General features: G+C 39.4%; 2 protein-coding genes and 1 pseudogene across 2 annotated transcripts; 2 read left to right on the top strand and 1 right to left on the bottom strand.

Moving 5' to 3' along the window:
- Positions 1–3,316: 3,316 nt before the first annotated feature.
- LOC137260648 (uncharacterized) lies at positions 3,317–19,006 on the bottom strand (annotated as a pseudogene).
- Positions 19,007–29,525: 10,519 nt separating this feature from the next.
- LOC137260649 (uncharacterized) lies at positions 29,526–33,837 on the top strand. Its single transcript, XM_067798250.1, has 2 exons — positions 29,526–29,844; positions 33,575–33,837. The coding sequence occupies exons 1-2, from the start codon at positions 29,526–29,528 to the stop codon at positions 33,835–33,837; spliced, it is 582 nt and encodes a 193-aa protein (XP_067654351.1).
- An 8,971-nt stretch (positions 33,838–42,808) lies between these two features.
- LOC137261076 (uncharacterized) lies at positions 42,809–45,626 on the top strand. Its single transcript, XM_067798744.1, has 3 exons — positions 42,809–43,040; positions 43,408–43,554; positions 45,364–45,626. The coding sequence occupies exons 1-3, from the start codon at positions 42,809–42,811 to the stop codon at positions 45,624–45,626; spliced, it is 642 nt and encodes a 213-aa protein (XP_067654845.1).
- Positions 45,627–72,089: the final 26,463 nt, after the last annotated feature.

Raw genomic sequence — 72,089 nt, forward strand, 5'->3', positions numbered from 1 at the left:
GTCCTGCTTGTTTTATGATTATGGGCTATTAGGCTATGTCTGTGCCAAATTTCAGCTTTCCTGCCACAAGTGAACATAAATTTCACCAAGCAGCTCCACTATAACTTTCTACAGGCCAACGGGCGTAACCACTCCAAAAGCAGAAAATCCAGTCACAGGGGTGTTTACTGTAACTATGGACTATCGTATATCAGCGAAACATCCAGGCCAATCAACACCAGAGTGAAAGAGCACCAGGCATCAACAAACAAATCCGACAACAAATCAGCCATATCAGAACACATTCAGTCAAACCCCAATCACCAAATCAACTGGACAGAATACACACTACTGTCCACTAACCAACCCGACTTCACCAAACGGAAATTAACAGAGGTCATCCACATCAAACGACACCGACCCCGGATCAACATGGATGAAGGCTATTTCATCCCGTCAGCATATGATTTACTCATCAACCAACGCTAAGTGATTGTAACATGTCACACTGTTCAGCTCCGTACCACCTACTGGCCTCTGTATGCCACCTAGTGTCACTGGCCTCGGTATGCCACCTATTGTCACTGGCCTCTACATGTAATCCCTTGTCATCACATTGCTCCTGTACTTCCATACTACCTATCAATCATCATAAGAACTTGTACAAACATGTTCATACTCTCCTGCCTTGTACATCCCTGTTGCCTTCTGTATGCAATCTGTTGATATGGTTTCTACATGTAAATACTGTGCTGCACAGTTAGCTCCTGTTGTTTTTGTTAATTATTTACTGTATATATAAATGCCTCTCACTGAAACAATATGTCAACGCTGAAATCAGACCTAAGGTCGGGCCTTTCTGAACACATTGTTAAACAATCCCTCACACTCCACTGATTGAAACAACAACCATCACAGCATCCACCACTCATAATGTTTGCTCATTCAGATTCCATATATATTACGAAACTGAATGTACATAGTCGTTCGATTGAATTACACGTGAAATATTTCAGTGCATGAATGAGACCTTATTGCTGGAAAAGCATTTTCACTGGTCGGGTATTTCAGTCTATTATCTTAGTATAATCCTACTTCTTTCGAGCAGGGTGTTATCTTTAACTGAATCGTTAAATGTGAATGTAAATATGATACTTTTTAAACACTGGAAAGTAAATTTGGAAACAGACAAGTGCTCAAATAAGCATGCAGCCCATCCTTTTCAGAAACGTCAGTATGTGCGTTTCATGTCTGAAAGATTCTTGCGGGTGAAGATACAGTGAACAGGATCAGTTTACCTGGGCTTGATTCATAATGTAGGAAAAATGATGATTCGTAGCTGTTAATACAATTTATTCATATCTTGAGTGTACAGTCACAATGTATTTCGACAGCAGACACCATTACGTCAATAGGAATGACATTTTACAACACAGGGAAATACACGAGTAAGCAGTGTCATCTGCTGTATGATTCAGAGACAATTTATAGATGTACACATTAACATGCTACACGGTAATATTGAAAAGTTCGAAACAGCAGTGCATACAACAATATGTTTTTTATACTTTACATTACAGGGTAACATAGTTGTCATAGGAAATCACCGAGAGTGATAACACTAAAGAAATATAAGTTAAACAAGAAAGACGTGTTTGAACAACTTCTTAATTTACCGAACCTAATTAGATGTTTCTAACAAATGCCGTTAGTATTGTGTTCCAACGTTCTGAAGAAAAACTGTCATGATGGTTTTAACACACTTTTTAAGAATTATTGTGTTTTTAAACTCAGTGGTTGCTGTGATGAGCAATAAAACGCATAAAAATATATAGTATACTAACCATGATTGTTGGTGTCGACAGACAACTATACCCTACATTTATGGGTTATAGCCTCCCAGAAGCCGTGTCACTGAATTCTCTTGAAATGGGCATCTAATGATGAAGCTGACTAACTGTTCTGTTTCCTGCAATTATTTGCTATTGGAGCGTCTCAGATGCTTACCTGATCTACGAGAGGATGTCAATAAGTTTTGAGCCTTGAGCATTTTTCATTTTTCCTACTCTCAGAAGTTATTGAACAGCTCACATTGACCGAAATTGAGTATAGAGCAGTAATTAAGCTTTTAGTTCTTGAAGGAAACTCGGCGAAGAACATTGAGGAAAGGCTTTCAGCAGTTTATGGGAAGCCTTCCCTTCATCTGCTACCATTAAACGATGGGTCAATGAATTTAAGCATGGTAGAGAGAGTTTTGAAGATGACCACCGTCCAGGTCGCCCAACAACAAGTACTAGTCAGGAAAACATTGACAGAGAGCATAGACTTGAATCACACTCCACGAGTTAGAAGAGACCACAGGTATTTCACACGGATCCATCGAGACAATTGTTCATGAACATCTCGTCATGTCTAAGGTGTGCACAATATGGGTGCCAAGAATGCTTACAGATGAAATGAAGCAAACAAGGGTCATTATAAGCAACTCCATGCTAACCAGATACAACAAGAATCCAGAAGATTTTCACTTTAGGCTAGTAACCTGTGATGAAACCTGGATCCACCACTATGATCCTGAGAGCAAACAAGAATCCATGGAATGAAAACATGTCACTTCTCCCAGGACCAAAACGTTCAAAGCCTCCAGATCAGTGCAGAAGGTAGTGGCGACAGTCTTCTGGGATAGCAAAGGCCTCATCCACATAGATTACGTACCAAAAGGAAGAACAATGAATGGGGAATATTACGCTAACTTGTTGAGGCAAGTGCGACAGTCAGTCAAGGAGAAGCGCCGGGGCAAGATCAGACGTGGTATTCTTCTACACCAAGACAATGTTCCAGTACACACCTCTCGCTTTGAAGCCGCTGCTGTCCAGGAATGCGGGTACGAAATGTTGCCGCATCCCCCCTACTCTCCAGACCTGGCATCTGTTCCCAAATCTACAGAGATGGCATCAGCGACTGGCAGAAAAGATGGAGCGAGTGTCTTGACTCACAAGGGGACTAGTTTGAAAAATAAATGTGGTTCATACCAATATTTTTTGTTTTTCTATGCAAGGCTCAAAACGTATTGACATCCCCTCGTACCTGACATTCCACCTTAACATCACAAGAACCATTCGACGGATGCACAGTAACAATAGCACTGTGTACGAAGAACAATCATGAGCGCCATTCACATGATAATTACTTACATATCATCAGAAGGAGTCTGATGAAACCTGACGGCAAGAACTGGAACTAAAATATAATAACGTTTGAACAAAATTATGAACAGAACATCAACCGTTGATGTACAATTCATAAGCGTATCAGGTACATTTTGTCCATGTGCAGATCAACCTGAAACATCATAAGAAAGTATTACGCAAACAGGTACTGGTAACTTTTCATGTGATGCTTTTTAAGCACAATTGCGGATAATCTGGTGATAGACGGTGCTACTGACAGTTTTTCCGAAAGGTGCATTATACCAAGGTGTTTTGCTGAGGTAACATGTTTTTGATTGATGCTGATAGTCAGCAGTCACACAAGTGAAGCCTGATTCTGACTGGCACAGACTCATGCAAGCCTCTGCTGTTTGAATCGACTCAACAGCTTTGTCGTTGTCACCAATAATGACTTTGTGGTGAAAGAGGGTGAACCCTGATCCATATCCAACTGAACCGCAACCTAAAATAAGAAGTAAATAATTTGATGAGACTGAGGTATATCCAGTTCTTGTCGAGAATGCGGGCTTCACACTTTTACAAAGGTTTGATGATGGCCACCGTTCTCTGTCTGCCTGCACATCTAATATTTTTCAACCAGCATTACATCATACCTGAACAAATCTGATCAAAACCGACGAGAACTGTATATTTCGTCTGTGATTGCACCTGTACACATTCTTTGACATTCACGACTTAGAGAACTCTAGAGACAATAATGAGACGTGCATCTGCATTGGTCTGAACCTAGGACTGGCTATATTAATCTGAAATATGTAAAGATATTAGTGAGTGTCGATAAAAAAATTGTATTTAACGCTTATGATAGAATTCTCACATTATATGCAAATGTCCGACTTTATCCACGGTCTGCCTCTGACTTATGTGCAGGACACATTACTATATAGGTCATGCAAAAACATGTCAACTCACCAGTGATGTCAAATGACATTTTGTGGCAAGTTACGTTTCGGATACATATCGATATTCGATCGATATTGTGTTAACTATTACCGGTCTTGATGATCTATATGCATACCCAGACTTACGCCTATGGTTTCTATTAATGCACCTTCGGTGGACCATTTGTTACACGACTTAAGGTTATTTGTTCCAAATACTTACCCTGGACACAACTGCTGCCAAGTTTTATGTACATGATGTCACAGACACAATATCCGATATTGCAGACAACGTTTGTCCCAGAACAGGAGGAGATGCAGGTGCCACAGTTTGGTGGTATTCCTATAAAACACGATAATAATCGGTTTAACCGAGATACGAAGACGTTCTGTTTGATTAGACATTTTATATTTCGCCCATTTCATTCATTTCATCGGGATCAGTCAGTTGGATCATCGAATTTCGAACGGTTCCACAACGTCTTTTTTAAGAAGACGGGAAAAAAACAAAATCTTGGGGTTGAAGATGACTTTTAAGCTACCTTTCATTTAAAAAAAATCCTTAATTCTGCATAATACAAACGACACATATGTGATAGCTGAATTTAGAGGTTGCATCAAAACAAAGACAAACTGAATGCTAATAAAAAAAACGTATTTTAATGTAACTACACCTTACGGAATTGTGATGTCTTCAGCAACCCATGTAAATATATATGTCGTAAGAGGCGACTAACGGGGTCTGGTGGTCAGACTGGATGGCTTGGCTGACACTTGTAATCGGTTCCCAATTTACTGATGCTGTTGATCACTGGATTGTCTGGTGCAGACTCGATTATTTACAGACCCCCGCCATATGGTTTGAAGTAATGTTTCCAACAAACGTGTTTTGTTTAGCAGGTATCTAGTATGAGTGAATTAGTTTGATTTTCCTATTAGATTAAACTAAACATTCGTGCACTATATCATGTGAAATATTAAGTGATTGAGGAGTTTAATTGTGACGTCACCTCAGCAATATTTCAGCCAAATAGTGACGAGACAACTTGTGCACACAAGACAAAATACATGTACAAGTAAAAAATCCACTCATCACAGTATTGTAGAGTATCAAAGATGGTTTATAAAACTAACGTGTAAATCTAAAACAATTTTACTATCGAAGACATACAGACAATAGGTCGGCAATAGCTGAAGGAACCATGAGGTAAGTGAGTGAGTTAATATTTAACGTCGGCAATATTTCAACCATATCGACGAGAACATTTAATACTGAAATGACATATATATCTTGTTACGAGTGTCTATTTTCTGTATATTTTGTTATTAATTCAGAAATAATTATTATTGGGTCATAATGTTTAGTGTTTGGAACAATAATTATAATGGGTCACATTTCGTATAACAGATGATCCGCATTTTTAGAATTTTGACAGCAGGCTTGTCCGGGAATGATCTGCCCTTGACTTCCTGTTTGTTTACTTACGGGAGATTGTTTCGAGGGCCGTAGGTGCTCGTACTTTCGAGAAATGACTGAAAATGTATATAAATGCTAGCGGCCGCGTTGTGAGCGACACAGATTCACAATCATTCAGGAGTTACATTGCCAACGCTTTATGTTTATCTGCCAACGCCTGAGACTGCTGTCAGACCGCTCGCCGTGTTACATTCTGCTCGACTGTTTCTCTCTCACAGTAAGACTTTGGTGAGTTTGCTTTACTATATATATTGTGACCCATTGCCTTAGATTTTGTCTCACTTGTATTGTATTTGCAACCGATATTGTGACTATTGAATTGTGACTTTGAATACCTTGCTCTCGTTACATAATAATGCATAATTTAAATGTTTCAAACGTGTCTTTGTTCTGTTTTGCTGGTTCACAGGGGACTTCTTACATTGTTGGTCATGGTCAATTCTTAACCGTAACAATCTACTGTAAAAACCTGTCGACGAAGGACAGTAAAAACTAAAATATCTCAATTATCATTAAAACTAGTGAGGAAAGTTAAAACTAATATCACTATGTGGACAATACAATATGAAAACAGGCTATAGATCGTCAAGGAGGTTGATCACAACACTAGGGACCATGGGGACTTACAGTACCTTTGCTACCTACATGGACCCCAGTTGGATTTACACTATCCCTTCAGCTGCTAGCTATTGTAGGAAAAGTTAGCGAAAATTAAAACAACAACAGTTCTACGTTTAAAACGCCTGGAAAGTTCACATAGACCTGAACGTTTTTGGACTTACGTACCCTCCCAGGAGGACAATGATTTTACAATACTTCAACCCCCTTTGAGGGTACAGCCACCAACAATTCAAGTTACTAATCCAAAGCGACTATTCTTGTCAAAGTGTTATGTTTTGGTATGAAGGAGTTATTCTTGTGATCCGTGAAGGTCCCGGGGTAGAATAGGCCTTCAGCAACCCATGCTTGCTATAGGAGGGGACTGTGCTTCGCGAAAGAGGCGACTAACGGGATCGGGTCGTCAGGCTCGCTGACTTGGTTGACACATGTCATCGGTTCCCAGTTTCGCTGATCGATGCTCATGTTGTTTTGTCACTAGATTGTGTGGTCCAGACTCGATTATTTACTGACCGCCGCCATATAGCTGGAATATTGCTGAGCACGGCGTAAAACTAAACTCACTCACTACTAATCCAAACTACAAATCATTAAAATACATCTATTTACACAACATATTATTCAAAATGCAACCAAAAAATCAATTTCTTTTTAAAAAAAACAATAATTAAACGAGATCTAACGCTGGTAAAAAGATCCTTAATTGTTTTAACTGTATAATACTTATCCCTTGTGATGGAGAATTCAACACAATCAAGCAGGATATGCTTGACCGTGACTCACTCACCACAAGGGATATAAAATGGAGGATCCTCACCTTTTAAACGGTATAAATAAGTATATCTAGTATGGCCAATATGACATCGTCGTAAAATAACCCCTTCAAATCTGGTCTGACAGCCCAAATAGGTGTAACCAATATACGGTTTTATTTCATGTAATTTATTTATACCTACTTGGGTGCCCCACTTCTTTTGCATCAGATCACGGATGTAAGTTCTAATGCTAGCTTTGTAATCAGTGTGTGGAATAAGAAGTGGTGTCACAGATTTGTTGAGTGCTGCCTTAGCAGCAAGATCGGCCATTGCGTTACCGAAAATGCCTACGTGGCTGGGTAACCAACAGAAGACGATGTCGTATTGGCCAGTAGCAAGATTATTATACAATGCAATAATTTCAATTAAAAGTGGATGTTTACAAGAAATATTTTTAATAGCCTGAAGGCAAGAAAGAGAGTCAGAATAGATTATGTACTGTTTGTGTTTAGGGTGTCTTTGAATATATTTAAGAGCTGTTAATATGGCGTTAGCTTCTGCTGTAAAAATAGAACTATTATCTGGTAATCTAGATGATATTGTTCTGGATCCAATGACAGTGGCAAAAGCCGATGCGCCACCGTCCTTGGACCCATCTGTAAATAAGGATTTATAATGGCTATATTTATGTTTCAGTTGATTAAATTCTTGTTTATACTGTAATTCATTCGTTTCTGATTTTTTAAATGAAGTTAATGTTAGGTCAACTTGTGGCCTAACCAACTGCATAATTCTGAGCCCAAGAGGCGGAACAAGGGAAGACTTTTTACCATACAAATCCTCATAGAGAGGATAAAAGACAATGAAATGCGTTATTAGACTCATTAGAAGCTAATTTTGTACTGTATTGTAAACATAGTTTTATACGGCGTAGTTTGAGAGAAGGCTCATCAGCTTCGACGTATAGACTGTCGAATGGAGAGGTTCTAACAGAACCGAGACAAAGTCTTAGGCCTTGGTGGTGAACAGGATCAAGTAGTTTTAGGTTACTTTGACAAGCTCCACCATATACGATGGAACGTACGAGTGATCTATATAAGTGAAGAAGGGTAGTTTGATCCCTCCCCATTTTGAATTTGAAATAACCTTTAATAAATCGAGTGCCTTCAGGCATTTGGCTTTAAGGTATTTAATATGCGGCAAAAAGGTGAGTCGAAAATAAGTCCCAAGAACTTGGCCTCCTTGACCACTTTGATTGGGGTACCACTGAGAAATAGTTCTGGGTCTTTATGGGGCTTGTATTTACGACAGAAGTGTATGCAATTGGTTTTTTATTTAGAAAATTTGAAGCCGTTTTCAAGACACCATTTATCTGTTTTGTTTAACACAGCTGCAGTTGTCATTCAATAGTATATATATTTTTACCACGGCAAGAAATATTAAATCATCCACAAATAACGATCCATCAACTGAATCGCTTAAAACTTTTATTTTTATACTAAAACGTGTGACAGACAAAATACTGCCTTGTGGAACACCCTGATCCTGATTGTAATGATCAGACAGGGTAGAACCCACTCGGACTTGAAATTGTCTGTTATTTAAAAAGTTGGCTATGAATTCAGGCAAACGACCTTGCAAACCGAAATCATGTAAATCTCTTAAAATGCCATATTTCCAGGTTGTGTCATATGCTATTTAAAGATAAAAAAGATAGACACATCGTGTTGTTTATTAATCAGCGCGTTTTTTACGAATGATTCCAAACGCACAAAATGATCGACAGTACATCTGTTTTTACGGAAACCCCATTGTATATCTGTTATAAGGTTATTTGTTTCCAAGTACCAAACAAATCGATTGTTTATCATGCGTTCCATGGTCTTGCAAACAGTTTACAGACCATATAGCTGGAATATTGCGTCGTAAAACTCAACTCACTCACTCACTCTCACTCTTGAAAACACAGCTAGTTAGTGAAACAGGTCGATAACTGGACGGATCCGTATGATCACGTCCAGGTTTAGGTATTTGTACATCTATAAACATTTAATAAAATCAGGAACAGTAATAAAACGTTCGGGATTAAGTTTGCCAGTACAGAGAGATTCATATAGAGTCCAGTTGGCCTTTCTAAAATTCCATCGTGTTGAGGTACATCAGATGGGTTCATAGGCTTTAGTATTGTAGGGAAATGGTCACTCCCACACAGGTCATCGTGAACCAGCCATTCAAATTCATTTAAAAGATTAGAGTCCGTAACTGATAAATCAAGAGCTCAATATGTCCCTGTGCCAGGATGTAAATATGTATGTGACCCGTCATCGTAAATACAGAGATCATTATTTGAAAGAAAATCCTGAAGTATTTTACCTTTGGTGTTCACAGTGTTCATAGTAGTACCATTCCAGAGTGGGTTGTGGTCATTTAAATCGCCCGTGATTATACAGGGTTTAGGATGTTCATTGTAAAGAGCTTGTAGATCAGTTAACTGGACAGTGGATGAAGGTGGAATATACAAAGCACAAAGCGTAAATGCAACTTGTAATGTAAGTCGCACAGCTACGGCTTGAAGATTTGTTTCAAGCGCTATTGAACTATGTATAACATTTTGCCGTACCACGATTGATGATCCTCCACTTGCCCTGGAGGTAAAAATAATGCTACGCATTGAAATGACGGAGGTCACGTTTCCTGTCGACAGACTGCTGACGATGTAAAATCCTGGATTAAAAGCTGCAATTCATTAAAATTAGTCCTTAGTCCTCTGCAATTCCACTGAATATTATTATTATGATAACCTATTTTTGGGGGGACAAGTTGTGTGCCGTAGAGCGGACGTTTTCGGATGTCTTCGAGTGATCCATATTTGTTGAATATTTGGATTTTATTCTCTGAAGCTTTTGGGGCTCTGCCGCTCAGCTTTTTCAAAGAATCTGGCTTTTTAGTTTCTGTTTTACTGGGTTGAGACCTTGTTGATGACTGAGAAGATATATCATGGACAGGGGATGTTGCTGATTGAATTTGAGATGTACTAGGAAGTGATTCTGCAGTTTGAGTAGATATGGCCGGTGACAGAGGTTTAGGGGAGTCCGTGTTCATTTCATTATTGTGGATGCTGCTTCCGGGTTTGGTCTGTCAACGGAAGCATAGTTTTCTGTTTGTATTGAGCTCTGGACCATTCTTATTTTTGCATCTGCAAAACTGTTGTTTTGTGTAAGCTTTATTCTAATAATAGCCATTTGTTGTTTCCAGACAGGACATTCTTTAGATGGGTGATCCCCTGCGCAGTTTATGCACCTTTAAACATGACTGTCACATTCTTCTGTTGCGTGTGTTTTTTTTCACTACAATGAGCACACACAACAGACAATGTGCACGTATTTACACCATGACCGAATGTTTGGCACTTGAAGCACCTCAGCGGATTCGGAATGTATGTATCAACATTGAGATTACAGTACCCTGCCTTAACTGACTTTGGAGCAGTAGGTGAAGTGAAGGTAAAATAGATAAGTGTTGGTGTTTATGGTTGTGTTGTTTTTACGGGTTGAGAAGCATTTGACATATAGCACACCCTGATCTCTCATCTCGGAAACGATATCTAGGTCAGACATGTCTACTAGCAATCGATCACGATCTCGCACTATTCCCTTACTGGTGTTAAGTGTTTTGTGGGCCACAGTAACCGGAGTACCAACCAACGTGTCAATATTCAAAAGGTTGGTTGACTGTTGCTTTCTGGCGCACTCAATCAACAGCGCACCAGAACGTAATCTTCTAATGTTCTTTAGTTGGATACCCTTAGACACAACAAACGGGCACAGCTTCAAAGGTGTGCTATCTTTGGTTTCAATGAAAAGGAAACGTTGCCAGTAATCAATTCGTCTGGACGGTCTGAGGTCGTCAACGGGATCATTTTCGAGAGGACGTTTGCTCTTCTTAGTGGGGGTTAGTTATTTAGATGTCACCATCCGAGTATCGCAAGGACAATGCTAAAAAGAAGTGGGTCTCCAGCTTGCAGCACCAAGGATACTCAGATGATATACTCCAGCAGAAGAATTATAAATAATTAATCCACCAGATCGCCAGGGGTGCCGGAACCATGAGGAGTTGCAGTACTTTTGCTACCTCTGCAAAACCCTTGCTAGATTTATATCGTCCTATCAGATTTAGCAAGAAAACATAAAATGAAGACACATTCGACTAGTAAAGATGTTGCAGACGTGACGACACACAGACATTGTCTTATGTACTCTCTAAGGAGGACAGAATTATTACGGCACTTTAACCTCTCTTGAGCATACCAACACTAACGATCTCTGTTGCCAATTTACAATGATTACTATTCATAAAATACCATTTATCTATTTACAAAACATATTTTTCCACGTTTGTCTAATAATTCAATTTCCCTTAAGGAAACAATTAGTAAATGATAATTAGCATAGTAAAAAGACCATTTATTGTTTCGACTTTGAAAGTGGAATTTTAACACTGTTATTCAGCTTATTAAAGTCACAATAAACTCGGTGCGCCTAGGGGCAGCTCCCAAAGTTTTATGATCCCAAAGAAGTTGAGATTGATAATACGATGTGTCGTTTAGATTGACATCCAATAGCGGAGGGAAACAAACACCAGCGCCTTGAGCAAGCATTGATTGCATGGATACGTGTGCTGTATAAATATCCTATTATACAATCATCTAATTACCTGTATATTTTATATACCAAAGTTATTTTGTAGTTAATATTTTCGTCTTCTTTTCCAGATTTGTTACTGTCACAAGTTTCAGTTTCAAGTCTTTAGCCCAATAAATATAAGCTTGATAGTCGCATTACAATCTGTTGTTACTGACTAGAAAAATGGTCTTAATAGATTTGCCGAAATATATTTAATACTGAAATGAGTATTAGCTGTCAATCTATTCATTTCCAAATCCATGTATAAATACAGGCTCGATATGTCTGATATATGGGATACGCTTTCTTCAATTTTGCAATGAATAATGGTTGTTCCACAACTAATGTTACATCCAAATCTGCGTCCTGGTAAGTGACTCGAATGGTGTCTGTGTGCGACAGAGGAACATCTCAAGGGGAAAGGTCGTCTTCAGTTTTGAAATATTTATCAACCGTTCGTGCCAGCAATACTCACCTATTAGTGGCTATACAAACATACTTCGTGGTATTATTCCATGTAGGTTGCATGTATTATATAGAAACGTACATTGTACGTGGGGAATTCAATATTTCTTGGTCATATAATGTCAAGTGTATAGAGACGTGTCAGAAGCAGCTCAGAATCAGAAACTGAAACGAAATTAGTATCTTGGGCGGTTGGATAGTCTAGTGACCGCTCGTCACGCATAAGATCCGGGTTCGATTCCCTGCGTAGATACGATGTATGAAGCTCATTTCTGGTATCCCCGGCAGCGATGTTGCTGGAATATTGAGTGTTGGTAGCTATCCATTTGTATTAATAATAATAGCAAATTTGTGCAAAGCGCTACAATGTTCATAGTGTTATAAGGTGAAAATTGCATTCGTATACAAGAAACGAATTATACATCCATCATTGAGATTTGCGGTTAGTTTGGCATAGCACCAATGCTGCTACTACTGGATAATAGATTAATGGATGGAAAAGGGAATAAATGTCAAACAACAGAACAGAATAGGTTCGTCAAGTAGCAATTAAAGTTAAGTCACTGATTAGAATTAAGAGAGATTGTAGAGGGTCATGTGATATGGGTGGAGCAGGCTCGAACACACGATATATCGCGCCTCGAATTAACACTGATGTTTTATTTTTGACCAATCAGAGAGCAGCTCGTCGTTGGTGCAAGCCTATTGAGGATGAAGGCCAAACATGGTTGACGCGATCTCTAGATATCGCTAATTTCCCAATTACGTCGTGTATTGCAGGTAAACAAATAACCTATTTCATTTCAAAGGTTGCAGAACGAAAGCGGAATATCTGGCGATTACGGAAAGGTTTTTTCGCCGATTGGATGTTTTTAAAGTGAAATATGCAGTATTTCTTCTCCGAGAGGCGATGATTTTCGTAGGCAGGTTTTTGGCGTACAAATGAAAAAGTTGTCTTTTCCTGAGTTCCAAGAAAAGTTACTCGGTACATAGAACACCAATTTTTGATAATTTTGGATTTATTTGAAAGGGAATTTATCTGTCTTTATTTCAGTAAGCACTGCGGCTGTATATTCCATAACTTCCCACCTAGAATTCACCCATAACAGAGTGGGATGTTTGACAACTTTGTGCGCGTTGCATTCCTTTCCTTCTTTATATGAAGGCCGGGCGGGACAACTTAGGAATGGCCAGCGAGTCCTAACTTGACATACAGAAGGGAGCAAGCTACAAAGACATATTTTATATCATTGGAAAGATCTCGAAGAGATGAACACGAAACGTTCATTTGCCAGTGTGTTCACGTGTTAATAAGCTCACAAATTGGCTCTGAAAATGCATTTCTGCAGAAATTTCTGGCAGAAAATTTTTTTCCGCAGAAATTTCTGGCAGAAATTGTTTATTTCACTACCAGAATTATCTTAATTTAACAAAATTAGAGAGTATAAGTAATGATACTGCTGCATGAGTGGTAGTTTCATGTTTATTCCAAGTAATAAGCACTTAGCGTGATCAACGGATCTGATATTTTTGTTTCGATACTAGAATTATCTTAGTTGAATAAGATTAAACACAATCGTTAAATAATTTAATATAGACTTTCTTTAAATGGTGTTGTTTTCCCTGTTTAAAGCCTATTAGTACCAGACAACCGAGAATTTTACAGTCTGAATTTAACCGTATTTCATTATAGCTTTTACAATTTAAAAGGCTTATGCATTATTCCCATCCGTTTCATCATAACACAGTTGTAACTTCTTAGTGGATTCACGTCGTGCAAGATTAATTTAACAGTATCGGGGTGCATTTTCTAATCCCAATAAGCCTACATTGTTTTGTATGCGACATGGGTTGAAGGCGAATAGAGACGAAACCGGACATATACTACATACATACAATGTAATAACAATGTAAGACGTGTGAGCCATAATTTGAATTCATCAACATGCCCGTAAAGACCAGCGTACCAGATGAGATGATAAACAATGCATCAGTGTTCAAAGTGACAATGCCCGCGAAAATGTAATTGCCTCGTTGAAACAATAATTTATGCCGGAGTGGCCACCGAGTATTCACACCTGTTAACATGGTTTATCAGGTTGTCTCTATAAGCGGTCATCGTTCCGGTTCGGTTGGCCTTGAGTGGACACCGCGGTTAATAATTGCGCAAGCCAGAGAGCGGCCACTGGGGAAATACAGTGAAACAATGCCAGTTGGTGCTGCATGGACAATAGACGTTTTATAGAGTATATCCAGTACGTCTTGTCGGTTCAAGGTCACATGCAACACAAAACAGTTCTTTGCAGATTCTGAATCGGTTCGGTAACAAATTATCAAAAATGCAAAATAAAGTTATGAAGTTGAAAATAACGCGATTGAAAAAACGCTTCCCCAGCGCAGGGGGAAAAAAGTGGTTTCACCACCCATAGCACATGTGCAGTGATTATTTTGAACCGGAAAGCCAACTTGAACTCGTATAAACAGAAGTGATGTGTGCAAGATTATCGTTGCGGTCGAAGTGGGAGAACAAGAGATGTTTCTTGTGGTTACAAGCACCCTGGTTCGGCAATAATAACAATACACTGGTACAGTACCTGCATATTTGCAACCAATGCTTTTGAAAAAAAATGTATAGTATTAGAAATGCTAATTTCATAGTTCAGTTTGAAAACTGAAATGTTTTAAATCATGTATATGGAAACAAAGAATACATTGATTGTGACAAGCAGTCTATGTCATAGACAAAGCGCAACGTCTGTTTATTGTCACCTGTCACTCTGCTTGTCTGCTAATGACAATATGCAGTACTCAACTTCAATCATTTACCAACTTAACACCTTACCAACTTAAACTACACTGCTTTATGGCTCGTGCACCTGGGGTCTGTCTCTGTCACATTATGTAATTAGACAGACAGGTGCGATTCCTGTACACATGACATGTTATTACGTCTGTGGGTTGCAAACAAACTACCTCCATTTTCCCGGATGACTGGGTCGGACGGAACTGAGTGCAAACTCAGATTGTCAGTTTCAAGGTCTGTATGTACAAAACCCAACATTTCAATATATAATATTTATGGATAACAAGTTCTTCTATTGTGTGTGCTTAGAAGTGGATGGATGAATCATAATGATTGGAATATTTTCAAACTGTTTAACGCTGTATTTTGCACGAATCCACGAGTGACCAGCATAGTTCTTACTATTCCTGTTTAAAAACATGTAACTGATAATATGCCGACGGTACACCAGAACAGTGATATAAACTGCCATCATCACAGACACATTTATACAATTTAACATTTCAACCACTGGCCTTTGTTGCGAAAACACGCCAATCAAGTTATCTCACTAGCTTCTGTCATGATGGGACGATAATTCACTCACTAGGGTCTTGGTTAAAAAAAGGTAGGAATAACAAATATAAAGGGGATATTGTACCACATTAGTCATTCTTGAATGGGATTAACAGGTGTGAAAACTCGGTGGCCACTTCGGCAAAAATCATTGTTTCAAAGAGGCAATTACATTTTCGCGGGTATTGACACTTTGAACACTGATGCATTGTCACATAGGTATTGTTTATCATCTCATCTGGTACGCTGGTCTTTTCGGGCATGTTGATGAATTCAAATTATGGCTCACACGTCTTACATTGTTATTATATTGTATGTATGTAGTATATGTCCGGTTTCGTCTCTATTCGCCTTCAACCCATGTGGCATGCAAAAACAATGTAGGCTTATTGAGATTAGAAAATACAACCCAATACTGGTACTGGTACTAATAGGCTTTAAACAGGGAAAACGACACTATTTAAAGAAAGTCTATGTTAAATTATTTAACGATTGTGTTTAATCTTATTCAACTAAGATAATTCTGGTATCAACAAAAATATCAGATCCGTTGATCACGCTAAGTGCTTATTACTTGGAATAAACATGAAACTACCACTCATGCAGCAGTATCATTACTTATACTCTCTAATTTTGTTAAATTAAGATAATTCTGGTAGTGAAATAAAAAATTTCTGCGGGAAAAAAATTTCTGCCAGAAATTTCTGCGGAAAAAAAAATTTCTGCCAGAAATTTCTGCGGAAAAAAAAATTTGTGCCAGACATTTCTGCACAAATGCATTTTCAGAGCCAATTTGTGAGCTTATTTACGGAAGCGCTGAAGGGACATGAGTATGAGAATTTTTTTAATATATATTTCGTGCGCACGATATAATATAGCGTGCGCACGATATACGAAAACGTGCGCACGATATAATATAGCGTGCGCACGATATACCAAAGCGTGCGCACGATATGATAAAGCGTGCGCACGATATGATAAAGCGTGCGCACGATATAATAAAGCGTGCGCACTATATAACATAGCGTGCGCACAAAACGAAAGGAGACACGTATTTTTAAATGTTAAATCGTGCGCACGAGATACTATAGCGTGCGCACGGTATAGTATAGTGTGCGCACGATTTAACAAAACGTGCGCACGATTTAACAAAGCGTGCGCACGATTTTACATAGCGTGCGCACGATATGATATAGTGTGCGCACGTTTTGTTAAATCGTGCGCACACTATACTATACCGTGCGCACGCTATAGTATCTCGTGCGCACGATTTAACATTTAAAAATACGTGTCTCCTTTCATTTTGTGCGCACGCTATGTTATATAGTGCGCACGCTTTATTATATCGTGCGCACGCTTTATCATATCGTGCGCACGTTTTCGTATATCGTGCGCACGCTATATTATATCGTGCGCACATTTTAGTATCTCGTGCGCACGAAATATATATTAAAAAAATTCTCATACTCATGTCCCTTCAGCGCTTCCGTACTTATTAACACGTGAACACCCTGGCAAATGAACTTTTCGTGTTCATGTCCTCGAGATCTTTCCAATGATATAAAATATGTCTTTGTAGCTTGATCCCTTCTGTATGTCAAGTTAGGACTCGCTGGTCATTCCTAAGTTGTCCCGCCCGGCCTTTATGTATATGGATATCAGTGTACGCTTGTTGGACCCAGGACGTATTATTTTCAGCAATACAAGCCCCTGTGCCACATCACAGGTTAATGATGTTTTCTGATGCAGTCGTATGCCTAAGGCTACCCTATGCGTGAGAGATGGGTACTTCTTTCGGAAATGTTATGTTTGCAACTTGGCAAAATCCCGTCTCACAATCAAATCACGTACAAAATATTTATTTTGTTATTTGGGAAGTAATCCCAAAGCAGCAGTTGTGTACTTTCTTTTGTGTGTCTGTTTATGTCTGTTGTAACTAAAACCATCCACATCCCCACACGTTTGGCTTTCCATCCATATCAAGTTCACTCGCTGGTATAACTGGATCAACGTTTAAAGCGCGGTGAATCTCGCCTCCTTCCCCCATTCTCACAGACGCGTAAGTTATCGTCCTCCTGAGAGGGTACGTAAGTCCCCAAACATTCGATGTAAATTCAAGTCTACCGAGTATTTATTCGTAGTATTCTTGTTGTTTTAATTTTGGCTAGCATTTCTTACACTCGCCAGCGGCTGAGGGGATGGTGTAAATCCAACTAGGTTCCATGCAGGTAGCTAAGTCCTTATGGTCCCTAATGTGGTGATCAACCTCCTGTTGTTGGCGATCTATAGTCTGTTTTTATATTGTATTGTCCACATAGTGAAATTAGTTTTAACTTTCCTCGCTAGTTTTACTGTCCTTCGTCGACAGGTTTTTATAGTAGATATATATGTCATTTCAGTATTAAATGTTCTCGTCGATATGGTTGAAATATTGACGATTTGACGTTAAATATTAACTCACACACGCACATAAAATTTCATTTTTAGGAATGGGAAATCCCTGGCAGAACAAGTACGCGTACGTGATGTAAGGTGTAAATTTAAGTCCAAATACATTATCTGATTGTGTTAATTATCTGATTGTATAAAAGATAAATGACTAAATTATACTGACTCGGGCACTGAGGTAGACCACAGTTAATGTCACCAGTTTCCGAGAGACTCTCTGTGCAGTTGACTCCTCCTTTATCTGGAGCCGGGTTGGTACAGGTTGTAGTCCGGGTTTTCATTATGGTGTGCGAGGGCCCACAGGTCTGAGAGCATGCTGGTCCTGTCCACTGGCCTCGAGCGCTGACACCACCGTCAACTGAAGACAAATGAATGGCATAATGTTAATGTTGTCATGGAGGAATGCCTATTATTTATCAACTTCTACAGACTTACTGGTCTGTTACTTACACAAATTAAACCGTGAAGGTCCCGGGTTAGAATAGGCCTTCAACACCCCATGCTTGCCATAAAAGGTGACTATGCTTGTCGTAAGAGGCGACTAACGGGATAGGGTGGTCTGGCTCACTGACTTGGTTGACACATATCATCGGTTCCCAATTGCGCAGATCGCAGATCTAAACCGTCTGGATTGTCTGGTCTAGACTTGATTATTTACAGACCGCCGTCATATAGCTGGAATATTGCTGAGTGTGGTGTAAAACTAAAGTCACTCACTCACACTCACTTCTTTCATCAAATTTAAATCTGGAAATAATCCCAAAAGCTGATTCAGTTACCTGGTGCACAAGTTGAATACATGTTGAAACCCGATTAACCGGAATACGTCATTGCTGCTGGTGTTGTGAGAGGTACAGTATAAGCCACACATTCTCCACTGGTGTCCTTGTATCCAAACGACTTTATTGTTTGAAAGAGGGAACAGCGAGCTGCACATTCGGCACGACTAGCCAAATCTGTCTTGGTCCAGAGAACACTTCCAGTTATTCTTTTATTCTGGAAATCTGACAAAGTTTCTACCTTGCATGCAGCACAAACAGTGGTAGAACTTTGAACAAGGCCAAAACCAAAAGGTATCAAAATTAGTATCACATCTCGCATAGCCATGACTGAAAGAACTCCTTGCTTCCCAAACTCTTCCTCTATAGATACTTTGTGTACAGTTACAGTGACACTTTCAGCTCAGTTCATCGATTTGTGTGTTGGCTCCCCATACAAATACCGTATTATGCTAGTAATGGCCAAAACAAATTACTGAATAAAAGCGGGTTCCCGAAGTTAATTACCTGTCTGTTTTTTTCCGAAATTAATTACGTGTCTGTTTTAGAAAGCTGAATCATGCCCAGAGGTATAGCAAAGAAAGGACAAGAAAACAAAGAAGATGGAACTATCGTGAAGTGACAGTCTCTCCTGAGAACAGCAGTTGATACATTTAATTACATATACCTCATCAATTCTAAAACTGCACTCAGAGTATTTATTACCAAGAACCTACAGCATTCTGCCGCCAAATAGCTGGAATATTTCTACACGCACACAATTAGACAGCCCTGAGTGAGTTAGTGAGTATGTTTCATCAGGTATCAAGAACCATTTGCGGATAACATAGCAGTCAGATATGTCAAACATATAACGCATTAACGATAGGTCGTGTACTACTGGGGATGCATATGAATGAAAGAAGAGCCACATCATTCCTTATTTTTTTATGGCAGTATATTTCTTCTTACCTCGCACATAAATGTCGATTTCTGATTGGCTGGGCCAATCAATGTACCCCGTTTAACAAGCTAGTAGCATTTACCCACTGGAAATGCCGAACTGTGGGAATTTGTGTAGTATTTGGTGTTAGTAATGTTTGGCGTGTTGTCTAACTCCGATACTCTTTATTTTGAGCCATTGACCGTGCTTCAAACAGATCAAAATGAATATTGAGGTGTTTGGCAAGATAAATGCGTTGTTTACTGGCCACCAATGGGTTGATGCACCGTCTATGTTTGTTTATAAGGATGAAGATTTTATGGATATCAACTTCTTTATATGAGAACACAACCTTTCGGAGTTAATGCTTACTCCTTCATCAGGTGATTGAGTATGGGGTACAGAGCTATATTTATATGTACAGGTAAAACAATAACAAAGTAACAAGTGGAATGACTTAACGAAAGCTGGAAGCCAGTATAAACAAGCGCTGATTGGAACCCGACAGTTATGATAACAATGATAGAAGCCAATGGTAATACATTACAGATGATGGGATATGTTTACATAACACAGGTAGGGGATTAAGGACGATGTACATGATTGGGGATAAGGATGGAAGCCAATGGTGGATGATGTTTACATAACACATGATTGGGGACATGTTTGTTTATGTTCCGTAAGATCGAAGGTGGAATAGCACTGCATCTATAAAGCCATTAACAACAATGTCAACAGTTGCTGACTATTTGAACTCAAAACTCTTCCAATATTTAGCTTGGTTACGAAATGTCAAGCATGTTCCACCTGATGCTGGCGAACGGCCTGCTTCCAGTTCTCTTCGAGGGAGATGAAAGGACAATGAAGATGAGTGTACAACTTGTACATTCTTCCTTCGTCTATTCTTCAACAATCGGATCTTCAGAATCCCTATGATCATCTTCCAAAGCCATGTGTTATCATAGGAGACCTGAATGGGTATATCCCGCTTTGAGGAAGTGTCCATGCTAATAAGAAAATTAAAATCATTGAGAAATTCATTTCAGATAAGTTATATATTTTCAAAGTTGATTCAGCCACTTATCTTCATCGAGCTACCTCCTCGTGGTGGGTGCTGGATGCTGAGTGTGGGTAACGCTAAGAGCTCGCCAGTCCCCCTTTCCCCCCCCCCCCCCCCCCGTGTGGACCCGGGTCAGCACGGTCCATGCGAGGAGCGACCGAACTGGGAAATCTGTTTGCCATGAGTTGCGTCCCGTGTCGGTGGAGGAAGGGATCCAGGTGGTTGAGGGCGATAGGGGCCTGGAACCGTGTTCCTGCTGCCTAACACACCACTTTGGCCCTGACTTCACCAGACGGGTGGTAGAACTGGCCCTGAATATGAATACTATTGAAAGGAAGTTACAATTATGGCTAAATAGAATTCATGAATGGTAGTTATGAAATGGATTTAAATTTTCAAAGTTATAAACAAATTGTATCCACTTCTGCATTCAGTACAAACCTCACACAGCTGTCAGAAAAATCTCCTTCAATTATACAGGGCACCAATCCGTTCCAAACTTGATTATGGTTCTATCGTATATGGTGGAGCCTGCACAAGCAACCTGAAAATACTTGACTCAGTTCAACATCAAGGTCTGAGACTGTGTCTTAGATCTTTCCGTACTTCTCCTACTGCCACTCTTTATGTAGAGGCTGATGAACCATCTTTAAACCAGCGCAGCATAAAAATATGTCACTAAACTCTATTCTAGTGAGTTTAACCCTGCACATAACTGTTTCTAATCCTCTTTATGAGGATTTGTACAAGAAGTCTTTTCTTGTTCCGCCTCTAGGGCAGAGAATTAAACCATTTATTTCTTCTGCCGGCATTGATCTGGAAAGTATATCTCCTTGCCGTCTTCTTTCTTCTCCTCCTTGGCAGTTGGTTAGGCCACAAGTTGACCTAACATTAACTTCATTTAAAAAATCAGGAACTATTGAATTACAATATAAGCAAGAATATAATCAATAATAAATATATATATAGCAATAATAAATCCTGATCGGGTGGTCAGGCTCGCTGACTTGGTTGACACATGTCATCAGTTCCCAATAGCACAGATCGATGCTCATGTTGTTGGTCACTGGATTGCCTGGTCCAGACTCGATTATTTACAGACCGCCGCCATATGGATGGAATATTGCTGAGTGCGGCGTAAAAATAAACTCACTCACTCACTCCTGGGTACAGACCGAATCAGTCGTTGGATGTTGTGTTGTGGAATCCTTCTCCATTCCTCCTGCAGCATGTGTAACAACTGTTGAAGATTCTGTGGTGGATTACGACGTCTATCTATTTGATCCCAAATGTGTTCCATTGGGTTAAGATCCTGGGATCTGGAGAACAGGGTACTGATGCTGTTTTGGCCAGGTAATCCACGGTGACATGTGCTGTGTGGGGCCTGGCGTTGTCCTGTTGCAAGAGCTGCCGTTGACGGTCAACAAGGTGAAGAATGTGCGGACGGAGAATCTGGTCGATGTATCGATTGGCCGTCAGATTGCCTTGGACAAACACAAGTTCCGATCTGCAGGTGTATGAGATCGATCTCCACACCATAACACACCGTCCACCGAACATGTTATCGTATTCCAATTGCGTAGATCGATGCTCATGTTGTTGATCACTGGACCGTCCGGTCCAGACTTGATTTTGTACAGACCGCCGCCGTACAGCTGAAATATTGCTGAGTGCTGCGTAAACCTAAACTCGCTCACTTGTATGTGTTTGGGCGCCGCCATATAGCTGGAATATTGCTGAGTGCGGTGTAAAACTAAACTAAACTCACTGTTTGGTTGTTGTGAAATACACTCCTAATAAATAAAGCACAGTGTAGTTGACTTCCACTTTATCTTAACAGCATCTGATACATTAATTATTACAACTGTCTTCAAAGTAAAGTATAGCTATTCTCAGTCAGTATTTATATAGTAGTACGTTTTTTTCTTTAAAAACTATCAAATGGCACTCCCGTGAATATCACGGAAAGGAAAACCGAATATATAGTGTGGGGGACAGTAAAATAAACTTTCTGACATTAAAGGACATATGGAACGTTGATGCAAGTGATGCATACTCCCTACAGAACAGTTTGGAAAATCAGAAAAAATGATAATATTTATTATGCAGATCGAACTGTGGATAATCCGTGTGAGTGACGAGTAACCTAGCATAATTCCCGAAGCGTGAATGGCTAAAACGTTCCATCATCACGCCGAAGACCCGGGTTCGATTGCCCACATGGTTGTAGTGTGTGGTGCCGATGTCATGTGATGCCATCGTAAGATTTGTTGCTGGAATAGTACCCACTTACTCAAAGTATTCAACAGTTTACAAAGCAGTCTAAAACTTGGATGGTAAGTTTACCCAGAGCTAACTGTTCACTGCACCACTACCAGCCCGGTCGTTGCTCATGTTATCGACCGCTTGCTTTTTACAGTTATTACTCGAATATTAGTTCGACACATACTTTGGGTCCACTTTAAGCCCACTTATAAACTTTTAAGTCCACTTATAAACTTTGCTGATTAACCAACCTTCTTCACAATCCCAATGTTTTGTTGTGGGTTCGGTTTTACACTGCTTTTAGCAATATACCAGGAATATCACAGCGGAGGGCACTCACATATTGTACCCATATGGCGAATCGAACCCGGTTTTCAGTGTGACGAGAGAGCGCTTTAGCCACTAGGCTGTCCCGGCGCTCTACTCCGCGGGGATGTGTGGAACATTGCTTTCAGCGGCGTAAATCTCACTTATTTACAGTCATTTACATTATTTTACAAACCTACATGTGCAATCCTGAATTTGAAACAACAACTTTGTCTGTTGTTATCGGAGGAAGGATACTGCACGATCAGAACAATGCAAATGTGTCTTTAATCAGCCTCAAACACAGTGTGTTTTCTTTTCTATTTCTATGGAGACTATCATGCCTCACAGAGTACCCAATTGATCAGTAGAAATTGGATTTTCTTTGTGACCGCCTGCGTTGACCTCGTATCCGCCTTTTAAACACAAGCAATAGTTCAAACGTTTAGTTTCTTTATGAAGCTTAACAATATTTTTAAATGTAAATCCCTTGCCGCCCTGACTTCACTAAAATGGAAACGTTTGTATGTGAATTATTAACAAGGTTATACTAACCAAAGAATTGTAGATCGCGACCGATTGGTGTATAAACGCAGACGAAATATACAACAGTGACAAACAACGCTTTGGTAAAAAATAAAAGGCTAAGTGAAACGTGATGCAAATGATAACGATGAACCACGCCCATAGTGATGTCTCGCAACAAACAGAGTCGATTGTCGTTTTCTGATTGGTTCAGCGCTCTTTTATCATTTTCAATGTACCTCGCTGGAAGAGACAACTCATTCGGCACCTCGTGGTGGTACTTCTTTATCTCGAATAACATTGAAACATGCTTGATGCACGGAAATACACGATGTTTTTCGAATGCAAATCGATGGAAATCTGATTTTCTTGTGTCGTCTGCACAATTTAGCGACGGCTACGGAAAGTTATGCCTTGCATTCTAATAAATATATCGTGACAAAATGTTCAAATGTATTCCCTGTGATGGAGCGGCGACAATACCTAGTGGAGAGACAGCAAGAAGCAAGAATCGAATCGTTTGATTCACACAGGTTGACTGAAGAGCACGATCTGATACCCATGCTGTAAACAGTTCAGAATTAATATTGATGTTTTTAGTAAGATAAATACATTGTTCACTGGTTCCTCGGGACTCATGGGTTGATGGGCTCAGAGAACATAGACAAAACTCGGGGGTACATCAGCCCATGTTCCCCTCATGACCAGTGAACAACTTTTATATCTTACCTGACATTTAAATGTCGTTTTCTGATTAGCTAAGTGCTCATCTATTATTTTCAATGTACACCACTTACAAGCGAGGTAGAACATAAACACACATCGAGGGTGCATCAACCCGTGCCCATTCCCTTCCCTCACGTCAAGTGAACAACTTAAATCTACCATTATCCTTGACTATCATACACCCCGCTCTGAATAGTCGAAAAGTACAATACGTCCCTTGAATGGTAAGACACCGTCAGTGACAACTGGTACCTCAATAATGCCAGCCTCTGTGATATAGACTAAAGTAAACAAATAACACAGAAAACAATCTATCAAACTATTTACTAACAAACATCGGGGATACATCAACCCATGTTCCCCCCGTGACAAGTGAACAACTTTACACACGCAAGCAGTCACGTTGAAAAAAGTTACAAGTAACATAATTCCGGATCCAGTCGCCATGCTAGCAGAATGAAGCAACAATAAACTATCACCCTTTTGGTGACGCTGGATACGAGCTGGCGACGCATCTATCAAGTGTCTACCCTGTCAAACTTTCGACGGTAGGAGATGTGCCTGCCATTGTGACCAACGGGTAACGCGTAAAACCAGAGGGCGCATGAGAAACGGCCATTTCAGTATTTATGCTCGACTTTCTGTCGTATTAAACATAATACACGTATTAACACGTCAGTGTTCCAAACTCTAACATGACAGAACCACATACCAAGATAGGTACTTTGACTACGTCGTGTTTGACATGAGCCATCCCAGTAATGAAAGATTCTGAGTAATCACCCATCCTAGAACATCCATCTCCAAGGTGATTTTATCTGCACATAACAGAATTGACACGATGATCGGTTGCTTGGTTGCGGCTAAATGTCACACTCAGCAATATTCCGGCTCTATGGCGAAGGTCAATTCTATCCCTGATCTTCCCGGGTATTTATTCGAAGAACTGTATGCCTGTTGTAGTGATGATTACCATGCCTCTTACATTTCATTGTTCTCGTCGGTTATCCGAAACTACATTAAGCAAATATATTTTGAACATTTTGGATTGCAATACTTTTTGAGGTTCTCTATTGTCTCAGAATTGACCTTGATGTCATGTCATGTTTATTAAGGAAATATGACAGAATGACCAAGATCGGTTAAGACAGACTGAAAGTACATTGCCCCGAGATGATTGTCCCGAGGAAAGTATCCAATCTTTATGTATGGTTTAGCAAAAGTGAATATCCTCCATGGGCAGATTTGGATGCAATGTGTAATATGCGTAGTATCTCTAACCACAGGCAAACTGTAGGGGTGCGCAGTATAGAGACAATGGCCAGTCTTCTTACATGCAAAGCGAGCAAAAAGGTTGGCAACGTACTTTCCTCGCTTCGGTTCGAAAAATATTTTTCATGTCAAAATAAAATATCTCCACCATCAGAAGTATATACACTCATTTCTTCGCTGGGTTGTGCTCGCACATCCCCAACCCCTCTTTGAACAATTACTCACATGAATATGTTTTATTCAAGATTTTAAGAGCAACTCGTGATATATCAGAATCGCCTCCATTTCCCCTTCCAACTTCCGGTTCAACGGAGTGAAGGAACAGGAGGGTATTATTCATTACAGTTACCTCGTCTGCTTCATTCGGCCATTACGCCAGAAGTGTTTTATCTCTAGCACTAGAGACGACAGATAAGGCATATAAACTCCAACAGGTTCATGATAAAATTAGGCAATATGGTATTTCTGTTTAATTTCTGCTTATTCATGTTCCGTCACTCCGTCCAACCGGAATCTGCCTGGCAGGGGTAATGGAGGCGAGGAACGACCTGAATACTACGAGTGACGCCTAAAATGTTGAACGAAACATATTTCACGTGAGTAATTATTAAATATAGGGAAGGAAATCTGAGAGCACAACCAAGTGAGGAGATTGGAGTGTACCTTTGATGGTGGCGATATTTCATTTTGACATGAAAAATATTTTTCGATCCGAAGCGAGGGAAGTACGTTGCCTAACTTTGTTCGCATCGCTCGCATGTAGGAAGACTGGTCATATTCTCTACGCTGTGCAACCAAATTTGAGCTACATTTTGCCTGTGCTCTAACGATGGCTGTGACATGATGAGAAGAAACGTTTTGTATGATGTTTTTCTCAGTTTTTCATTCCTCGCAACACAACTTCCTTGATGGGGTCAGTTCTTTGCCTCATTTAGCAACATTTCAGCCGAGGACACCAGAAATGGACTGCACACGTTGTACCCTTGTGAGGAATCGAACGCTTTATAAACAAGGCTACAACACAACTTCTGGTGTAGTCGAAGCACCAAACCTTAGACTCCACCTGACTTCGACGATATTTCACACCTGCAATCACTGGATATTCGTTTGATCCAGGTGTCCGATGGACAAAGGAAACAGTTTATTGATTTGTATAACTCCAGTAGGAAAGGAACGGACCTACAATTTCGTTTCGCGAATTAGTATGTCACAGCTAGAAATGTTTGAACTGTAAAAACAGTACATGAAAACGGTGCAGCTGGTGCATCGTTGTTCCTTCAATATCTGTACTCTATTAACACTATTGATCATTTCCTGAATATTGAACCATCAATACAAACATGATTACATAGTTGGTGCGATGTATTTGACTGCTGCCAGGATTGTGTCTATCAATACCGTATCCCAACACTATGTTTGCCCCGAATTATATATGTATGAACTGATTTAGATCCGTTTTCTAACGGCTAATGTTGTAACCCTATACGTGCCGCAATATGAAAGTAATTCATAATGTTGAAAAAAGGACAAAAAGGGCACTAATTCGACAAACTAACAAACCAATCAGAACGCGCGTAATGGATGCGGTGCTTTGATATGAATAATCCCCATTACTTAAATCGTTTATGGCATTATGTTATTGTTTAAAAATCATAAAAAATATATGATATTATCGTCATACTGAAAGTGAGTGAGTGAGTGAGGTAACATGTAACGCCACCTCGGCAATATTTCAGCCATATCGTGACGGGGACATAACATTGAAATGGAATATATGAGTGTTATAAAAACATGTCGACAAAATCGACAAAAGACAGTAAAACAACTAGAATATCACAGAAAAGAATATAAAACTAGTAACTATACCTAAAACAGTTTATCTGTACAACATAAAAATGGGCTAAAGATTGCTAACAACTGAAGGTAGATCATGGCTACTTATACTGAAAGAACTACGAATGTAGCTAACAGCATTATGCTGTCTACCGTGAATTTTTTTATTCAAATAAATACGTGAAGTGTTGACATAACGGCTGTCACTGGTCCAATTGATTGTAAGTTCTGACGATTGTACGTGCGCTTCCAACAGTTTTAGGAACTTTAATTATACATCGCCGGTGTGTGTGTGTGTGTGTGTGTGTGTGTGTGTGTGTGTGTGTGTGTGTGTGTGTGTGTGTGTGTGTGTGTAGTTTAGTTTTACGCAGCACTCAGCAATATTCCAACTAAATGGTGGCGGTCTGTAAATATGTTTAACTAGGGCAATCCTGTGATCAACAACATGAACATCGATCTGCGCAAATGGGAACCGATGACATGACAGGTGTCAACCAAGTCAGCAAGAATGACCACTCGATCCCGTTAGTCGACTCTAACGACACAGTCACCTTTTATGGCAAGCGTGGGTTGCTGAAGGAGTATTCTACCCCGGGACCTTCACGGGTCATACATCAATGGGAGTTTCAAGACATTACTATTATATCTGTATAACTAATTAACTGTAATCTTTAACACTAGGCATATATTTCACGTCTCAGGGAATATTTTATTCTGACTTTATGTTTTGGTCATTCGTTTATTTTTGAGTTTGAGAAATGTTTTTAAGTCATTTTTGAGTTTCTGCTTTGGGATTTAATGTAACTTGCTTTTTTAACAATAAATTTTATTTTCATATTCATTAAAACAATTTCCATTTGTGATTAAACCCTATTTAGAAATAGGTTTCTAAATATAAGGTGAACATCCGGTAATAATTACATCAGAATTTCTTTAGTAAATATGTTTCTCTCCGTTTTCTAGTTGTATCTAGGAGGTTTACTTGTTGAAATAAATAAGGAAATAAATTAAGAACTAAAGAAACAAAAAAGTAGTACTGATGTTCCAACGCCAATATGAAATCCTTCCATAGGGGCAACAGTTGCCGTTGGGCTTGTCCCAGAATAACACGAGTTCGTCCTGAACGTTTGAAAATCATCCATTTGAATGACTTGGGCTTTCATACCATCTGTACATATGTTTCCTGAGATGGTGTTTCCAAGTAGGGCCATACGCACTCTCACAACTTTTACGAGTATCAGTACTGTATACGGTGTTTTTGATACTACATTCCCCATAAGCAGGATACCTTTTCACGAGCTTTCGATATTATCAGAACCTACAGACAGTATTTGATGAATCCATGTTTATAGGAATCGAATCTACGTGTTTGAATTTGAATGGAGGTGTATTGATGGATAGTTGTACTTGTTCAAAACTTATATCTTCTCATCTATTGATGTTAGATGAGCACAGGTATAATACCATTCTGTACGCAGGATAAAGGTCTTCTTCATCTCAGAATATCTGTTGTTGTGTATATATCGCATCTGTAAGGCGTATTCTTTATAAACATAGCCAGTCTTATCTGTTTTTACCTGTATAATTGATTATAGATTGATGTTGGACAAACCTGTCACTGTCCAGGCTAATATACAGGTTTTGGGAAACGTGACAGATGTAGATATGTGTCAAGAGCAAAGCTAGGTAAATACATGGCTGATCAATACTAGCAGATATTGGCAGATATGTATTTGTACTTAGGGTAGCCTTGTCCAGGACAAGTGGACCTGAGCATCCGAAGTCAAGGGACCATTCCCAAGAATATTCTGTCACTCGGGTCGAGTTGTCCAACGCTTGTCAGACAGCGGAGCGAGTTCAAAGACTTTCAAGAAGACATAAGGAACACTCGCCTTAAAACAGAAACAGGTTTTAGGTGTGCTTCTTCAAAAGCAAGGGAGACAAATGTGGGCATTTAAAGTCGTAGGCGCAGCTCTGCTATGGACAAGCGTCGCCAGTATCGATGAAATTTGTGGCGTGTGGAATGTGAAAATGATGCACGGGTTTGAAAACAAGCGAGTGACTGAAAATGTCATGTGGACGGAACAGAACACGGCGAGTCTGTTTGAGTGTGCTGCCAGATGTGGCCAGCATGACCTGGCTGTGACGTGTGGCTACAATCCAAGGACGTTAGAATGTGTCGCCTACAGTGCCAGGTTCACAGACCCGTCCGCCGTGGCCTATGTGGACAACAGTAAATACAGAATGTACTCTCTAAACCCAGGTAACTATGAAGCGTTTAACAATTTCTACAGATGCTCATGTGTTTGACCACTGCTGACCGTTAGTTTACTCAACCATGAAAATGATAGGGCAATGGCCGTTTCTGCTTTATATAAACTACGCATGTTTAGGCATATTTCAGTCATCAAACATTGCGAGGGGTGTGCGTTGGTATGTGTCATTGAATCAAATTGTTTTCTGTGCAAATTATCTTCTTCTCTAAAGGGTTACTATGGTATTTTACACAAAGGAATAACGTTGTCTGGATCCGTTGTTTGGAACGGTCACGAGTTTGAGTAGTATGGATCATGGGTTAAAATTTTCCCTTTTGTCATTTTGGATTCTACCCTGTCTCTCCTCGTGAACTACATTACCCACATATGTGGAACTTTGGATATGGTTTTGCTAATGATCCCTTCAAAATGAAATGTGAAAACGTTACAAAAACTGGACATCGAGAATGTAGTTAGACTTACCACTTTTTATATTCCCTCCTGAGTTTTATAAAGAAAAAGGCAAAATGCTGTTTTCAAATAATAATCCCCATTCATCTGATGGTGGTAGTTATGTGTCTAACGTTTTACAGTTCCTGAAAACAAAAGCATAGCGTAATATAATTTTCATAAAAAGCAAAGGAACCTGAACATTCCATGTGGATAAGAAGTGTAAGCGTGAATGCACTTCAGAGACAGACATCTTATGAACGCACTTCAGAGACAGACATCTTATGAGCGCACTTCAGAGACAGACATCTTGTGAACGCACTTCAGAGACAGACATCTTATGAACGCACTTCAAAGACAGGCATCGTATGAACGCCGCACTTCAGAGACAGACATCTTATGAACGCACTTCAGAGACAGACATCTTATGAACGCACTTGAAAGACAGACATCTTATGAACGCACTTCAGAGATAGGCATCTTATGAGCGCGCTTCAGAGACAGACATCTTATGAACGCACTTCAGAGACAGGCGGTTTGAAGAGCGGTTACTGTACAAACAACAATGGTCATAAACAGAGAATAATACTCGATGTCTCATTACATACGAACTGTACGAAGCGATTGTCTTCACTATGATTCCATGGGAAGCTCACGAGTTTCGTATAATTCGTATGTAATGAGACCCAGTGTGGTATTATATGTCTTACCCATGTAACACACACACATTAGATTGACCAAATAGCGTATTTTCGATATTTGTATGGTTTTAAACCGAAACCGGTTACATAAAGAGGTTGCGGAATAATTGTGTACTCTACATGGTATTCTTGCATAACATCACACGGTATTGAGGTCACTAACACTGTGCCCTTGGTAACGTCACGATGCATGCCAGTTGGCATCGCCTCGTACAGCCTCTACAGTAAATAACTCGCAGCACTCCGTTTCTTGGTTTGCAGTTGCTTCACCCTCCTAACATCATTGATGGAAACAATACGTTTATGCATGCATATTAGTTGTAGAATGAATGAAAGAGTAGTTCGGTCACAACGTGACATAACAGAAACGTCATCAGTTCCAGTCAAATTATTAGAATCTAAAGTCTAGTTGTTACGACACAGGGCCCTCATTCTCGAAACTAGCCAGGTCAGCGCGATACGACACTCGTGTGACGTAAGGGATTATTATGCAACTATGTGTTCTAGTTTTGAAAAGTGGCGTTGGGTTCTTGTGGAATAGTGCTACATTGTGCCGTTAAGGGTGCCAAATCGGCATTAGGCATCCGGTATCTGACATGGTGCCATTACGCTCCTAACGCCAAACCTATCCCCGACACATATGCCGTTTTGAATACAACCTTGACTCATCACAAAACCAAACTCCTCTCCATCGTTGTTTTGGATATGTACTCTTGTTGTCCGTAATATCCTTTGACGTAACACCCGACGATGCTGATAAGTCAGAGATGTGATTAGTTACTGTCAAGGTAGGAATAATTTCGTAGGATTATCCCAATGTAACATTCCCCAGTCAACGACAGAAATCCCATGTCAACAGATGTGCCTCACTCTCATGTAAATTAACCTGTGCTATATAAAACTGAGTCAGAAAGAAACTTCATGAAATATAATTTTAAAAACAAATAATGAATATTTTTTCTCTGATGATACATCTATGCATCCGAAATGGGATCCCTATCTTTTGACTCTAGAAAAACGTTAGCAAAACCCACTCGTGCAAATGACTTTAGTGCCAAATCAGGTTTTGCAAGTGCAGTCGATCACGTGATCTTCGCAACGAAGTTTTCTTCATTTGCACGTGTTTGCATTGGCCTCGAGAATTAAAAAACAAAATCACTTTTAAACCACAGTTCTAACGGTACTTTAAATGACACGATTGTCAAACGTGCAACGTGAACATGCCTGAGGGGCTGAGATGTTTAGAGGTCGACTGTCCTCACAGACCATTCAAAATCGGTTGCGGGCTGCCAGTCTCCATTCTCGACGTCCATATCGTGGGCCAATATGTTGCTTCATCAACATCATAGTGTGCAGTGGACCCAACGTCACCTCCGACTGGAATCGAGTCGTCTTTAGCGATTAATCTAGGTTTACCCTCAGTTTCGCGGTCGGCAGGCATGGAGACGACGTCGTGAACGGTATGCCCAATGTTGAGTACAGGAAGTCGACAGATTCAGGGTCGGAAGTTGCATGGTGTGGGGTGCGTTCTGTGGGAACAGCCGTTTCCGACTTCTGGTCATTCGTGGAAACCTCACATCTGCTGCTTACCGTGACCAGATGCTCACCCCTGAACTCGTTCCTTTCATGGCGGCTCATGGCCCAGCTGTACAGTTCCAGCTTGATAATGCTCGGCCGCATACCGCGACACGAAATTTCCTTCGAAACGTTGGAATCACCGTCATGGGCTGTCTATCGAGGTCCCTTGACCTTAATCCAATAGAGCACTTGTGGGATGCACTTGGGAGAAGGTTTTGTGGTCTTAGGAACCATCCTCAGAATTTGCAGGAACTTGTCGCTGCCTTGCAAGAGCAATGGCGCAGAATCCCCAACCACCTGTTGACAAGGATTAGAAAGTCGACGAGGAAAAAGTGTTTGGCAGTGGTGAATGCGTGGGGTGGCCATACACAACATTGAACGGAGAAATTTCGAATTTTTATCCTTGTGACTTGACATTCTGTATACCCATGTTTTGGAACGGCGGTGTAGCCTAATGGAACTGATTGTGGCACTGTCAGTGTATCGAGTACATCACACAGATCTCAGCAATGAAATAAACCAATTTAACCATCTTACCATCTCTTGTTCTTTTATAGTGCCCTGAAGAAAGAATGTGAAGTTTCTTTTTTGACTAAGTAAAGTTAAAGAACCAGTCATCGACGGACTGTAAAAAACTTTCAAAAATAATAAGTATCACAAACTAGCTAGTATGTATATTTTAAAAACAGGAAATTTTAGAGAATACCGTGTAAAAATGGGCTTTTGATCACCAACAACCGACGTTAGATCACCAAACTAGGGGCCATGGGGGCGTAGAGTGTTTCTGCTACCTCTATGTTCTTTCATAGTGCCCTGAAGAAAGATTGTGAAGTTTCTTTTTTGACTCTGTATATAACAGAAGCTCGAATCAACACCAACCACACACTCACGAACGCATACACGCATGCAGACCCACACAAAATCCCCAGAAGGATGCAATATTAGACAATATCAATCCACACCTCCAGGCATACATAGATAAATAATCTGTTCATTTGTGTTTCTATAGGTTGTTCTCGATACGGAACTACCTTCACCGAACATACGGGTCGCTATGTGTTTGACTATGATGATGTGCAACTGTTCTCAATCACCGAGGATGAGTGTAAGGCCAGATGCGTCAGCGAAACACGCTTTGTGTGCAAAACAGCAGAGTATCTACGGGTTATATCTGTTTGCAACCTGAGTTCTGTAGATTGGATGGATATCCCCGTCACTGCGAAAAGAACAAGTTCAGACAATAACTTACACGCTCGGCACTGTGATATATAAGTGAGGGTTGGGTACAATGTGGGAATGGGGAAGCCAATTTCTGGTGTTCCCCTCCCTGATATTTCTGGAATAATGCTAAAAGCGGCATAAATCTAAATCTAAATCCACTCACTAACTCAGTGAGGGTCCACCTTATGTCGATGGTGGCGATGAAGGTTTGTTTCAGTGTAACGTCAACTGCTGGCCAACGAACAGTCATCGCCATATTTTAGCGGTATTTACAAAATGACCGTCCGTGAAATTAATGAAAGAGAATAAATTCTGACTCTTAATTACCTAGTCACCAATGTGTCCAGCCCGTTCACTGCCGCCAATCATGCTTTTTATATAGCGTGGCGGAAAGGAACCATGGCAGTCTAAACAGATGTTTTCTCAAAATTAACTGCAGCAGTTATGGGCATTCCAAATTTCTCATGTCATTCGTAGCCTCATATTGTAGTGGCGATAATTGGCACGCGGCGCTAACTGTTCGCGAGCAAGTGACGATTGGTTTTGAACAAATACTAAGTATTGATCCCTGCATTTTCTTTTATTAGTCACTTTTTTGTCGACGCATTTACTTTAACTTTAACACAACCATATTTCTAGTTCGGATTTGGATTTCGTAATGCAGTTTACTAGAATTTGTCGTAACGATGATGTTTTTTCAAAGGAGATGCAGACAGACTGGCGACGTTGAACTGCGTCTAGGCTTAAACTCTTTGCTGCAGATAAATTGGTCTAAATGTTGAGAAAAAACGCTTCTGTATGTATTTGGATCCTGGGATTACTAGCTGGAATATTGCTGAATGTGGCCTAAAAATAAACACACTCACTCCGGGGATTGCTAGGTGATTCCCGGAAGTCAGACATTTCATAAACAGTCTTGTTAAAATGGGTAACAGCCAAAATATGTTCATACACGTGTGCAGCCATTGTATGACTTAAAATTTACGTTTAGTGTTGCTTTAAGTCAAATACAAGAGACGAAATCCTTTCAGTATTAACGCAAGCACAGGCCTTTCTTGAAATGAGCAGTGTCTAATTACATCACGCAGTCATTAACGCAGCGTTCGCTCCTCACGCCAAATACATGGGTACAATGTGTGAAGACTATTTCTGGTGTCCTCCACCGTGTTATGGCTGGAATATTGCTAATTGAGTGAGTGAGTGAGTTTAGTTTTACGCCGCACTTAGCTATAATCCAGCTATATGGCGGCGGTCTGTAAATACCCGAGTCCTGACCAGACAATCCAGTGATCAACAACATGAGCATCGATCTGCGCAAATAGAAACCGATGACATGTGCCAACCAAGTTAGCGAGCCTGACCACCCGATCCCGTCAGTCGCCTCTTACGACAAGCAGAGTCACATTTTACGGGAAGTATGGGTTGCTGAAGGCCTATTTTATCCCGGATCGTCAGGGGTCCGGAATATTGCTAAAAGCGGAAAAAATCTACACTCACTCACTTGATTTTTTAAATCAACTTTTGACTCACTTAACTGGTGCCTGTTTCACAAAACTCTCGTAAGCCTAAGATCTCGTAACTTTTCTCGTAGGTCTTGTACCTGGCATACTGTAACATAGGAGGTGCAAATGCTACGAGGAAAGTTACGAGACCTTAGGCTTACGAGAGTTTTGTGAAACGGGGCCCAGGTCATTTGTTAGCAGTCGGTTCCCACCCTTTGGTTTACGTCAAAACAGGAGGAAATGGGGTTCATTTTTTTTTTATACTTGTTTTTAATGATACTTAATCAAATTAGTTAATGAATGAAAAGAGTCCTGTTCATCGGGGTTGTAGACAAGGCGATCCTCTCTCGCCTTGCATTTTTGGTCTATGTGCCGGGGGCCTTGCAAATTTAATCAGCAACAATAAAGATATAACTGGAATAGCCAATGACCAAATCACTTACACTCTTTCTCATTATGCAGATGATACTGAATTTGTGTTTGAAGCAAGAAACAAAAATCATGTGTAGTTACAATTGCCATGCTTAATTTTTTGGGCTAATATTTCAGGTTTAAAGATAACTTATGACACGTCACAAGCTGTTGTATCGGTTAAGAAAAGAAATAACAATGTACATTCAAATTCAGGAAACAAATGTTTCATGTCTGCTCTAACGTGGACTGCTCCGCAAAACATTATTCATGTTATTATATGCCAAGGGTGTCATGAAGAATACTTGGACAAACGGAATGCTTGAGGGACAGAATGCGCATCCATAAACAGCAAATTAAGGACCCCAAAACTAGGTGCATCCCCTAACCCCCTGGATGCCGTGTTCTTTTCAGACGCACATTTTCATAAGGTTTGAAAAGTGAACGTTGTGCGAGATTTGCGCTCGCATGGTCCTGGATCTGCGTACGGCTATGAAATTGCACAGACATGTAGAATCTTTAATTTCCTATCCGTTGGTATAAATATAATTGCGACTACCTCAGGGGTTTGAGAAATAGACACTGCTAAAAGTTGTACAAAACTTTTGTGTGTGTTCAAAAACAGTAATTTTCTCAGTTTTTTATCGTGCACCAATAAAGGCACTCTGCTATGATTTTTTTAAATTTGGCATCTTTACGGAAAGTGTGAGCGAAGAAAATACAGCTTCATATCTGAACGACTTAAGTGTATATGAAATGGATGTATGTGCTAATGCATAACGTCATACTCACAAAATCAAAAATGACCTGCAATAAATGTCAAAAATCGATTTTCTACTATGACGTCAAACGTCGACATAGAGGTCATGCACGTATAAAGATAAGGGAGCATAACTCAGCTATGGTTTACATTAGGTCAATGTAACTCAGATCACATGGAGAGAATTTGCTGTGGATACGGACAGTATATTTCCGTTATGTTTTGTTCACATTGAACCAAACTATTCCAATACAAAGTTCCCCAATGTGAGAGGATACCTTTTGGTAGTTTCACAATTTGTAAGAAAACATGCCAGTGTACTACATGAAAAAGCAGGTAATAGCGATTTGGATGGCCCTATCCGATACATATTTTAGTTCTTACATTCCCATATTCTCCTGTTTGTGTAGATGTATTTTTATTAATTTTGCATCATTATTAACGGAAATAACTGAAAATGATGCGACGTTTTAGTTGACGTAAGGGCATGTTTTGTGCATTTTGTGACGTCGGAAAAAGACATTAGTTTGCTGATTGGTATATATCTAACCTAATATCCACTCTCGGCTTCTGTGTCAGAATTCAACACTTTTTAGCCAAAATATAAAATGAATGGTTTTATCACTGAAATAGTGTCCTGAATATATCAACAATTACACGGTTTTACTACATATCTTATTCTGAGCAACACGCGCACCTGCCTAGCATCAATTTAGCGTAAATCACAATTTCACAACACCTGAATATTCATTGAGTATTCATTTAGGAAATAGACTTTTCTTCTCGTGATCAATTCCCTTCATAAGTATGCAATGAAAGGTACAAAGAGATCGCTTTTTCAGTAAAGAAGTATTAGAAAATAGACGTAAAGCTTGTCCAAATTAAGACATGACCTGATTTATATATTTTTAACAATTTTCGTATAAATATTGTTTGAGTTAGACATTCTGCCATCAGATATATTTTAATCGAATTTGAATTGACTTTATTATAGAAGAAAAAATGATAATGAATCATGAAACGTTTTGACAAACTCGCACCTGGTCAATTAATATGCATGATTGTTTTGTCTATAAAAACGACACAAACCAATACAATGAACAAGACAATTCCTTTAAATAGTAGTATGTGTGCCCCTACATTTCATAAAATGTACAAATCATTTTCATTAATATTATCCGTTTCACTTATAAGTTGGAATTAAATCGCTGTTTATTAACCTGTTCATATGAAACTGCAATATTTGTCCCAACGTATTGAATATTGCTCATCACGGGAACTAAAGCACATTTTGCAGTAATGGCTACGTGTGATCTTCCAACACTTGTGTAGAGGCTTAAAATGTGGTATAGTACACTTACTGAGTCAATTTCCCATGTAAATATTATTCAAACAATCAAAAGCTTTCAAAGAATATAAACGGATACCTTATATCCACACATGATATGGTGTTGAACATGGATATATGTAGATACTGAAATCAATTTCATGAAAAAATATCTGAACGATGCGCAAAATATACATCACAATACTAAAAGTGCAGTCGGAATGGTATGGGCATTGTGTTTACTCTTGTTCAACCGACCTTCACCTCAAAGAAATTGCCTAATATGTGCAACGATGTTGACCTGTGACATCACTACCGTTGGCCGATTTCTTTCAAAATGGCGGCATCGCTGAGAAGGGTACACAGGATTTTGCGAGGACTTTTTGCTTGATTCAGGGATCTTTTGTATATAAATGTGAGATGTAAGTAATCAGAATTATTCTGACTATCTGTGTATTGTTATATGTTCTTATCGTTTGCATTGTAAATGACGGAAGAAGCCAGAAATGCCGATAAGTACCGTTGTCGTTCTGCGTGATTTTGCGTCAGTCATGGCGTCACGTTGCACTAAAAGTTTGACAGTTTCTTATGGATTACCAAATGCTTTTATTGTATCTATTTTCAATTTGCTTTTTCTTGCTACGATACTCTGCCCCTGAATATACTAAGCGTATTGAGCCATTTTAAGCAATGATTAGACGGCTGGATGTTGGAAAATTTCCGAAAATGCTACGCAGTGTAAAATTGGAATTTTTCTTTGTTTACATTTCAGTCAAGCGCTGTCTTTCGAGCACAGCGTTCGTTTTCATACAAAGTATATTTCGTTTCGTTTTGTCTAGACAGTTGGTATTGGTGACAAAGGCCATGTGTAATTTGATTCTAAGATGCTTGGGGAATTCAATGATGCATTTGTCGCAGCTAACTATGAAGTATACTAATGTAAAAGGCCTCTCAATACGTGATTTTGTAAACATTATCCAATATGGCGGAAAGCGCACTTCGGCGTTCGTGTAAGTGTATTTTCGAAAACATCCCAACCGATTCTGGGTACATCGGTGACGTTTCAGAATTTTCATTTCTGGTTACATGAAAACTTGATATCAGTGATCATTTAACATGCCATTTTTGAAATTCATTACTCACAGTAATTATTCGATTTTCACATTTCAAAACATACTGCAAAAAAAACGCTGTGAATCTCGATTTTGTACATTTTGAAAAATGGCGACATTTACGATGAAGCCTAGTTTGAAAGGCGATATTAAGCACTTTAGCTTGGTCTGAGATAATAGTGGATGGTATCAAGAAACTGGGAATTTTCCGCAGAATTCAAAACTGTGAAGTATTTATATATGCGTGGTATATTTAGAATTTTATTGGACTTCAAAGTGAGGTATGAAGAGGAAGGACATATGCCACAGGGACATATATGTCACTTTTCCCTGAAGATACACGACTGAAACATGTCTAATAACACGTTTAGGGAAGACTGCAATAATAAAGTCTTCCTGGGGATTTCTTATAATGGAACTGAATAAAATGTTGTTTTTTCAGTTTTGTTCGTAATAATAAAAAAGATAGGTTTACAGGAGAAACTTTGCGCAAACCTGTCTCTGATAGAGGACTAGCTATGATATTTATTCTTATGTAAAAATCTCTGAAAGTGTCTTGGATGACAAAATTATTTACAAAGAAATGAATGCCTATTTTTTACAACACCATAATGGTCATAACCCATTTTTTGTGAAGATGTACTTCCAAAGACCCTTGTAAAAACAATAAAGGTGATTTAGCAATGCAAATAAAGCCAAGCACATTTGAATTTTGTTCCTGGGAGCATATTATCTTTATGGGGTGTTGAGTTTTGTGAAGAGCTTTCGACAAGCAAGTTGCCCTTAGTGAAAATTCAGTTTTACAGTGAGTGAGTTATTATATAGCGCCACATTTCAGACATATCGTGACAACAATTCAATTTATATCAGAATGAAAATCAATAAAGAGAGAATATAAAAAAAACTGTCACCCAAGGAGAGTAAAATACAGGAGTATTACAGATATACATTGTATACAGTACACCTAAACTGAAGGTAGATCGCCATAGTTTGGACCATGGCTACTTAGAGTATATTTGCTACCTGCTGGATTTACACCATCCGTTCAGACACAGGTGATTGAAGACAAAATTAATCTAGCCATAACTTAAAAGCACACATATTGTACAACAAAAGTGACAAGTTTAAATTTACTTTAAATGTGTTAGTACTTCGGTATCCTCTCAGGATGGCTTAAGTGAGCTTGCATCGGTTAAAAAGGTTTCAAAAAGATTTTACTTAGTATTACTTTCTTCTTCCAAAAGTTTCATTAAATCACAAAAACTCATTGTTTCAATGCTCCACATAACTGATTTCAGAATACTGAATCTTCTTTTCGTGTATCCCTTGCAAATTTAGTTAGCAACAACGTCCATTCTATATAATGTTATATTGTGATGGCTGGTATATTTACCATTTTACTTGGTCATGTGTGAATGAAGGTTGTCAAAAAGTTCTGTAAAAAATCTTCGTGGCTACATGAATACGTCCAAACATCTCACTATGGCGGGTACAGCAACGCGCAATAAACTAGGACAAACTACTGCGAATATGTGTCCCAGTATACCCAGCTGTGAATGGGTACCTCGTAAGGATGCGAAAGTTACATAAACTAGGTGTGCCTAATTGCGTTGTAAGTTCCCCAGGGAGTTGAGATTTGAAAATACGATGTGCCGTTGTGATAGACATCTCACGTGCTGTGTGTGTGTGTGTGTGTGTGTGTGTGCATGCGTGCGTGCGTGCATACGAGTGTGTTCCCTGGTTCTTTGTCCACACCTGTAAGAGAGATTCAGCAAAACAATATCCATTACAACGGAAAAAATACAAAACGAAAACAATAAATAAAACAACAATACAAATAAATATAACCAATCAAACACACAAACAAACAAACAAACAAACAAACAAAAAGAGCCCCAAAACATAAAGTAATCGGACATGGTCGTTTAAGATTATTTAAAAGATATTCAAGACAATGAAGTTTATGCAATACCCCTTTTCAAATTCTTCTGTCAGCGAATATTCCCGGAAGTCACTCGGCAAATGAATCCCAAACTCAACAATTTTGTTCCCACGTATGACGATATATGAAATCTCCCAAGAAACATTTCCTCGTATGTTTACTAAGGAATTTGTTCAAATTCGTATTTGTTTGAGCAAACCATACCTTTGGCCAATGTCATAGAGAAAATTGTTGTCTGTGAAAGATGACTGAAAAGTGATGGTTTTACGTCACAGGTCGCCAAGTATGCCAGTGAAAGTATGGGTTAGAACTTGTCTTCAACATCGCCTGCTTGTCATATAAGGCGACAAACGGGTTTGGGCGGCCAGACTCGATGGCTTCGTTGACACATGTTATTTCGTCTCAGTTATTTACAAACCGCTGCCATAAGTTAGCTGCTGTACGGTAACATGACTTCATTGACCTTTAACTGGATGTGCATCGCTGGCATTAGGTTTTATGAAACAGGAAGGTATAGCTACAGAATATGTAACGAACACATTTTAAGGTTGACTAGCAAGATGAAATAACAAATATTGTATCATGAACAATAAATCATAAGCATGTGTTATTTTACCTTCGTGTTTACCTGTTCTTTTAATCGAATTTGTTGTCACCATGGTGTCTTTATGTTCAATACATAATTTTCCTTTGGAATGATTCAGATCTATATTCTTTTAATGTTGCCTTAAAGTGACGCCTTGTCAATACCGCATTGATTCACTTGATCACAAACTCACTTACTCTTATCTTAAACAGAAAAACGAAAAGGATGAAAAAGAATAACGAAAATCGTACACACAGTTACCAAGTATGTTCCAGTGGTTGTCAACAGGCACTTCAACACATGATGTTAAATAGCTGTCCTTTGCAATGAATCAATATATCTATAGTTCGTTCTTTCAACTGTTGCCATCACTGGTCTTTTACAGATGTTTGTAGATAAGCCTATTGTGATACGATGTCAGTATTGACACCAGATGCTATGTCACGATAATGGCTAGATACGTAAGTATACATCTATCACTTGACTTGCTAACCAGATGCAATTAAAATTACGTTTGTAAGTAAATAATATTGTGTTTATCATTGCCGTGTGTGTATGGTTGCAAACATCTCAAACATGCACAAAAGGAGTTGCCGGAACATATGATAGGGACTAAATGAAGATTGTATCAGGAGTTTTGTAAACCACAGATACACGATAATAATGTTGATGATTGTTTTCATAATTAAATCACAATAGAACATGTACTAATATCCAACTGTTATTGAACATACAATACGTATAGGGATACAGTTCTTGGCTCACAGTTTACTCGTTGTGCTTAAACATCATCAATAAAACAGTTAATAGCTCATCACTATTAGCTTTCACAGCCCATTTGCACTTGTATATATTAGACACTTATGAACCGTAGTTTGTTGAGAACCTTCTACGGTCCTACGAGTATCCTATCTGATCTATATGGCTGATTATAGATCTATGGCGTGTTTGCCACAGTCTAAGTACTATATTCAAGCCAGTTGAATGATACAGCGTCTCATGTACATATATGCCTCCGTGTTGTTAAAGTATTTCCGATAACATCAATATTTGGTCACGTGGAGAAATGTGACTGAAACAAGAGGGAGTTATTCGTTTAAAAGAAGGAGGTAAGACTATAATTGGGCAATTGAAGTCTTGTGTGCCTTTGTATGGTGTTATCGCGTGTCAACGGGAAGTGTTTCGTGTTGGATGTGTTGAATAGCGCTTGTTAAAACATTCAAGAGAACACAAGGAACAATCGCCTTAGGCTGAAACAGATTTTATTTGTGCTTCTTCAAAAACAAGGGAGACAAATGTGGGCATATAAAGTCATAAGTGCAGCTCTACTATGGGCAAGTGTGGTCAGTACCGACAAAAGTTGTGTCGTGTGGAATGTGAAAATGATGCACGGGTTTGAAAATAAGTTAGTAACTGAAAATGTTATGTGGACGAAACAGAACACGGTCAGCTTGATTGAGTGTGCTGTCAGGTGCGGCCAACAAGACCTGGCTCTGTCATGTGGCTACAATCCAAGCACGTTAGAATGTGTCGCCTACAGTGCCAGGTTCACAGACCCATCCGCCGTGGCCTATGTGGACAACAGTGAATACAGAATGTACTCTCTAAACCCAGGTAATTTTCATTCTTGTCTGTTCCACAGACGTGTGCATGTGTATGTTTGTGACTGCTTCTAACATTCGCTCAGGTTTCAAAAAGGAAGAGGTTCTAAACTCATCGAGGCTAAATATACTGTTCATAGGCCTCATCTGTAGATTCCATATATTCCTTTTCAGCAAAAAAATGGCACTCAAATTCAAATGGAATCGGAAACATGCTCTGTTTACCTGTACTGATAAGTTTTATAAAGTATGTGTTGAATGGGTATGAGATCCCAACTCTCTGTTTCATCACTCTCATAATTTCTGGGAGACTAAATGAGTACAAAAGTCCTTTTAATATGCTGACAAAGTGCTTCACTGATGAATAATTCCTATTTCAGTGATGATTACCATACCAGCTGTACCACCACTGGGTTTTTGCACTACATCTAATGACTGTCTAGCGGCTAACTCGACGTGCATGCAAGGGGTGTGTGAGTGTAACATAACACACGTCTTTTCCTACGCTGCAGGAGGATGTGTCCAAGGTGGGTACTTCTTTATGTCTGAACGTAATTTACACTTACTGTCAGTCCGTTTGACTCAAACGTGGGCCGATGAATTGCAGTGCTCAGTTAACACTGATCATAATCAACACATCAGACCAACTCTGTAAATCTTTTGCCGAATTTATGGCTTAAAAATAAAGCAAACATTGTCTAACAAACAACAAATTGTATCATTTAAATATTGCCATAGTTCTCTATTTGTTGTGAGAGAGGAGTGCAGAGAAACGGACAGCTAAGTGTTAAACGAGATGAACGTGCCCGGGAGCCATCAAAGTTATTGAGTCCGTCACCTGAACTGTGCCGTAACCATCCTGAAACATGTTTTTTCTTAAAAATATCCTGTTCACTATCCAATGACCATGTGCAAATTTGTTTGTCACAAGAATTAGTATGTCCATGTCACTGCTGTATGTCTGTTCGTGCAATGTGTACCAGCGTCCTAAGGGGCATATATCTTTGTTCATGTCATCAGTAATTATTTGTCATATTCATGTCAGATATTAACAGGGACAATGAAATTCAATACATTCGAGAAAACAAGTTCTTCAGACATGTCACTTCAATGGATTACTATATGAACTTACAAATAATGAATATTTGCATCTTAGCAATAATCTACCTTTTCGTTACACAGGCAACTGTGATTATTTTGTCAGACCCGTTTGCAATATGTGAAAAGTTCATATCTGCTATCGTGTAATAGTGATGAAGGTCGTTTACCGCATTAGTATTGGACATAGGTATATGGTGATTACTTATTTTCTCCATAAGAACACTGTAACATATATTGTGGATTATTTCCGTACAACGTCAGGATAAAGCTTCAAGAATGTTATTACTTGTGGGCCACAGGGTCTGTATTAGCTTGTAACGACATGTTAACAAGACGTTGGTCATGCTTGTAGGTTTCGATGTGTAACCGTGAAGGTCTGGGTAAAAAATGTTGACCTTAAGGCACCCATGCCTGTCGTAAGAGGTGACCAACGCAATCGGGTGGGTCAAGCTTGCTGACCTGGTTGACACGTCATCGTAAAACTGAACTTACCCACTCACGTGCTTGTCATCAAAGGCGACTCTGCTTGTCGTAAGAGGTGACCAGTGGTCAGACTTGCTGACTTGGTTGCCATGTGATCGATTCCCAATTGCTCAAATCGATGGTCATGCTGTTGATCACTGGATTGTCTGATCCATGCTCAATTATTTACAGGCTGGCGCCGCATAGCTGGAATATTGCGTAAAACTAGCCTCACTCACTCATGTGCTGACGTGAATAAAAAAATAGAAGTTCAGGATAATTTCTCATAAATGAAAGCAAATGTTATGTGAAATTTACAGAGAAAACAATATGTAAAATGTTGGACTTTTCATTGATACCATTTCTTGCCAAATTGTTGGACAAAACATTCCTTCAAGAGGTAGGCATCCTCATAGCACCAGTTGTTCTCCCCTCCTTGCCGCTATTTCTTTATTCTTATGAATCAGAATTTCTGCTTGGGTTGTCAACATCAAAAGAAGGTAATCTGGCCAATAATTAACTTAACTCCCGGTACATGGATGATGTAATGTGGTTCAATAACAATAAAATAGCCAAATCTCCTCCACCTTTTTAACAAGCCGAACTTGCAATTGAGAACACAAGTGAGACGACCTTAACTGCTTCGTATTTAGATGTATATATGACAAAAGGAAATTCAATGATTACAGTTCAATGAATACAGGCTCACATACTCACACAAGAGTGATATTAGGGACACACTTTCATATATATTGTTTTCTTTTTTTATATAGGGTGTTCCGAGTACAGTACAACGTTCACCACATTTGCAGGTCATGTGATTTGGGGACATGACGATGGGGCGATGTACGTGGCTACAGAGGAGGAATGTCGAGCCTTTTGCGCCATCGAGAAATCAATAGTGTGCAAAACAGTACAGTATAACAACGAATTAAGCACATGCCACCTGAGTTCTTTTGGTTGGGTTGACGTCGCTCCTTCGTATCGGGCATTACGTATCAAGTATAACTTACACGTCCGGCACTGTAATTTCTAAATAGGATATTGATTTTGTTCTTGAAAACATTAACATAAGTGGGATTCCAAACCAAAATCTGCAAACAGAATAACTGACGTCAAGAATATGAAAGTCTAAACCAGACAATTGGCATCTATTTGCAAATGCTCACTTTTATGATTTCCATGCGACATAGTACACTACTTCCTGTTATTCCTCCCTATCAGAATCAATAAACAGCTTATCCGGCTTCTATCAGATTTAGCGAATAACAAATAATGAAGTTGGTCAGGTTGGTATTCATGAATGTTTTACAAATGAATTGAAAAGCCATCTTTATATATGTCGATTGGGGGTATATATTCTGAGCTTATTAACAACACTGTCGACCTCATTCTATGAACTTTATTGCAGTATGAATATTCTACTACCTGTTCTTGTAAACTCTAACAACTCTCTAGTGTACTTACAGACACCCTATCTGTTCAAGGTTTTGAGACCCGTGAAGGTCCCGGGCTAGAATAGGCATTCAGCAACACATGCGTGCCATAAAGGGTGTCTATGCTTGTCGTGAGAGCGACTAACGAGATCGGGTGGTCAGACTCGCTGACTTGGTTGACACATGTCATCGGTTCTCAGTTGCGCATATCGATGCTCCTGTTGTTGATCACTGGATTGTCTGGTCCAGACTCGATTATTTACAGGCCGCCGCCATATAGCTGGAATATTGCTGAGTGCGGCGTAAAACTAAACTCACTCATTCACTCACTCAAGGTTTTGACACGTGAAGACCTGTGTTAGAATTGGTCTTCGCTAACCCTTGACTGTTGTAAGAGGCGAGTAACAGGATCGAGTGGTCACACTCGTTGAAACATATCATCATATTCCAGTTGTGTAGATCGATGCTCTAAACGTTAATCACTGGATTGTCTGGTCCAGACTCGATCATTCATAAACTGAGACGGCGTTGAAGTGCGGCGTTGAACAACCAGCCAGCCAGCCAGCCAACCAGCCAAGCAACCAAATGTCTTCGTCTTGGGACAGTTGGGATGTGAAAAGATTCATTAATTAACCTAATTAACAGAAATAACCGAACTACTTTAAAAATATCTCTGTCGCAAATTATGACAATATGTTGTCCACACAAGTGTCCGTCAAATGCTGAAAAAGTGCAAAATAGTGCATAGTTTGAGATTGTTTATTGAAATTGTTAAAATCGCTTTGAATTCGGTTGAAAGGAAAGATGAACTGTTTGAACTGATAATTTGACGAAACTCCGGGTCTGATGACATTGAGGCTAACTTAGACCACTAGATATTGATTTGTAAGTATAATATGTGTTGTAACAATAAATCGTCTATCATTAGTGATATTATTCTACTTTTACATTGATGTTTTAGTTCTGTAGTTAGCGACAAACAATTTGGCCCAAAGCCTCTTCACCCATAATAATTGTTTAAAATTCTATTTTCTGCCGGGTCCTACCTTTAACTTTTTCTACATTGTTAAATGTTTTTCATTTCCTTACTGAGCACAAGGTCATTGAGATAGGTTTCTATTCTGTCCAAATGGCCAATGGCGTTTTGTATATTCTAAACCTATACAGAATGTTTGCAAACATATCACTTGATTCTAAGACCCATATCAATCCAGTATTGATAATTGTTTCCATGGCAATAAAGACGGCTAGGAAGCAATGTGGCCTTTAACTTATATGATCATTCATAGTTTGAGTGATCATATTATGGTATTGAATTTATACCGCCATATTGCCACAATAAAGGCAAATTGACCGTCGTTCAGAAATGGTCAAATCGAGTTAAAATGCATCTAAATAGGATAAATGCTTATGCAACTGATGATAAATACAACCAGGAACCTGCAGCTTGTATGCATAGTCTGAATGGAGGAAATGGTGTTATATTTTCACCTTTAGCAGAATTAAACATTGATGATATATAAGTCTACTTGTTTTAATTCTTTTTGAAATTTTATTTTGCTATGAGTGTAGTTATTGGCAGGACTAAACGCGTATTTTCAGAATATCATCTGACCTATAGTCCTCTGAGAGAATGTCATAAACTCTTATCAGAAATTGAATGGTAATGATCATAAATCTTTCACTTCATTTATCCTGGAAACCTCGCTTTGCTGAAACGTCATGGATTTAGAACATATGTAGTGCGACGTGGGTCTCGACACATTAGTTCTTACTAATCTTTGACTTGAAGACATTTCCTTTTTGTTCCTACATTGCCATAGCATTTACAGAACATGTTGTCAGAACATGTTGTCAGAACATGTTGTCACACCTTTGTATTGAACACATAAAAAATAACTATTGCGCCTCCTCTTCGTTACACGTGCACGGATTTTGCTGCGATAACAACCATCTACGGGTTAAACCATACTTTGCTTTGCTTCATGACTCACTCGTGACGCAATGACTATATAACTCACTCGTGACTCAGTGACTTTATAACTCACACATGACCCAATAGCCTTATGACTCGTGACTTAATGTTTTTATGACTCACTCGTGACTCAATGGCTTTGTAACTCACTCGTGAATCAATGGCTTTATGACTCACTCGTGACTCAGGGGCTTTATACCTTACTCGTGACTAAATGGCTTTATAACTCACTCGTGAAGCAAAGGCTTTATGACTCACTCGTGACTCAGTGGCTTTATAACTTACTCGTAACTAAATGGCTTTATAACTCACCCGTGACTCAGTGGCTTTATAATTCACTTATGAGGCAATGCCTTTATGACTCACTCATGAATCAATGGCTCTGTGACTCACTCGTGACTCAATGGCTTTACGACTCACTTAGTTCTACATAGAACAAACTACACGGCTACTGACAAGCAGAACCTTTTGCAGGTTCCTTAATGGATGAACATTGATCTGGATTCCCAAGCATTGTCACCAAGGTGACACAATCCCCCTCATCAAATCAGACTTAGAAGTAATGAAAGTTTATGATGAAGTTAGTTTTTAAACGTGACCAGTCAATCTCTCTCGATATCTTGCTCTGTAGTTGTTGACTTTCATGAATGTCATGGTACTGACAATTCAATATGAAGAAAATCCAGCGAATGGTTTTTGATTTATCTCGTTGACAATCTGAACATGCAGCATAACATGCTTTAATCTTAAAAGTGTTGCCATGACCTTGAACATTACGTGAAGTTCGCCAAAATCAAATGAGATCTGCACCTTTCCTAGATAAAGTTTAGTGTTGACTATGAAGAAAATCCAGTATACGGTTCTTGAGGTACCTCGCTTACACGGGTAAACATTAAATTCCTCTTGTGACCTTGACATGAAGATCAAGGTCACCAAAACTGACTGGGACCTTCCTATACTTTCATAAACCTAGTACAAAATATGAAAAGAATGTAGTCAACGGTTCTTTTAAAATATATTCGCACAGACGGACGGAGCCTAATACTATACCGCTTTTCGCTAAACGCTCAGTAGGGGTATAAGAAATATGACAGAATGGCCTTCGTGGGACGATTTGCATGTAACGTCTAAAATGTACAATATCTCTAATCCTAATATAGATTTAAAGAAACGTCTCCTACGAGTAATATATAGTGCGTCAGGAAGTGTTTACTCAGCCTTTAGCAATATTACATCTACATCCAGTCACGGACATCAGAAAGGGGTCTAACATTGTGCTCATATGGAGAATCGAACTATTTAACTACTGGGATACTACACAGACCTTTGGAGAACCAAACATGGGGCCTCATGCTCCCGTTTGAACGACGCAGACCATAACCGCTGTCTTATATAGATTCTTTTGAGCCAACTTTTGAACTATGAACCAGGGCCTTTTTGTAGTTATATATATCTCCAAGAAAGAAAGGAGGAACACAGAGAGGACAGGCATTAAAATGAGTACTGAATTGTCAGGGTTGCCAGTGTTTAGAAGTAGCATTTTATTATTTTGCAGGTGCTTGAGTGTCAAGGAGGCAGCTAGAAAGTTTGAACTGCTGTCAAAACAGTACAAGGAAACAAGTTCCGTTAGTGTACCGTAGACTCTGATTTATCTGAATTCACACCACCAATGATCATTTCCCGAACATTCCACCATCAATGTCTACATACCATTATTTATTTGGTCAGATGAATGGTGTCAGAATTTTCTGTTTCAGCGCTGCATCCTATCATACTAACACCACGTTCGACCCGCTCTGTGAATCAATTGATTTGGTTCGTCTTCCATCGGCTAACATTGGTACCCAATAACCAGACCACTGTGAAAGTCATAAGTAATGTTGGTAAAGTTTCGGAAACCGTGAATGTTCCATTATCAAGGATATTTACATACATTTAACGTGACTCTTCAGGTCAGTTGTACGTAGATATCCTATTATTGACAAAGTGTTTACTCGAACTTTGGATGGATTGATTTGAAATCGTTTTCTATCGGCTAATATTGATATGCAATAACTTGAGCATTGTGAAGGGTATTCATTATGATGGAAAATGTCAATATGTGCAATTAGTAAAAGTACTAATTTTCAAATTTCGGAAACCGTGAATGCTCATTATTTGGTGTATGTGAACCTTTAAAGAGTACGTTTCATCGGTCCAATGGTTCTGAGGAGACATTTGTATCTAGAGAGAGAGTCAGTTAATAAATAAATGATGATTACTCCGTTAGAAACAAAACCCGTGTACTTTCCAAAGAAAATGAATATGCACAAAGTAATGAGGAAAATCACTAAAACATCAGTGAACAATAAACGAAACGACAAACATAAACAAAAAACAGTATGTATTCCTTCAATATTCTAAAACAAAATTAAAAACTGTGTTAAAACGTTCTGGAATAGTTCGAGCAGTATAAGAACACAGATCAAAATCCACATATTTCATCAACAATGACGATGAATATATGTCTTCTATTTGCAAAAGATATGAATGAATAAAACACTGTCCAGTGAATGGTCAATACGACATCTGGTAAAAACGACTACAACAAGAAGACATACGATAACATTTATTCAGAACTACTGGGTAAATATTTAAAGAACTTATAGTGACTTGATTTATCTGATAACATAACCGAACACAATCACACTCAGATACGGCATGGAAACAACAGACGTTACAGAGAGTATGACAGACCATTCCACAAAAGCAACATTCGGTCAATGCAAAGACTGCAAAAGCTTGCATTCGTGCTCATGATGGTCATTCGCGTTACTGAAACTGCTTCACTGTCCCAAACTGACTTGAACCTTAATGTCAAAATTTTGCTCAATCAATGCAGCACATTTTGCACGACTGTTTCATGGATACATGATTTTGATGATCTGTAAGTCTGTTATGCTCAGTACCACTTCATTGTGTTAATCATGTGTACATATGTCTCAATTTTCTATTGCACCATTCCATGACGTGCAATTTCAATACATGAAAATGTAGTGTGTTGCTTAAAATTTTCTGAGGAGTATATATAAAAAAAACTCAGAACAGTGACTCGGCCACTATGGAAAACATTATTTCTAATAAATGACTATCTCTGTCGCTATGATCGTTAGAGATTGAATGTTTTCTCAGTGTTACACCAATTCATCTAATATTTTCTCTTAGTGTTTAAGGGTTTCTCATCTTTAAGATGGTAAACATTGTTACCTTAACTGTCGTTGGTAATATTTTAAATCTTACTCAGAGGGCTGCGATTGTTTCCCCCGATTGTTTCCCCCATCCCATCTGTTTTTAAGGTTCGATGTATGTTTGCTTCAGTGAGTGAGGTAATACTTAACGTCACTATGTTTGCTTCAGTGAGTGAGGTAATACTTAACGTCACTATGTTTGCTTTAGTGAGTGAGTGAGGTAATACTTAAAGTCACTATGTTTGCTTAACTTAACTTAAGCTGGGTTATGGATAAAGCCAACCGCGGTTCATGTTTATCTAAACGAGGCAAGTCGAAGCCTTGGTATTGTAGTCTCAATCAGTTTCCCACGTTTTGACAGGATCAGCATCAATCTGGAAGATCTCTAATGTAACTTTATTTCTACACAGAATATCAAATCTACCAAATCTGTTTTCTGGAAATTCCCTCTGACACCTGGGAGTCATAATGGACAAGCCAAGGATGATATCTAAGTTCGCCAACAATTCAATTGACATAGCGGTGATTCAAACACGATGATGGAAAATATCTTCCCGAGTTTGAGTGATCTACGGGCAAATTGTTTTATATCAGCCAACTGAGTTAATCCAAGAAGGATCGCATCATTTTTTCCTTCAGCTAGTGTACAAAACGTAATATTTTCTTTACATCTGTGATATTGCTTGCCTTACGGGTAATTGTATCTTCTAGGAGAAACGGTGAATATGATGTAAGTTTCCAATTTTTTGGTGCCTCAAGCATAATGAACTTGGGCTAAGTGCCTCAGAATAACATAATCGACCAACTACTTCATGATCTGAGGAGTCCAGCTCCCTTTCTGGATCAGAAAGTCCGGTTGTTTTCGCCTTTGTAGAATTTGTTGCTGGTGGTATGGAAACAATTACACGTTCAATCAATCCTGGTCCCCGTCCACCATGGAGCGTCCTTTTCCGCGATGTTGAATTTCTTCAGCAGACTAACACCACGAAGCTATAGCTACCAGGATAGATGTACTCTAACATTGTAACATACCAGTTAAGTCCAGGAGCCACTGCTTTCCGAGTATTCTGGCTAAGAACAATTTATTTGCTATGCATTAAGAAAATAATCACCAAGGCTGACAAATTCATGTGATCATTTTCTAATGATTTTCTTCAACACAATACAGTGGCACTGGGTCTTGGCACGGCCAGATGAAAAATGGAACTTTGGGCCATGGGTCGAATTGGGATATTTGGCCAAAACATACAACTCCAAGAATCACTGCCCTCAGTCACCGAAATGCATCATCTACCGGCATAGCGGCCCAACCAACGGCAAACTGGTTGCCATTTCAGTCGCCTGTTACAACAGGCACGTGAATGTTTATCATAAATATATGAGCTGGAAATCATGGATTGAGCTGTCAAAATACAATCTAAACCGACTCACTACTTAAATCTGGAATACAACCTCCTCGCTTCAGGGCGGCGCTACGCAGTTCCAGTTGTGAAAACTAAGAGCCTTATTCTAAGTAACCATGTCTGTCGTTAACAAATGTGTAGATACTAGTACTTAAATTAATGAATTTAAGCAAACGTATTCGTATTCCTCCGATGTGTCAGTAGCTCGGTTGATGTAACACAAATTCCTGAAAGGCAATGAGGCAATGAAGTATTATTCCACTCTAAAACATATATTTTCTCATCTATTGATGTTAGGACGTGCCATAGGCAGGATAAAGAGGGATCATTGATGGCGATGTCTGCACTTGTAATCATCTCACAAAAATCTGCTGTTGGATACCTGTAAGGCGTTGTAGCCAATACGTTCTGTTTCAGCTGTATAATTGATTATATGTTGGTATTAGATAAGCCTGTCAATGATGAGGCTGATACACATGTAATGGGAGAACTAACAGATATGTGTCAAGAATCCAACTGAATAAATACATGGCTGATCAATACTGGCAGACAGTTATTTGTACTTAGGGTAGCCTTGCCCGGGACAAGTGGACCTGAGCTTCCGAAGTCAAGGGACCATTCCCAAGAATATTCTGTCGCTCGGGTAAAGTTGTCCAACGCGTTTCCGGCACAGGAGCGCGTTTCAAAGACTTTGACAAAGACATAAGGAACAATCGCTTTCAAGCTGAAACAGGTCTTAGGTGTGCTTCTTCAAAAGCAAGGGAGACAAATGTGGGCATTTAAAGCCATAAGTGCAGTTCTACTGTGGGCAAGCGTCGCCAGTATCGATAAAGGTTGTGGTGTGTGGAATGTGAAAATGATGCACGGGTTTGAAAATAAGCGAGTGACTGAAAATGTTATGTGGACGGAACAGAACACGGCGAGTCTGTTTGAGTGTGTATCCAGATGTGGCCAACATAACCTGGCTGTGACGTGCGGCTACAATCCAAAGACGTTAGAATGTGTCGCCTACAGTGCCAGGTTCACAGACCCATCCGCCGTGGCCTATGTGGACAACAGTAAATACAGAATGTACTCTCTAAACCCAGGTAATTATCATTCTTGTCAGTTCCACAGACGTGTGCGTGTGTATGTTTGTGTTTTTGTTTGTATAATATACATGTGACTGCAGGTAACCTTTTGTTTGGTATTTTATATTTTATATATACTACGCCCCTTTGAACAGGTTTCAGTCAGCAGACTATGCGTGAATGTACATACTTCAATAGGAAATAAACCGTTGGCATATGTCACTGAATCGAAGAATACACTTGAAAAAAGGAGCTTGACATACAGTTTGAATTTGAGGAACACAAATCAATCCACGTTGAATCCCAATATGCCTGCGACAAAACGTATAACAAAATAAACGTTGAACAAAAACGTAACGTTACTCTCACGTCTATAGTGACTCGGTAAAAGGCACCCGACAAACTCTAGGGTGCATCATGAAATTGTGTATCAGACTGTGCTGAAGGCTGTGACCGTAAACCATATCAGTTGTACTAACCATGCATTGCTTTAAGCCACTTTAGACGACAAGAGAATGAAAAGAAAGCCAGAACTCAACGACACAACGCCATCGACCGTTTACAAGGACGGGCATCAAAGCGTGAGGTAGCAAGACAATTCAGCGTGTCTAGACCACCTCAAACCTATGGACACGATACAATAATACTGGGAGTGTTCATCACAGACCTAGGTCAGGTCGAGTTACAGCCTCCGACGAGGATAAAACAGTCGGTTGAGACACCTTTTGTTTTCTAACGGTAGGGTTAATTTTTCAGTAGAAAGTATCATCCACAACAATCTAAATCCCTGGACTACGTCGAATCTCACCAGACAGCGGGCAGCTGGTTATGGGAGGCCAGATACTTTGTTAAAAGACCAGAAAACGTCAACAGCTGATCTTGCATGACAACGCTTGACCTCACGTTGCACATGTTTGGCAGGACTACGAAGATATTCAAAGTTCAGGATCCTGAGTATACTGCTGTCCGATTCCCCATTGTTATCGGCACCCATGGTTTGTTAGCCCCTTGTCTCTTGGTGCAGAACCGGAGTGTACCTGGGTTCCTCACCAGGTGGCACCCCTTCGGACTCTATGGGTAATGTAGAAGGCTGCAGTGTTGGGGAGCCTTCATATTCTCCGGAAATTTCTTGGTGGTGGTTCTTGCTTTATGGAAGCATTTTCATTCGCTGCCTTGGCAATGATTGTGAAACCAGGTTTCCAGGCCAGATTTAAACACGTGAAAGGAAAGGACACACCTGAGCTGAAGGTTTGTTTTTGATGGCACTACAAATGCTACGTTCTACGCTGTTATTGTACTGATTCGATGATATTTGCGTCTTGTTTTTCCAGAAATGAAGAAGGTTAAAAACGTACTCACGGATTGTAGGAATTCCTTTAGAAATGTGATACGGTGGCGATTGACCCAGTTTGCTCAATGACGGTGGTGACAAGGACATCTCACAAGGAAACATGGGGGATGATCTACAACGAACGAGTGCCCTGAGCTAAAAGAAAATAGAGCTCATCTTTATCGCGATTATTCCCAGTTCGAACTCGATCATGAAATGATACTGCGGTGAAAAGGCTTCCAGACGTCGATCTCGTGCACTCCCCACATGAGCAAATCTCTCGCTTTGTCTATGCTGGCCAGTTGCCATGGCGCCGACTTCATCCGCAACACATTCAGTATAACCACCTAAGCGGGAAGTTCGACAAGGCTTTATGAGAATGGAAAAAATGAGCTCAGTACCTTGGATCTTGCAGTTGGTTGCGATGATTTGAAAGACGTGTCATAGCGCACTCAAGACGTCTCACCGCCTACCACATCGAACCCTTGCCCGGGTTCGAATTTCCAAGCCCATGCAAACCCTTGTTGGATCACTCGTGGACAACGTGGCCAAACTGGATGCTATCGACGGGCACATCGCTGATGGAAAAACTCAACGAAGCAGTGTACAAGGCGTACACGCACGTCTTCACCCATGACAACCGACGGGTGCTCATGTTCTCCCACATCGACTCAATTCCCAACCTCATGCTCGGGTCTCCATTCATGATCACGGAAAACAAAGACCACTACCTGACCAAAGTCGTCAACAGTGGAGCGTTGCTCTTAGCTTACGTCACGGTCATCATCGTCAAAGGGATCAAACTCCGGTGGATCCAACAACAACAATACCACATCTGCTCCATTCACGTGCGCGTGAACGTGAATGTTTACACCAGTCTGCAGGGGGTCAACGTGAGCGTGAAAGACACGATCTCGCTCGCTGGTGTCTTCTTACCCAACAACATCCATCTTATGGGGTTGAAATGCACGTCCAAGAAATTATCTGAAAACCAACTGAAAACTATTTCGTAATGGACGTAGTACACAATAAATCACTGTCCTAGCGTCATGCTCGGTGATCTGTATATACAGATGAAAACGCTGACTGAAGCCCCTTACTATTTGGTCGATGCGATACAAGGCTCTACACTTATTATCGAAGTCTTTCTCGGAGACGCCCCTGCAGAAGATGTCAGAATTCTGTAAAATATGCTTTCACAATCGAAGTATTGTCATCGACTATTGAGGGAGGACCAATTAAAGCTTATTCGCTGACTTTATTTTATATGACAACATGGGATTCTATCCGACCATGGACGGCATGACTCAAATGCTTGAAACCGTGGATGGATTTCTTTTGCATCAGATCAACATTAGACACAGCCAGAACGAGAACATGACCTCTGACTGGAACTACACAAAAGTTATAGGGCGACGAATAGACGTGGTCGAGAACGCCCTCGTGGCTGCCGGCTTGGGATAAGACGTGGTGGGCGTCGGCTTGTTGTCCACCGTCCTGGACGCCTCCGTCATCCTGGGGATGAAAATACCTACCGCGGCTGTCGGGACTGACGGGAATCAAGCTTAAATTCATCTCATGTCAGCTGCAATGGAAAGCCTTCAAACATCACAGCAGATCAGGGTGCTGGCCAAAGCCGACAACAAATCATTCAAGCCTTCATGGCCAAGGACAAAGATCTCCTAAACGATTCTAAGCTTTTAAAAAACCCTCAAGATCAGAATCTAGCATGGGGTCTGCCTATCTCTCATTCATCTACTACCAAGACCCAGTGTTTATGCTTGAGCACAGCGTTGGAGACCGACTAAACCCATTCAGGGGTAATGAGCAACATCTCAACGGCTTGGCATGCCGCCAACCCACTGCTTATCCGAGAGCAGCCATGCAGGGCACCCAACTTTGTTTCACCTAACAACGCCTTCCAGTGTCAGCTGGATTACAGGTCCTACGGTTTACCATCACACCACCGGGACTGCTGATCCCCTAGTGCTGGGATCTTTGGGTCTAGGCTGGTGAGTAAGGCGGCTTTGTTCCCCTCAAGAAGTCTCTAGCCGCATCTGCAGCAAAACATCATGGCAATACTACTCGGGGAAAATTCCGTCATACCAGTTCTAACAAAAGTGAAGAGGAAACATTGAATCTGGTTCACTCTGGTTAAGATATATGCAATGCAAGTGTGTGTGCATTTGTTATAATTGTAATATTAAAATATAAGTTTCAAAATTCGCCGTCCGGGTCCGGAAGCGCGGAGTCCGGTTAAGCGAGTACAATTAATGAACGTAAGTTTCGTTTCACATACAAATCGTCCGGAAGACGGGGTTTCCGGATATGTGGGGTACGAGTAAACGGGGTTCGACTGTACATATATAGATCTGTCTCTTCAGACAAAATAATATTTATGCGGCTTGCATATCACAACATGATTACAACAGTACATAAATGAGATTCAGCATACAACGTACATTGCAGTCCTTGGAAATTGGAAATAAAATAAACAGTTTCTTATTGAACCATAGTTGGGAGATAACGACGGGTGTCCTTGAAGCAACATCCCAAGTACATGATGGGTTATCTTGTATAACTCTACTTAAGGTGCATTTAAACCGCTGCATTCTAATCGGAGCCTGTAGTGGATTATTTGACAGAACCTGTTTCCAATATTGGTATCAAACCCACATGGGTTCAAGGCATTACAACATGATGTAATCTTATTCTTGAATTCACGTAGCGATTGTTTAAGTCGGAGTTCTTCAAGCAAACAATTCCAAAGTTTGGTAGTACTGGGTAAAAATGACTTATCTTGATAATCGGTATTTGTAACGCCTTCAACTCATAGCTGAAACTTTATCAAGTACAGAATTTATCTGTGGACCAATTTGCGTCGTTTTAATTTTGCATAAGTAATCTTGGACTATGTAAAATCATTTCAATAACACTACTAATTATACATTGCATCTCACTTTAATACAAATGTCAATAATGCCACCAACTGAGCATTTCCTCAAATGCTCAAACCATATTCAGATAATACGTATCTTACTGTAATAAACATTTAAAAAATCTCACTAACTATAGCTCATCTGTAAAGCTCATCTGTATACCTCATCTGTAAGGCTCATCTGTATGACTCATCTGCATGGCTCATCTGTATACCTCATCTGTAAAGCTCATCTGTATGACTCATCTGCATGGCTCATCTGTAAAGCTCATCTGTATACCTCATCCGTAAAGCTCATCTGTATAGCTCATCTGTATGGCTTATCTGTATAGCTCATCTGCATAACTCATCGGTATGGCTCATCTGAATAGCTCATCTGTATAGCTCATCTGTAAAGCTCATCTGCATGACTCATCTGTATAGCTCATCTGCATAGCTCATCTATAAAGCTCATCTGTATGGCTCATCTGGACTATGTGTTATGAAAACACTAACCCCAGTCAGCCAGATCCCACAGTGGTTATGTGTGAGACCAGTTTTGACAGATTAATGTATACTCTCGAACTACATTATCAAACGAACTGAAATACCTATCTAGATTAATAAATATTTTACAAATGGTTACCATGTACCATGTGAAATTTATCTACTTTGTGTTTTGTGCTTGTTCCAAAGGTGGTTTGGGATTGACTGATTGATTGATTCGTTCACTGATTGGCCAACCGAGACCAAGAATATTTCACCCGCTAATGATGTACTGTTCAACCAAACAGTCTATTGCATAAACACTTTCTTGTTGAAACTATTCCTATTTTGTTCATCTCTGGCTTCCACTCCCTTCCTTTCCTACTCACTGGCTTTACCAGCTGTCTGCTGAGCCAATTAGGTTGTGTGTTTATGGTTACATTCAGTTGTTATACGTGTCCTCGTCTTCATGTATAATTCCTGCTTAACTGAACTCAACGTTATGCACTCGGGCTGCAAACTGCAGCATATTAAGTACATAAGTAATATTTACATTTATACAACATACAAATTATGTATAAACGGTATGACAGATGCAATATACATCGAGCAAATTACATATTAAGTTATTGATGTTGTTTCTTAAATAACTACATATTTGTCTTAAAGCTCCTAGCTCATTGGTGTGAAATAGGATATAACGTTATGCATATTTGGTTTAATATACTACTATTTGTGAATATACTTTTACCTTTCCAATTCTGATCTGGTACATATAAATACATTATGAAATTCGTCACCGATATCATTTTGTTTACCCATTATACACACTCATTTACTGGGATTCGTCATTGTGTACCTGCCTCGATTGGAAGAAAAAGATTGGAAGTTCGAAATACTAACAAGGTACCGTAATGCAGAGGTGTTTTTGGTTAATATGGTTCAAAATTTAACTTAGAGCAAAATGCTATAAGTTTTTGCTTTGGAACAGGTTTTAGTTGCTGACATCCATATCTGATGATAAATATTTTTGACAACGGTTATAAGCCAAATATACTTTAAACGTTTTAGGGAGTTCCAGGTGAAAAAGATTATCTATTTATGTTTACGCTTGCCGAATATATAATCGTTGAACAGTAATTCACATATTAAGACGCATGATTGTGACGATTTTCCGGTTAAAAGTTGATCCCCCCAAACATACCATTCTACTTTTAATAACATTTTAAGTGGGAATCTACCAAACATCGCTTTATGCCATAAAGTTAGGTGCACTTTTCCTGAGCGATACTAAATAATAGAGAAAGTGCAGATAAACATGTTCAAAGCTAGAAGTACTTTCAAAACCCAAGACCTTACATCCAAATAAAAAGAATCGGGATGACCATACAATTAAACAATTTCAAATGACGATCAGTGGAACGTTTAATGTATCCTCCTTGGCTTGATACGCAAAACACCTGTTGCTTTAATGCCTTTTCCACCTGCATACGTTTTGGTTTTAGTTAATTATCCTTTTGCAGTGTAATACCATGATAGGGATAATTATCTACAATATTAGAACACTTTGTATATTCTTTTTGGGTGGCTCTGATAATAAGACTTTTAGATTTGGATGTGTTAATTTTAAGCTTCCACCTTCTACAATAATTATGAAAATAACCTAACATATTTTGGACATCGCAATCGTCTAAGGACATGAGTCAGTGATTGTTATCTAGGCCAGACCTATAATCACGGAAGGAAGTCATGGGAGGAGCATATCTGAGACGAAGGGGATACATTTCATTTCACTGTTTTGACAGCAATTGGAATAACAAGATTAAGGCAAAACACTTGCAAATATCCGGACTTCGCCGTTGTGAATGATTTCCCTGAAGTCCCTAGTACATTGACGTCTGACTACCCATTTTTATGGGTGCCCGTGATTTGGTAATTGTTGATTTTTTGGCACCCTGGTATTTGGTTTGTTTATAGAAGATTGGCTGAGTGTAGAGGGAAAAGGGGTGATGATGGATCTTACTAAGCTGGATCAACCGAAACCCCGTCGTAACAGAGAGGACACATACATGGCACTGACTTCCACGAGGCATTCCACCTGTCAGTGATTGTTACCGATTGGCCTGTAGGCCGGATTTAGAAACAGGCAAGCGGAAGAATATTATTCTAGGATATTTATATAGTGCATATATCCACGTAACTAGTGTTTGCTCAAGGCGCTGGTATTTGTTTCCGTCGGTCAGTGGATGTCAACCTCTACGTCACATCGAATTATCGAGGTGAAAGGAAAGATAGTTTCAAGCACAGCAGCATACTGTTTGACGTCACTACAAGTGATACCGTCTACCAGTTATTGTACTAATTCGATAATATGTTTGTATTGTTTTCCCGCAAAATGAAGAAGGCTAAAGAATTTACTGACAAAGCGTTAGAGTGGTGGCATTCCTTTAGGACCTCGGACACCGTTGAATCGCGATACCTTGTTTTAAAGAGGCCTACCCTTTGGCATTTGATATTGTTTCATTTTCAAAGATTTGGGTATTATGGGGTTTGTTTGTGAAATGCTCACACACTCTTCCTGCAGTGCTTTTGCCAACTGGCCAACGCGTTTGTTGCCGACATGATCGCAGACGTCGAACAACAGATGCCATAAGTCTTTGATGGGATTTGGATCTGGTCCCGTTTCACAAAACTCTCGTAAGCCTAGGATCTCGTGACCTATCTCGTAGCCTGGGTGCAAATGCTACGAGTTAAATCACGAGATCTGAGGCTTGCGAGAGTTTTGTTAAACGGGCCCCTGCAGATTGCAAGAACCATGGGAGTACTTGGTTGTTGTGGATCCTCCAAAAAGACGTTGCTAGTCTTTAGTTTTTTTGTGTTGCAAACCTCCGGTTGCTTCTTGCTCAACTGGACGGACACGTGGCCGATGAATGTCATGTGTGGCGTTGTGCCGTTTATTGTGCCAAACCCGTCATAGATTCCCGTGATGTGGCGGTTAGCATGATGGAGTACCATTGCGCTCCCAACGCCAAACCTGTCCACTTCACTTATGCAGTTTCAATCACGACCTCGTGTTTGTCACAAACATGACTCATCACAATGCCAAACTCTTCTCAGTCGCTGTTGTGACCATGCTCCATGTCCTTGACACCGCGTACGATGCTCATAAATCTAACGACCTGCGGCTCGCACATGGTTTCTTACCTTCAGGACTTGAGTCCTAAGGATTTTGTAGTATTTTGTCCCTACTATGACATTCCCTATTGAACAACAGAATCCCAAGGCATATATATGTAAAAAAGAACATGTGCCTCAATCTCGTGCCAATTAGCCGGTACTAGATAAACACCACACACACTCGAATCTACCTCTAACCACACACGCACGCAAACAAAAACAGACGAAATTCAGTACTAGACAATATCATTCAATACCCCCTGGAGAACATAAACAATTTTCTTACCTTCATGTAAAAACATTTAGTTTCATTGGTCAATGACGCTTCAACAACTTCTGTGTCATCTCTCCCAGGAGGGTGCCAACTGAAAAAAAAAATACCAGCTGCCACGATAACCGCCAAAGTCTCCGCCGAAAAACACTGTATCGCTAACAATCGTATGCCGTCATAATATGACACATGCAGTGCATGGAGTTCAAATACCATTCGCTTATCTGGTTTTAGTCCACTACGTACGCACTGTTTTACCACTTTTCAATGCTTTATTTAAACTATTCACGCATTGCATCGTTTGCACACCCAATTTAAATATACTCGCCAACCATTTATAGAGCAGGATATGTCAGGATAAATTTCACTGATTTTAAAAACCAGTCGAGAGGGAGACGCCATTATGTTTACATGTCATATAATCCATAGCGAGCTTATCGATCTCCAAAGTAAAACATAATGATACATTACTACAAAGAGGCTTTAATCCGTCCGTATTACAATTATATGTATCTTGTACCTTCTTTCTTTTTAGATGTTGTTCCCGAAATGGATATGGCGCTCGGTTGATGTTTGGCTAGGATGATGCGCAGCTTCATGCAGTCCTGTAGGAAGAGTATAAAGCCAGATGCGCCAGGGAAACAAGACATGTGTGTATAACAGCTGAGTCTATCACGCTACAGCTATTAACAACCTGAGTCCTGTGCACTGGATGGAGACCTCGCCAGTGCAAAAAGAACACATACAGACTTCAACTTAGACATCTGGTACTGTGACATATACACGAGAGTAGATGATTGTTGTTAAAACATGATATACTAAGCAAATAAACAGGCACATTCAAGTGTTCCTTTGATATTTTCCAATTTTATCACCAGGTTTGAACAGCGCTATGGGAGGAATTTTGAGTATGAATAAAGGAACACTGCCTTGATACTGTGCTCCCTTGTTTTTTCCCCTCAGTATATGAAAGCCACATTAGGCTGTCCCCATGGAATGGGTTCGTCTCGTGCTTGTTAAGAAAAGTGTATTCTACGTTTTTTAACTATTGTGTGACTGTTGATGTAAAATGAGAAATATATAGTGTTGTATTTATCACGTTTGTTGTTATTGATCTATAAAGCTGTATGAGCTGACGACGTGGCATGCATAAGTATTGTTTTCCTTGATCATTTCCTGATACGAAATAACAGCAGTAAAGTGGTAATTACAATTGCATTTTCCCAAACGGGTCACCAGCTCATAATTTATTGTTGGTTTGAATTGGTCTATTTGAATTTGTTCAGGTGTCTCTACAAGAAAACTCTGAAACTCAGGAAATGTTAGCCTCCTATATAAGTTTGAAATGTTAGTGCATTTGGAAAACGTGTTTGTTAAACTCATTTTCATTGCTTTCGAATTGACTTTCACTGTGCTTTCACTGTGGTCCAGTTTTGCGTCGGTGCAATGATCCCTGAAAATCTTGATCCCTGAAGTTTCTTTACTGAGAGGTTCCTTTGTGGTTGCGTCAGTACTCTGATAACTCGACGCATTTGCAGTAGACTCCCTCTAAACCGACATCCTTCTAATCGGACACCCCTTGTAAACCGAGACCCTACCCCTCGCCAATGCGTGTTTATTGCTGAATACACACCTTGTGTTGGCTGATACAATCTCTTGTATTTTGCCAGTTTAGACAGAGGTAATTGAAAATAATGTTTTTGGACTGGATTTGAGTGTCAGAATTCGGAATAGAGAATGTCGTATTTGAGGGAGTTTCTTGTATAATATAATATAGGGACAAATTGTGGACAAAATACACATGTCGGTTACAAGGACTGTAGGATTAGAGGGATGTCGGTTTAGACGGTGTCTACCGTACTTCAACTTTGTAGTTGATTTTGCATTTCTTCAAGCAGTTTGATAGAGCTGTTCATAACGAGGATATTTCTGAATGACACGAGCACAGACTCTCTGGCTGAGAAAACTGCACCTTTTTCAAGCTAAATGGGTCTACCTGGTGAGAAATATCGCCTCTGCATTTATTCGCGCCTATGGATTGGTAGGGAATTTCCATGTTCTGTCATTCTGTGCCCACAGAGGTTACTTTCATATCTTTGTTACGTAGGAAGTAAGATTTTACAGAAGTTATGGTAAAGAATGGTATTGTGGAAGAGGTCCGTATTTTAATAAAAGAGTTTCGTAAAAACCGTGTACACCTTAAAAGGCGTCGTTCATGATCTTGTTTTCAAATATAGGTGCATATAATTTGTGCAGAATATATTTTGATATCAGTGTTTGCGATTTGTGATGACATTTATACCTTTGGCTGTACACAGAAGTGAGCTTTTGTGTCGTGTTGCTATTCTGAATGGTTTTTCAGTTAAAGTATTTACAATGGATAATGTCATTGCAAAAGAAAAAAAGAATCGATATATGGAAGTTAGAATACATAGATAATTACTCACATGTATGTGTGTAAAGGGCATATAATGAAGCTGAGTCACAGTCAATATGAAGTACCGCATACTCAATATGATACTTGAACTGTACCATACGACCTGAAAATATTATCTACTGTTGAGCTACCTTGTCTTTGTGTGTTCAATATACATGCACCATGATCTTTTGCTGTATTAAGAAAATGAATACAGTTCGGTTCAATTTAAATTGATATTTCTATATTCCAATTTTAATGTTGGAAGTTGGCTATTTGCTAAAACAGGACAAAAGGCATCTCCACATAGGGACAATCTGTGAAGAAATCTTGCTTTGATTCTCCACATGCTCTTAATATTGCTAAAAACAGCGTAAGGCCCTACAAACTCACTCGCTGCTAAATTATTGTGCAGCATTAACAGAACACAGTGTAACGTTATCGCAGTTTATCAATTTTGTTACTTTCATATAATTCCTGGGTTCCACAAGAACAGCACTAGCCAAGGAACATCTGTGATATGAAATATATGTTTTAATGTTATCTAGATTACATAGGAAAATCAATTCGGGCACAGAATCGATCATATTTAAATGGTACACAAATTAACCTCCCAGACAATATCTAAAAGTAATACTTCTCACGTTTTATGGCTTCATACTTACGTTCGGTATTGCATTAGTTAAAAAAAGAGACAAAATCCTTTCCATACACACTACGTCTGTGCCAAGCATATGCATTTACTGAAATGAGCAATGTCCATTTTTCATGCAGTCATACTTGTCCATGAGGTCGTATGTTACATAATGTTTCAAATGTTGTTTATCATAATATTACGAACAGACAATGTGTCTCTTTCTGCAATGACACTGTCATAATGTCCACATCAAGGCAAAAAAACTAAAACAGTCCATGGAGAAAAAACATATCGTAATTGATGAGCATATTTGCAATAGAAACAAGCAACCAAACGTGACATGAGAATGCACAGGTTGACCGACGTGATGGATGGATTTGATTCGATTTTCTTCGTTCTCAGAAAACACAAACGTATCGAAATTAGTACACTAATATTGATGACTTCGTTGTTCATTAGAAACCCAAAATGGATCCGATGCTGTCCTCGGTTTCTAATTACTTACGAAATGTCAAAGGATAAATGAGGTAGATAAAAAGTGTTTTACTGTGATGTGTATGAATATCCCATGTTTACGTCCTGGGTGAAGATATTTCTATTACTATTCTTTGATAAAGAATACCAGATCCCCTACATGAACCGTCTCTCATAACGTATGCATTCAGGGATACTTCAAAACTCACATTGTGTGATGATATTTGAGGAGATGGGTGACTTTGCCAATGGGAACTGTTCAACTTGTTTACAATAAGGAAAGAGGAATCAATCTACAGCTTCTTCTGAAAATAACATATATCTTCTACATGCTGCAAGGTTTTCTGTGGGCAAAGGTCATGATGGGTGAGTGAGTGACAAGATTGTAAATTATCAAACTATAGAGACAAATTATCCATACCTAGTACGATTTCGACCATGTCACTAGCATCTGTTTACGAATTACATTTACAGTTCTGACACCTGAAGGTCCGTGGTAGAATAGGTCTTCAGCAACCCATGCTTGCCGTAAAAGGCGACTATTCTTGTCGTAAGAGTCGACCAATGGGATCGGGTGGTCAGGCTCGCTGACTTGGTTGACACATGTCATCGGTTCGCAGTTGTACAGGTCGATGCTCAAACTGTTGATCACTGGATTGTCTGGTCAGGACTCGGGTATTTACAGACCGCCGCCACATAGCTGGATTATTGCTGAGTGCTGCGTAAACCTAAACTCACTCACTCACTCATTTTACAGTTCCTGTAGTTACTCCCAGGTGTGACCTGATTTCAGTGTTCAGTGATGTACCAATAAAGAATATAAATGTATGATGTTATTATAGTCTCTCTTTTGAATCGGTCTTGCTAAATCCCTGCTAAATAGATTCTGTGAAGATTACTGACATTTCACTGGAGAATCAGAATCGATCGTTTTGCACGCTTGTCGTAGATCATAACGCCTGAGACAGGCAATGGATATCAAGTATCTTCTACACAGCCCAACTGTGAATAAGACATATAACTTTGTGAATATCTCTGCATAGAGTTACGTTTCGGTACACCATTATCAAGCTATTCGTTTTTTTCGCTGTCGCTCTGCGCAATGAACAAGAAGTCGTCGTCCATGAAGTTGTGTGCTTCATTATTGACTCACCAACTTCTAGAATGCCGATCAGCCAATTAGCCCCAATATTGCTTGATCAACTATTTATGACAGAAAGTATACAGCTTTGCTGTAATCGACTTTTCGTAATTATCTCCTTTGTGTTTGAAGTTATGAACTGTTGGCCACAGAACACAATTGTGGCCTTAAGAAAACTTAATGAACCCAAACAAACTATTAGGAGGCCTGTGTTGACAAAAGACTCATCAAGGACAAACTGTATCAAGTGACATGATGGAAATACTTCAGTTTGGTCGAAACGATGCGTGTAAAAACATTCGATAAAGTGATATTTAATTAATATTTAATGTCAGGTCCTTTATGAAAATATTCGGTATTGACGTCAGTCGATCATATTACAATGCACGTCCAGTGATGGAAGGAAGAATGAACTGTTCACACATCTCAGACTTGGCTTGAGGACTTGAAAGGAAATTCGTTAAGCAGATGGTAGCCCACAAACCGATGATATATGGAACACGGCAACACGACGCACAAAGGGTATATAATACTGTTACATGTATGCTGCCCACCAAGAGTATAGACTTTCTACCGTAAATGCAGTTACTAACTTTAGTTTTTGCCAAGTATACCATACTGTTTAAAGATACTGTCTACACATGTATTGATGGATCTCGTTTTGTGGATGATTTTAATATTTCTTGTCGAGGAAAAAATATACGTTTCTACCACATATCAAATCCCTCAAAACTAAATGCCCGAAGGCACTTGACTTGTTGAAAGTTGTTTCGCATTCTAAGTGGGGAGGGGATCAAGCTACCCTCTTACAACTTTATCGATCACTGATCCGTTCAAAACTTGATTATGGCGCCATTATATAAGGTGGAGCCTGCAAAAGCAACCTAAAACCTTTAGATCCTGTTCACCATCAAGGTCTCAGACTTTGCCTTGGCTCTTTTTGACAGCCTCTATGTCGAGGCTGATGAACCATGTCTTAATCAACGCCGTATAAAATTAACTTCACAGTATGTAACAAAATTGTGTTCCAACAAATCAAACACTGCATGTAACTATGCCTTTAATCCTTTGCATGAGGATTTGTATAACAAGCAGTCTTCTCTTGTTCCTCCTCTTGGCATAAGAGTGAAACCTTTCCTTTCTGCTTCTCGCATTCAGCTAGAAAATACAGCTCCTTCCCGTTTACTTTCTTCTCCTCCTCCTTGGCAAGTTGACCTGACACTGACAACATTTACAAAATCAGAGAGTAATGAATTTCAATATAAACAAGAATTGATTCAATTAAAAAGTAAATACAATACACATAAATCCTTATTGACAGATCGATCCAAGGATGATGGTGCAGTGGCTTGTGCCACAGTCATTGGGTCCAAAACAATCATAAAACGAAGTTCAAATGGCAAACGATTGTTATTATAGTTGTTTGGATAAGTACGTAAGAGAAAAAGTTCGTATAGATTGCCACAGATAGCCTAAGACACATGTGACTCGTGCAACGACCTCTGAAATATCCAGCGGATATCTTTCCATGCAAAGGGGTATTTACTCCCATGTCTGTTTATATATGAATATGAATTCTATGGAGATACATTTTGTATTCCTCACTAGTTTAAAGAATTGTGTACTTTTACACAGAGTGTCTTTTCCTTAATGGGTGATTAGCACCTCTAAATATGTAAATGTAAAGGCTTCTCAGCAGACCTAAGTCTTAAATAATTCTTAAATTCCTGAATATTCCAGCCACTTTTGAACATGCAGCATGGAAGTCATGTAACTACTACAGTCAACTCCAGAAAGAAGGTACGACAATAATAGTGTATGTATATATAGGCATAACTTAACATTTGCCAACGCTGTTGTAGAGTTCGGGCTCCACGTTCTGTAGATAGATGTATTTTAATGATTGGTAGTTTATATTAGTAACTGGAATTGTTAGTGGCTGTACCATCAAATGGGGTTGGAGTATTGTAAAATTATTGTCCTCATCAGAACGTACGTAAGTCCCAAAACGTCCAAAGTCAATGTAAACTTGCCAGGATTTTTATGCGTAGTATTTTTGTTATTTTAATTTGGGCTAAAATTTCTTACAATCGCCAGCGGCCGGGGTATGGTGTAAATCAAGCTAGGGTCCATGCAGCTAGGAAAGGTGCTGTAAGTCCCCATAGTCCCTAGCATGGTGATCTACTTTCTGTTGTTGGCGATCTATAGCCCGCCTATATTGTGTTGTCCATATATATAGTTATATCAGTTTTAACTTTCCACGCTAGTTTTAATGCTAATTGTAATATTCTAGTTGTTTTACTGTCCTTCGTTGACAGGGTTTATAATATACACATTGTCTTTTTCATTGTTAAATGTTCTCGTCACGATATGGCTGAAATATTACCGATGTGACGTTACATATTAACTCACTCACTTACTCTGTCACTCACCCACTCGGGCTCCACGACGAATTATCATACGCGAGGCAATTTAGTTCACTGAGTAAAGTACGCAAGGTATTATGCACCTATATGGTTTTAAGTAATTAATTAATTAATTGAGTAAATGTGATCTTTATTGATTAAAATACGAAAATACGCACCTTATCTGGAGCCCTGCAGTAAAGTGTAACAAAGTGCAACATATAACTTCGAACAAACTGCAACGCGTAACAGTAGAGTAAACTGAGTCCGAGACAGTAAATTATAACAGTTGGTTCAACACATGACAGCACTGTGCAGCAATCAGTTGAACACATGAATCTAATGGTGAATGAACAGTACACTCTTATAGAAAACGAAACACATGACAGTAGGAGAATATTAAGTCCTACGTAGGAGATACTAAGTCCTATATAGGAGATATCAAGTTCTAAGTAGAAGATACTGAGTAATGAGTCCTACGTAGGAGATACTAAGTCCTATATAGGAGATATCAAGTTCTAAGTAGAAGATACTGAGTAATGAGGCCTACGTAGGAGATACTAAGTCCTATATAGGAGATACCAAGTTCTAAGTAGAAGATACTGAGTAATGAGGCCTACGTAGGAGATACTACTTAAGAGATACTAAGTCCTATGTAGTAGATAATGGGTCCTACGCACGTAGGAGATTTTAAGGACTACATACAAGATACTAAGTCCTACGTAGGAGGATATACCAGTACTAAGTATCTCCTACGTAGGACATAGTATCTTCTATGTAGTACTTAATCTTTCCTATGAAGTACTTACTATCTCCTACACAGTAGAACTTCAGGTGTCCTACGTAGGAGATACTGAGTCCTACAGTGGATACATTATGTACTGCATGGGCGATAGCAGGTCCTACATAGAAGATACTGAGTCCTTACGTAGGAGATACTAAGTCTTGCGTTGGAAATACTACGTCCTACGTAGTAGATACTAAGTACTAAGTAGGAGATACTGGGTATTACGTCCTTCGTAGGAGATATTAAGTCCAACTAAGTCTTATGTGGGAGATACTAGATGTCACGGCGGAGATATTTAGTACTGTCTAGGAGAGAGTAAGCCCTACACAGGAGATACTACGTCCTACGTTAGAGATATTAAGTACTAAGTCCAAAGTAGGAGATACTGCATAATACGTTGTACGTAGGAGACATAAGTCCTACGGAGGATACACTAAGCCGTGGGGATTACACAGATACTGTCTATGGAGACGCTGTTTCCTACGTTCGAGATAATGACATAACTGAGCTCGTAGCAATCCTGGTAACTTTGATTCAGCTGGGATACTGTATCTGTTTACTACATAGGGGATGCTAAGTCCTACGTAGGAGATACTCAGTCCTACGCGAGGCAGTTTAGTTCACTGAGTAAAGTACGCAAGGTATTATGCACCTATATGGTTTTAATTAATTAATTAATTAATTCACCTGGGATACTGTATCTGTTTACTACATAGGGGATGCTAAGTCCTACGTAGGAGATACTCAGTCCTACGCGAGGCAACTTTGATTCAGCTGTGATACTGTATCTGTTTACTACATAGGGGATGCTAAGTCCTACGTAGGAGATACTCAGTCCTACGTATTAGATACTAAGTCTTACGTAGGCGGAGATGTCAGTACTATGTGTCTCCTACGTAGGACTTAGTATCTCCTATGTAGTACTTAGTATCTTCCTATGAGGGACTTACGTGGGAGATACTAAGTCCAACATAGGAGATGCTGTTTCCTACGTGAGCGATATTGAAGTAGTCGAGCTAGTGGCAATCCTGGCAAGTTTGATTCAACGGAGATACTGTTTCTGTGTCCAACTTTGAACTTCCATGGAGACTTTGGAGACCATTGACTGCGCCGCTGACAATGCTTGAACTGTTGACTCACATCCTAAGATCGAGTATGAATTGAAGATCCGGGTTAGAAATGGATCTTCAGTAACCCATATGGAAAATGGTTGATCCAATCTTCCTGTCATGTCTGCCACGCGGATATAAATCCAGGCCCACTGAACCATGACACTGAACAAGCACTTGATGTATTTCACTTAAATACACGAAGTATCCGCCACAAGTTAAATTATTTGTGTGGGGTTCTCTCTGACTATCACATTGTCTGTTTCACCGAAACACACCTGGATGAGACTATAAACAACATATATCTCTTATGGGATAACTTTCACGAACCAGTCAGAGAAGATAGAAATACTTTTGGGGGAGGGGTCATGATATATGTAAGTAAACAAATGGCCTTCAAAAGGATGATAGATTTAGAAAATATTCAGGACGAAACGATTTGGATCAAGCTATTTCTTCCACAAAAACCTTAAATATTATGTTGTATACAGACCTGAGTATAACTATACATTTTGGCAACGTTTAGATCAAAGTGTAGAAACAGCCTTAGATGCAACTAGTAAGATAATGATCGTTGGGGATATAAATGAAAATTCGCTGTCAAGTAAACAGTGAAATAGTGTTCCTAATGGAACGTAAAATTCTATATAATGTTATTAAAGAACCTACTAGAGTCACTAGAACCACTGCTACGCTAATAGACCCTGTGATAGTAAGAGACGACATATCTGTTAGAGACAGCGGCGTTGTTGAATTTGATAAGAATGTCAGTCATCATAGAGGAACTTATATTTCGTTAGACATCAATGTCACCAATAAAATGTGTTTCACTAGACAAGTATGGTGTTACAAAACTGGTAAATACGATAAGCTTAACAATCTTATCGAAAATACCGATTGGTTTTATATTTTCAACTATGAATGCGTTGATGATGCATGTAAAGTCTTTCACGATATTTTCTCAGGATATGTTAGATCATGTGTACAATCTAACACTGTAACGATTCGTCCCGATGATAAGCCCTGGTTCTATTCTGAGTTGAGATGGGAATGCAGAAAACGGGATAGAATGAGAAAGAAGACAAAAAGAACAGGCTGTGAAAGGGACATTCGGTTGTATAAGAAACAGAGAAATAAGGTCAACAACATGAAATACCATGCAAAAGAGAACTTTTATTCCAATCTTGATGATTTTGTCACTGAACTGACTTTAAGCATAGACCCTCTTACTGGAAAAG

This window comes from Haliotis asinina, chromosome 14, assembly GCF_037392515.1.
Source record: "Haliotis asinina isolate JCU_RB_2024 chromosome 14, JCU_Hal_asi_v2, whole genome shotgun sequence".
In the NCBI taxonomy this organism is placed as follows: domain Eukaryota; kingdom Metazoa; phylum Mollusca; class Gastropoda; order Lepetellida; family Haliotidae; genus Haliotis; species Haliotis asinina.

What these genes read in the sequence shown, in the direction of transcription:
- LOC137260649 (XM_067798250.1), top strand. Translation starts at nt 29,526, where the DNA reads ATGTGGGCATTTAAAGTCGTAGGCGCAGCTCTGCTATGGACAAGCGTC. An exon ending in AATGTACTCTCTAAACCCAG is followed by an intron (nt 29,845 to 33,574) that starts GTAACTATGAAG and finishes GTGTTTCTATAG; the next exon opens with GTTGTTCTCGATACGGAACT.
- LOC137261076 (XM_067798744.1), top strand. Translation starts at nt 42,809, where the DNA reads ATGATGCACGGGTTTGAAAATAAGTTAGTAACTGAAAATGTTATGTGG. An exon ending in AATGTACTCTCTAAACCCAG is followed by an intron (nt 43,041 to 43,407) that starts GTAATTTTCATT and finishes TTCCTATTTCAG; the next exon opens with TGATGATTACCATACCAGCT. An exon ending in TGCAGGAGGATGTGTCCAAG is followed by an intron (nt 43,555 to 45,363) that starts GTGGGTACTTCT and finishes TTTTTTATATAG; the next exon opens with GGTGTTCCGAGTACAGTACA.